The sequence below is a fragment of the Talpa occidentalis genome, unplaced genomic scaffold, assembly GCF_014898055.3.
Source record: "Talpa occidentalis isolate TD23 unplaced genomic scaffold, MPIMG_talOcc4v2.1 talOcc4.14, whole genome shotgun sequence".
In the NCBI taxonomy this organism is placed as follows: Eukaryota; Metazoa; Chordata; class Mammalia; order Eulipotyphla; family Talpidae; genus Talpa; species Talpa occidentalis.
Window position 1 is genome coordinate 40,199,705 of NW_023601433.1, and position 71,438 is coordinate 40,271,142.

Sequence of the window (71,438 nt, forward strand, 5' to 3'; positions counted from 1 at the left end):
CAGTGGCCGGGGATCGAACTGGCGCTGCAGAGGCTACAGGCAGCCACGCAACCCAGTGCTCAACCGCTGCACCACTGGGGAGGCCCCACAGATTCTTTTTTTTTTTAAGATTTATTTTATTTATTTATGCATATAAGAGCTGGGGTGTCACAGGCCAGAGATGGGAAGCGGTGAAGGATTCACCTGAGACAGAGTAGGGAGCAGAACAGACGGATCTACTAATACACTGCTGAGGGGAGCAGTGGGCAAGACAGGCGAGGTCTGCTGTGCCATGTGGGTAGCTCCCTGGCCTGGGATCAATCTGTTGCTGCAGTGGCTGCTGATAGCTTCATAGTGCAGAGACTTGACCCCTTGCACCTCCAGGGAGGCCCAAGTCCACAGATTCTTGAACCTTAAAGGCAACGGCAGCTTCCAGAGAGACTATCAGGCAAGTTATTCCAGAAGTCAAAACAAAAAGGCTCAAATTCCAAATCAAGATGCTTAAATTACAGAATTGATTGAATCAGTTTAAAACACCTGACTTAACCCTCCTGCCATTAGGGGAAAAACCTGGGATAGATACTCACAGGACAAGGTACAGGGAGGTGAAATGAACAGACCCAGGGTTATATGATGTTTGTATGTTCCTTCTCTTTTTGCCACATCAGCCAGCCCCACTGACTATCGGGTTATAAGGACCAGAGTTGAGGACATTCTGGGCTACTCAACGGAGGGTATCTGTGACTCACAGTAACCAATTAGAGACCCAGGGACAAATATGCCTGGCTTCAGATTTAGCCTGCCAATCAACCTGCTGAACAGATTTTGGTTTTCCCTGCAATTCTTGGGTAAAGTCAGAATATGGAAGCCAGAGTGGGATCATATGTTATCACCAGATATGTGACCATTTAAAGATGACATAGTTGTCAACTGGGAGGTGGAATGATCATGACTTCTGATTTGGTTAATAAGGAAATATCTTATTTGTTCCACCCTATATTTCACTTACTCTATTTCCTTCAACATCCCTAACATACCTACAGGTCAATTTAGGATTCTGTCTGTGTCTCACAACCTACTTGCCTACTCCACATCCACGTCTCTTAAGCTGCTAACTTTCTTCTTTCTATTAAACACGTTTTATGAGTTTCTTTCACCCATTTTTTTTTTCTTCTCTAAAGCAATGCCAAATATCCTCAAATGCAGCTCATCCCTTCCATGTTAAATAAACAAGGTAACAGGCATAGGATTTTTTAAAATCGTTCCATAAAAATACAGTTATACATTAAATAACAAGATCTAGAAGCAGCAGGACTCAACTACTGCAATTTCAAGTAGTGATGAGCTTAACGGTATTTTGAATTCTAACTGTAAAGTGGCATGAAAACATCTGCAATAACGAATGCCCGCAGTCACAGGTATTTGTATTTAACAGAAATCTCCTTGGGCGCATCAACCACATTCCCCAGCCAGTCCAGCAATTTCCAGACCTGCCCGCCCTCAGGGGAAAGAGGACACACTTATTAAGAGGGGGTGGGCATTAGCTGTGAGAACTGGGGACAAAATGGTTAAAGGGGTGGGGCTAAGCCCTCCCAAGAGTTCCGAGCGCAAAGACGCCCAGCCTCTGACGCCACCCGCCGCGGGCTAAACTCGCGCCGCCGCCGGCGCCGGGGAAGCCCCGCCCCGCCCCGCCCCGCCCCGCCCCGCCCCGCCCCGCCCCGCAGCCGCCTGACCGCGCACGCGCCGGCCGCCCCTTCCCCGGAACGCGAGCGCCGGGGGCGTTCCCGCGGCCAGGCATCAGCAATCTATCCGCGAGCGGCGGCGGTCGGCGCGGCGTGGTCGGCGCGGCGTGCTTCTCCGACGGCTCTGGGCTCCCAGGCGCCTGCGGGGAAGTGACCGGGCGGCCGGCGCGCCGTTGACGAGGCGGCGGCGCGTCTCTCCAGGTCGCGGCGGCGGGCTCCCGGGCCTGCGGCGGCACGAGGAGGAGATGGCGGAGTCCTCAGACAAGCTCTACCGGGCCGAGTACGCCAAGAGCGGGCGCGCTTCGTGTAAGAAATGCAGCGAGAGCATCCCCAAGGACTCGCTGCGGATGGCCATCATGGTGCAGGTGCGGCGGGGAGCGCCGCTTTGTGCGCGCCGGGCGCCTCCGCGTGTCCGGTGGGGGCGGGGGCGCCGGCGGCCGCTACCGCCCCGAGCCGCGCGAGCGCTGCTGCGGCCCCTCCTCGGCCAGTGGCCCGCCCGGGGGACCCTCCCGGAAGGTTCTGCTGATCTTGCAGGAAAAGCCCGGGAACTGCAGTGTGGGGCTGTTCGTGCCTTTCGCTTCGTAAAAATAAGGAGCCGCTTCTATCCTTGTTTCTGGGTGGTGGAGTTCTTGTTTGTTTTATGCCTAGTGTGCGTGGCCTTTTGAAGCTAATCTAATTTTGACCTACCTTGTCCTGGAAGATTTCTGCCCTACATTGATGGCGACTTGCCCGGAGGATATTTTTTAACGTGTTTTTGGTTATTTTAACACCCACTTACCCTCATTTTTTTTTAATTATGCAAAGCTATGCAAGTCTGATATTTTTGTATAGTGCGTTCACTTTGGGCCTAATTTGTGGTTTAAAATATATTGCCCCCAAACTTTCCGGGTTCAGAGATAGGTTCTTTTGGTAAATTTGCAGCTATCCGGTTTGAGTAAGACTGACTGGAGGCAGGGGTTGGGGTGGGGATTCCATTCCTTATCTCGGTGTTTTAATATTGATAGATTGAGGGTAGGGATCCCCCTGCAGTGTACCCTGAGCTTAGAGATAACCAGCCTGGATGCAGACTGTCTATGGGGTTAAGGTGCTGGGTCTGAAAGCCCCAGCTAAGGTCCAGGGGTCCCTGACTTCTCCACTTTTCCAGTTTACTCATGTCTGCCTATATGACCTGAGTTCACTGCCCTCCCTATCACCAACATAAAGTTACCTGTTATCCAAGCCCAGTGCTTATGGTAAAGGTAACTTGGATTTTCCTCCCTGCATTGGAGCAGTAGTGTTATAGGAATAACCACATAGACCTTGCTCGATTTTCAGTACTTAATGGGGTGGGGGGATGTGTGGGGGGTAACACCAAGCATCAAATGTACTTACGTTCTCTCATTTCATCATACCAGGAATTGGGGCTACTATCTTATATCCTCAGGGCCTGCACTCCTCAGTAGCTGGCACTTAGATATTCAGTAAACACAGAGCCCTTAGCAGTTTCCTGGCATCTGTGTTAGGTAGGAGGACCACAAAGAGAGACTCCGCCCTTGGCACCGTTCATTTTGGGTAAAGAGAGAATGGCTGCTGTACAGCAGTGGCTGCCTCCTGATGGAGCTGTGCGGGAGGCGCTGAGAAGTAGATGAGGGTCTAGCTCTAACAGTCTTTGACAGTTCATCCTAAAATTATTGGCAGCCTGGTCTTTTAAAGTTCCCTCCTACTGTTATAGGGCAGGGAACTACTGCAATTTTCTTAATTTCTGGGTCTGTGGGATGGCAGGTTCAACCCAAGATATCCAAATATAGTGATTTTTCGTGTCACTTTACAGTGTTTGGGAGTTCTCAAAATATTGTTTACACTCATTACTACTTCAAAATCACAGCAGCTGTTAGAGCAGGTATTAGATCTCGTTATTGAATGCTTTAAAGCGCGTGGTTTACGGTATCCCAGTAAAGTTTTTAGTGTTTTGATAATTATTTCAATATAATTGGTTCCCTTTGTGAACATGTGTTTTCTTATGCATTTTAAAATGTTACTCCAATAAAGGGACGTCCATGGGCTTCACCAGACAGCCAAAGAGGACCTTGTCCAATTGACAAGGACAAAGCCTAAGTACCTCCTGTGTTGGGACCCTGTAGAATAAAGAGGAGCATTAACTGTCTGGGGGAGCCTGGAACAGCTCCACTGAGGAACCGGTTCCTGAACCAAATAAAATTTAACATTCTGGGCCCTCATTTGGCCAATTTGGTGGTGAAAGAAATTCTTTATTATTAAAAGAGAGAGTGATTTTTCTGTAATTGTTATTGGGTATGGAGTTTTGATTCAGAATGTAAAGTTGGTCTGGTAGGCTGAGATGGTGGAGGCCTTTCTTCTCACTTGGATTTAAATATCTGCTTTTACATTTGTATGGGAGGATTGTTCTCTGACTACCTGCTACTTGGCTGGCGGGCCCTGCAGCTGACTCCAGGGGACCTGCTGGACCTTCCAGCCTATTGACTTGGGAGGGGGTTGCCAGTGGGTAATGGGGGAGGGTGGGTTGAGAACAGGTAAGTGGGATCCCTTACCGCCTGGTAACTGTCATTCTGGTCCCTGTGGACTAGGTGAGCCATTGTAAGGCCTGTTTTACACTAAATGAAATAGACTGAGTGGCTGAATGAATCCCCTAGCACTTGGTAAGTGCTCAGCCAGCATCTGCTAAGTACACAGCCCAAGGTTCTCTCTGCTCCTACGTAGTAGGGGAGATAGTGCTACCACCTTGGTCTGTTTTCCTTGCTGCATTAGTCTCAGTTCTAAAGTAAAGCCTTGCTTTGGCCAAGGTTTTTTCCCCTTGGGATCTTTATATTAATGACCAAATTGGGTCTTTTTGTTAATGCCCAGAAAACCAAACTGAACCACAGGAAATGTATTTACATGGAGGAGTTTATTCGAGATGGCCATCATCTGGGATAGGGCACCCCACAAAAAAAAAACCAGCTCCCTGAGTAGTGGGAGCGCTGAGAGTATATAAGGGGTGAGGGAAGAGCAGAGCTTTGTGTTTCCAGGTCAAAGGAGGGTGCTGGGCATTCTGGTGACATGTGTCGAGGTGTTGGACTTTCCCAGGAAGGTGTTTTCTCAGCATTCTGTAGTTGTTTCTGATGCCACTATGAATCCCACAGGGACACAGAAATCTATTAGGGATGTAACACAAATTGCAAGTTCCCAACAATGCAGGTGGATCCAGTTAACAGTTATCATGAGGAGGGGTAAGAGGAGAGAACAAAATTAGAAATAATTCCACTTTTAATTTTTAGTCTAGGGGAGGTTTTTTTGCTTGCAAATTGTGGGGGGGGGGTCCACTTGTATGTACAGTCCCCCAAGCTTGTGCTGTGTGTACATCTTTGGGTAGCTCCTCCCAGGAGCCCAGCACCAGCGGTTGGGGGCACAGCACCCAGACCAAAGCTTAATGACAGGTGTGGGGCACCAGGAGAGCCAGAGGGAAATGCCACAGCTGTGGGTTCACTTGTGGAACAAAGCCACTGAGCAGGCCCTCCTTTGCATAAGTTTTGCTGGACAGATAGACAAAGGGCACCAAGCATGAAGACCCAGGTCAAGGCCACCGCAGGTGAAAGTTTGGGAGTCAGAACATGAGTCTGCTCTCTGAAATGCCATTTGTTGTAGGGTTTGGGGAAAATAAGTTTTCCACATCCTTCCTTCTCTCCAGAATACTTGGGGCCTTCAGCAGATACGTTTTAAGTGTCCTCCCTCCATGAGCAAGCTTTGCCAGGTGCTAGCAAGGCAGGTATCATGGCCCGCAGGGTATTCTAACCCCTAACCCAGTTCCAAACACACGCAGACATGGGTCACTCAAATGTTTCAGTCTTGACTGTGGGGAGGGCACCTAAGGGGAACCTGAGGAAGTGCTATTTGCTCTGAGTAGGGCTGAGGAGTTGTCTGAGCTTGGAAATAACTGATCCTGCTATGAACCCCCGGTTGCTTGGTGCTGAGGAACTCTTGAAGTGTCCCAGCTTTAACCTTACATGTTATTATCAACATCCAGAAAGAGGGCTTTTTGGGAGACCTGTCACTGCTTTTATAGACTATTTCCCCTGTCTCCATAGCGCCATCCTGCAAGTTCTGCAGGGTACTTATTTTAGTGCCGTGTTAACAGTTTTACTCCATTTGCATGACGTTTAATTTTATGTTCTATAAAAGCAGGTGGTGGGCCTCCCTTGCCTCTCAGAACTGTTGGTGTATTTTTAAAGCAGCTTTTCCTGCTGGGCAGTGTAGTGGAAAGGACTCTGATGTCAGATTCAGGTTGGGGCTGATTCACTTGCTGCCTGTGCAGCTTCCCTCACACACACCTCTGAAAAGGGGTTCCCACCCAGAGGCAATTGTGAGGTTACACGTGATGGCTTGTGGAGGACCCCAGCACCAAGTCAATGGGTCTCACTCTTGCCTGGCACTGTTACCACCCCCTGTGAATCCAGGGGAGCGTGAGCCTGGCACTGTCACAGTGAAAGTCCACTGCTCTCACATCAGCCCCAACCCAGGTGGAAGCAACAAAGGAAAGAAAGTCACCGTGAGTAGAAACCACCTTTCCCACATGGCTGGACTTCACATTTCCTTCAGAAGGAAATGCTGCTTCCTGGGGGCCAGGGAGTAAGCTGACAGGCTAACCACAGGACCTGTATCGGCTGCCCTCTAAGTTAAATCATTCTGATCACGTGAGTGTGACTGTTGCAGACTTCACACTTTTTCATATTTTCTGTCTTGCTCATTATCATTGGTGGTGTTACTGCAGAGTCACTTAGAAACTTTTCTAGGATGCACAGACCTGGGTTTGACTGAAGCCGTGGTCTCTAATTCTCCTGGCAGACATGGTAGGATGGGGACACAGCAGCGTCCGTGTGTGCTTGCATTCATAGCTCTCCGAGACACATCCTATCTCTCTGGAATGCAGCGGTGCACAATTAAAAGGCACCTGGGGCTGAGGTCTAGAAAAGTCTCCTTTCCTGTGTTGCGAGTTCTCAGACTACAAGCTTTCCGGGGAGGCAGGGACGACGTGGAGGAGACATGTGGAACCAGATGCTCACTTTGTACCCAAGCTGTGAAGGACTTAGGCAAGGCTGTCTTCTCTTGACCAATAAGAAAACAGTGGTTTAATATGTTTAGCTGCTGTGGGCTGGATTGAAGCTAGTTGGAAGTTAACTGCTCATTTACCTCCCTCCAGTCACCCATGTTTGATGGAAAAGTCCCACACTGGTACCACTTCTCCTGCTTCTGGAAGGTTGGCCACTCTATCCGGCATCCTGATGTTGAGGTAGATGGGTTCTCTGAGCTTCGGTGGGATGACCAGCAGAAAATCAAGAAGACGGCGGAGGCTGGAGGAGTAACAGGTATTGGACAAGTTGATTGTGTATTGACAAGTTTACCCAAAGGCCATAGTTTGCATTAGAGATTTCATAGTGTTGTAGATTCTGTGGATTTGGATGAATGTGTAATGACATGTTTTCACCATTGTAGTATCAGTCCAAGTAGTTTCACTGCCCTAAAAGCCCCCTGTGCTCTGCCTATTCATCCTCTTCCTCACCTTGAACCCTTAGTAACCAATGTTTTAATTTCTCCATAGTTATAATTCTTCTAGAATGTTATCTATCTGGAATCTTACTGTATGTATTCTTTTCATATTAGTCTTTCATTTAGTAATATGCATTTAAGCTTCCTGCATATCCTGATAGCTCATTTGTGTTTAGCACTGAATAATATTCCATTGACTGGGTGGACCACAATTTCTGTTTTGATTCACCTACTAAAGATATCTAAGATGCTTCCAAGTTTTGGCAGTTATAAATAAAGCTGCTGTAAACATCCATGCAGGTTTAAGTGTAGATGTGTTTTCGACTCCTTTGGGTAAAAACCAGGGAGTGTGATTGCTGGGCATGTGATAAGAGTATGTTTAGTATTGTAAGAAGCTACCAAACTGTCTTCCAGAGTGGGAGCATTTTGCATTCCCACCATCAGTGAAAGTGCTGTTGCCCCACATCCTCACTAACATTTGTGGTGTCTGGTTTCCAGGTTGTGGCTGCTTAATGGTGTGTGTCAGTATCTGGTTGTTTTAATTTGCAGTTCTGTAGTGCTTTATGATGAGCATCTTTTCATATGCTTATTTGTATATCTTCTTTGGTGAAGAGTATGTTGTTCAGATATTCTGCCCACTTTTTGTTTACATTCTTGAAGAGTCTTAAGAATTCTTTGTATATCCTGGGTGACAGCCTTTTAGCAAATGTATCTTTTGCAAATATCATTTCGCAGTCTTCTCATCCTCTCTCACAATACAGACATTTACAATTTTAATGAAATTCAGCTTATCAATTACTTCTTTCATGGATTATATCTTTGGTGTTTTATCTGAAGTCATCACCATGACCTTGGGGTCATCTAGATTCTCTCCTGTATCATCCTCTAGGCGTTTTCTCCTTTTGTGTCTTACATTTGAATCTATAATCAATTTAGATCTAATTTTTGTAGTGCGTATAAGATGTCAGATTCGTTTCTCTTTTTTGCATGTGGGTGTGTCCAGTCATTCCAGTAGCACTGTTTCAAGGGCTGTCTTTTCTCCATTGATAGCCTTTGTTCCTTTGTCAGAGATCAGTTGACTCTATTTCTGTGGGTCTGTTTCTGGGGTCTCCTGTCCTATTTATCTGTGTTTGTTCTTTCACAAGTTCTGTGCTGATTTCTGTGACTCTCCATAAGCCTTGAAGCAGGTAGTGTCAGTCCTTGGGCTTTGCTGTTCTTCATTTTCCCGTTGGGGTCTTCTCCCTCTCCATATAAACTATCTCAAGTCCGTTTCTTGATATCCACAACTTAGCTCTGCTGAGATGCCTTGAAATTTTAAATAGTTCATTTCTTTCACTTTTTGGAGATCTTCTGAGTCTGCATTCTCATTTCTCTATCTTCCTAAACTTGACCCAGTTTAATGTGTTCTTATGACTGGAGGCTGTCAGTGGGAACATCTGTGATCTTCCCTGCATGGAGCCCTCTGCCTGTGCTAAACTGTTCCTCCTTCTGCGCTCCTTCTTGCAACTGACAGTGTGTTTGTCTCTAGAAACGGAGAGACCAGAAACACAGCTCAGAGTTGTGAATAAAATTAATAGTAATTTTGCCAAGAAAGGATCTAGAAAGTGTGTAGATTTTAGTAGAGGGCAGATAGGAAAACAAAATTTTGTGTTCTGTGGTTGTTTTCCCTCTTGTCTTCAGGGTTGGGGGGATTATTCATTTTGGTGCCAAGTATATCTAGTTATGATTTATATTTATAAAATTATAAAATTTTATAATTGAAGATACAGTAATTTTACTGTAAATGTGTTTCTTTTGTGAAACCCTCATTGTCATAAAGTTAAGATACTATGTACTAATTTTCCAGAGATGTTTCATACAGAGAGCCTAACTTCCAAGTATTTGGACATACAAAAATTTTAATTATCTCAGATTCTATAGTTCAGAGACACCATCTTTAAATTGGGCTGTGGGCAGGGGTGGGGACCCCTTAGGACATTTTTTTCTGTTCAGATACTGATTCGGGGGGAGGGGGGGTGTATGCATGAGTTTTTTTCCCTTTTCCTGCAGAATCTTAATATTTTTTAAATGCTTGCTCTTTTTTTCTGGTAGAATATACATAACGCAGTATTTACTATGAGCATTTTTTAATGTTCATTTCAGTGGCATTGAGTACATTTGTGTTGCTGTGCAACCATCCAGCTTTGGAATTTTGTCATCTTCCCAACCTGAAGCACCATACCCATTCAGCACTGACTCTCCCTTAACCCCGTCCCTGGGAACCTGTGTTCTGTCTCTGAAATAGGTGCCTCATACGAGTGGAATCATAGAATGTCCTTTTGTGTGGGGAGGACTACGGAAGCACACGGAAGGTTCAGGGCCTTGGTGGAGTTCCTGAGACCACAGATTCCACATCTCTATAGCCCCTGTGGACTGTCAGAAAGGCAGGACCTGCCCTGTGTCCAATGTCTTGAAAAACTTTAGCTTTTTTGTCAAAACCAAAGACCTCATAACTGTAGGTCTGTGTCTAGACCATTATTAAGACCCCTGGTGGGGTCTGCCGGTGTCCTCTGTCTTGATAACTGTCACGTTATAGCAAGTCATGAACACACATGGATTGATTCCTCCCACTTTGTTCTTCTTCAATATTATTTTTACCTTTCTAGGATCTTTGTCTAAATCTTGTAACAGAATTGTCGATTTCTTCTTTCAGAAAGTTTGCTAGAAATTTTGCTAGAAATTTGATCAGCATCTCATTGAATCTGAATCAAACTGGGGGTAAATTTCTTATTAACAATTGAGTCTTCCATAAGCAAAGGCTTGTCACTTACAGTGTAGGGGTCTTGCATAGCCTATTAAGTTCATTCTAAGTATTTTGTGTGTTTCAATGTTGTATTAAATAGTGGGTTTTAATTCCCTTTTCCAATGTTTATGGCTGGTATATGGAAATATTTTGTGTACTGGAAATATTTTGTGTTTTGCAAATTTGCTGAATTCACCTAGTAGTAATTGCTGGGGTTTTTGTGCCTTCCTATGTAGTCATGTCACCTCCAAATAGAGATGACTTGTTATTTTCTAAACTTGCAGCTTTTATTTCTTTCTCTTGTCTTAATGCTTTTACTAGAACCAGCAGTGCAATGTTGGATAGAAGTGGTAAAAGAAGACATCCTTGCCTTGAAATTTTTTATATAAGAATCTAGCTTTTGCCCCAAATGCTTGACCACTTATCCTCAAAATTATTTACCACATATTTAATTTTTACATATACTTATATCTAATTCTGTGTCAAAGATACTACCTCTAAATAGGCACTTAAATTTGATAAATGCAAGTGTAATGATTACTAGAAGGTGGCATTGGAATTTGGTGTGGTGTTAAGACTTTCTTATTAAGCACTTGATCAGTACTTTCCAAAGTGAGGGAGAAGGGATGCCTAGGAAATGGAGAGAGGTGGAAGATGAGACAACTACCTGCTACATTGTGCTGCTTCAGAAAGGATGAGAAAGCTTTTTATTTCATTGCCAGAAAAGTAGCTCTGATTACCAACCTCAGTTATTAGAAGCAGGTGTAGATGAGCTGGACCAACTGCAGTTGTCAACCCCCGGTGTTGTCTGAGTGGGAGAATCTGGGGGACAGATGGAATAGGGACTCTCTGGGTCCACACAGAGACTGTTGAGCTGAGCCTTGCTGTTCTTGGTTCTTCAGGCAAAGGCCAAGATGGAGTTGGTGGCAAAGCAGAGAAGACGCTGGGCGACTTCGCAGCAGAATATGCCAAGTCCAACAGAAGCACGTGCAAGGGCTGCATGGAGAAGATCGAAAAGGTGAGGGTGGTGGTGGGGGTCAGGTGTCTGAACTTGCTGGATTTCCTGTATTAAATGTTGTTGGATAGCTCATGAGTAAAGGGAAAATGGGGGCTTTTGGTGAGCTCAGCATCAGTGGTTAAATACAGTGATGATCTTCCTGGGAATGGGAACTGACACTGGCTCTTCCTCCAGGTCCTTCTGACAGGTCTGGCCCTAATTACTATTGGATTCAGGGTGAAATCCACTCTTAGGAAACCTGGTTGAGTATGGAAACACTTAAACACAAAAGGTCCCTTCTGGCCTCAGCAGTGACTGGAGGAAGGCTGTCTGTGCTGTGTGGTAGGATTAAATTTGTTTAATCCGAAGAAATTCATTAACCAGCTTTTCCTATAGTTCTAGTCCCTGAAGAGTGACAGCCAGTCATGTAAAATGGACAGTGCTCTGAGCATCCATGGACATGGGTGGGAAGAAGGGCAGGCTGTGTCCTCCATACTTGGAGCCCTCCTCTCGTCTTCTGTAAGCACTGCGATTGATTAGTTTAAGGATTTGCTGGAAGGTTTCTACCTCCCCAGAGTTACACAGGAAATTGAGGTGCACCCTTGGATGGAGTGGTAGGCCTGTGCCCTCCGGCCTTGTCACTCTTCTCTAATCTTACATAAACACTGCATCTGATTATTTAAGGCAGGGGTTGAAGGTTTCTGCCTCCTCAGAGTGTTGTATAAGAAATTGAAGTGAGCCAGTGGATATTTAGGAAGGAAAAATACTAAGTTGCTAGCTCTTCTCCCGCTACCTACACCGAAAATTTGAGGAAAGAGTTCTAGCAGGAACACTAAGTACAGTTGATCGTTTTCGATAGTGTCGGTGCCCCTCATGCTGAGTTTTCTGGATCTGGGGCTCACAGGTATGAAACTGTCCTAGGAATATCAGGCCTAGAGGTTGTAAACCTGGGCAGGATGGCAGGATTGGGTTCTAGCCTGCAGGCTCAGCCACATCTCTGCAGGGTCTTCAGGTGTGTAGAGAGACAGAGTCCATGGCGGGGAGAGGGGTGTTATAGAAAATCTACTGGCTTGGGGGCTGCTGCGGCTCTTGGGCCTGTGGCGTAATATCCTAGGTGTTGCTGCTGGCTCCACCCTGACACACTCTATTATGTGTTCTCTGACTACTCCTAAGCCAGAACATTTTCAGGAAAATGTTATCACTTTCTTACCTGCCCAGGTAAGTAAGTAAAGCTGGAGTTGACTGACTTAATGGGGATGCTGACACACAGTCCCAGCACAAAACTTCCCACAGCCCTTGCATGCCCTTTGGTGTGGATCTCGGGGCCCTAAGCTCATGCCATCCCTGAGCCCTGATATTTTACCATCCTGCCTTGTGTCTCAGTACCACATGTTTTTTCCTACAGGGCCAGGTGCGCCTGTCTAAGAAAATGTTGGATCCAGAGAAGCCGCAGTTAGGCATGATTGACCGTTGGTACCACCCAGACTGCTTTGTGAAGAACAGGGAGGAGCTGGGCTTCCGGCCTGAGTACAGCGCAAATCAGCTCAAGGGCTTCAGCCTCCTCACTCCTGAGGACAAGGAAACCTTGAAGAAGCAGCTTCCGGGAGTCAAGAGCGAAGGGTGTGTGGAGGACTATGGAAGCACGTTGGGGGTTCCATGAGGGACTTGATGGAGGCCCTGAGACCCACAGATTCCACATTACTACTGTATCCCCTGTGAACTGTCAGAAACCCTGGGACTGCAGACACAGGCCTGGTGGTAGCACAGTTCTGCCTTGTCCCCAGCTGTGAGAGGAGGGCAGGGCCTGCAGGGAGCTCCTATCTCCTCCCCATGCATAGGCAGAACCAGCTGGTCCCATGTCCCACGATACTAACCCTGGATATAGATCACTTTCCTGCCCTGTCTTAAGTTTACCCCTCACCCGGATCAGTCACTGCAGTCGGCCCCTGCATGACCCATTTTCATATCCCCAAGGCACCCTTGTATGTGAACACATTCCTCTGCATGTGGGTCTCTGAGAATGATGCTGGCAGAATTGTGACCATTTATCAGTGGGTCCAGAAGGTCCCTGGTTTAGAACTCAGAATTTTGCAGTTTGGCTGGTATTGACATTGAGGATGGGAAGACCCCTCAGTAACTTATCTTGAGTTGGTGGGCACTTTTCCTTTTTCCCGATGCTGGTTTCTGGGCTCTAGAGTTGGTAATCTGCACACCAAGGGAGTTATGCCAGGGCTTTGGCACACACCGTGTGCCCTGGACAGTGACTGTGGGCTGAATTAGGGCCGTGGGCACCTTGACCTCACCATCATCGACTAGCCATAACATGTTAGTTAAAATCTACCATTTCATTGCATAGCAGATGTGGCCCTGGAATGTGTAATAAAACTGGAAAATCAGACCCATCCATTTAAATCCTCGGGCAGCGCAGCATGTCTGTAGGTGTAGGAATGCATAAGTCCACATTTTTGTCACAGCTGAAATTGAGCGCTTCGGTGTGCTAGGACTGTGCTAGCCCATTATATGGGATATATTATTGCACCACCACTACGGTCCTGTTAGGTAGATGGTACTCTTTTTTTCCCTCTATTGATGAGGAGTATACGGGTTTGAAGTCAGGTCTCTGACAGTTAAAACTAAATGTTAACCACTGTGTCTTTCCTGCTCTTTTTGTAAGGGCTGCTGAGCACCCTCAGTGCCCTCCCACAAGATAGGGCTGATATTACAAGATATTTACTGCCAGACTGAGGCAAACTGGCCAGTGCCTGCACAGTCTTGTTTGCACTCTAAATGGTAGTGAGATCCTCCTGAGAATGACCTCTGGGCCTTGTAATTTAACTTGAAAATCGTAGCCCCTGGTATTCATGGTTTTTTTCTGTCTGCAGTCCCTGCCCCTCACAAAATGACTTAGTTTTAGCATATTCCCTGCCAGGATATCTCATTTGCACCAAGAGATACATGTAGTTTCTGACATCACATGGGGCTGAAGCCCTGGATCCTATGCTGGCTTGTAAGGCCTTGGAACAGCCCTGGCTCCTCTCCCTGGTAGCGGAGTATGATGGATGGAGTTGGTTGTGAGTACTGCAGATAGTATTCTGAGAGCATCAGGTGGAATGGGAGGTGCCCGTAGGAGTGATGAATATGAGCAAGGCCTGGCAGACAGGAAAACTAACTTGAACATACCATATCATCCCAAGTCACTGAGTTTCAGTTTTATCTCTTACCATTCTGTGTCTCTGTCAGAAAAAGAAAAGGTGACGAGGTCGATGGGATAGGTGAAGTGGCAAAGAAGAAATCTAAAAAAGAAAAGGACAAGGATAGCAAGCTAGAAAAGGCCCTCAAGGTGAGTTCTGAACTGTGTGTGTCCATTTACCATCCTGTCTCATTTCTCGTCCTCATTCTGAGAAGGAAATTCAAAATAAGTGTCCCATTTAGCAAGTCCTTTAGCATTCCCAGGTGGATAGCTGTTGTCGGAGTATGGCTTTTCCCCCTAGTTGGTTTCTTTCCTCTTTGGAAGAAATAGTTCTTGCTTGAAAGAGTCCATGCACTCGGTGTGCCATGCAGGCAGGAGCCGAGCCACCTGTCCGCTGCCTCGTGGGACGGTAGATTTGTGCTACAGCGTGGGATACATTGCTGCACCCTGGGCGTGTCAGATCACTTCATAAACATTGTCAACTGAATATGAAATTAAAGTGTACCAGCAATCCTCAGCATGGAGAGGTAGAGATATTCCGTGTTTTGTAACAAAGAGCTCTCATTAAGAAAAGCGGGCTGAGTGCAGCAAGGTGGGGCTGTCTGCAGCCTCTACATTGTCAACTGAATATGAAATTAAAGTGTACCAGCAGTCCTCAGCATGGAGAGGTAGAGATATTCCGTGTTTTGTAACAAAGAGCTCTCATTAAGAAAAGCGGGCTGAGTGCAGCAAGGTGGGGCTGTCCGCAGCCTCTACAGCATGGGTTCAATGCCAACCGGGGAGAAACCCACATGGCACGGCAGATCTCTCCTGTCTTGCCCGCTGCTCCCCTTAACAGTGCTTTCGGTCCGTCTACCTGTTCTTTTCCCCGCTCTGTCTCTAGTGAATTCTCTCACCCTCCCGCACCTCTGGCCTGTACCCCAGTTCTTGAATAAATAAATCTTTTAAAAAAAAGAAAAAGAAAAGAAAAGCAGTAGAAGGCATGTAGTGATAAAAGAGGAGAAAACTAGTATTTGACTCAGTGGTCACTAACCAGAAAATACTGGATGTTTGGGAAACTAGAGGAGAACAGTCAGGCTCTTCCTGGGAACATGATTTCTATGAGCTGTCTGCTTGGCTCTTTCATGTGAGTATTTGCTTTTTGCCTGTGGTATGAAAATTGGAAGCAATTTCTGATTTGGTTCCAGGTGGATCTTGGATCAGAATCACAAATTTGGTGGATTGTCTTTCAGTTTTAAAAAATGTCATCGTTGTACACCAAGTCTGGCTGCAGTAGACCTGCAGTGCTACTTATACTTAGTCTCTTGCCTTCAGTTGGCTTGGTGTTCTGTCTCTCTGCTGTAAGAGACAAAAAGAAAGTCAGAAAATTTAAATTCCCCCAGCCTCCCCACCCTGGCATGCTGTTTTCTGCTGGTGCCATGAGTTGTCCTCTTGTCCCCTCGTCTTTGTAACCCATGACCCAGCACATGGTGCTTCACAGAGAGGGTGATAGGGAGAGAGCCCTTACAGTGAACCCACGAGACAGCCACAAATGTGTGGTACAGTTAAAATCCTGCTCATTTGGTGCTGAGAAGGGGCCTGTGGGCCCTGCATTTTCACCTCTTCTGCAGAGGTGGGATCTGAGGCAGAGATGTGAATTATTTGCCTCCTAACCTAGTGTGTGGGGAAGGCTAATGCCCTCCTTGGCCAGGTGAGCATCAGGGTATGATAGGTGCACCAGGAAAGGGCACGGTGCAGGTAGGACCAAAGACATTTAAAATTCCATTTACAGGAGAGTGCAGATCTATCCCTGCGTGAAACTGTAATTCACTATGAAGGACATCAGAGATGCTGGGAACCATCCCTACTCTTGCTTTCAGATGCGTGAACAGTGCTTGCCCTGCATCCTTTAGGTGCCAGGTGTTGGGCTGGGGGCAGGGAGATCCACCGAGTGCTTCTGAGCTCTTTCTGTGTCTCCTGGGAGTTGTGTCTGAGGGATTGGTTCCAGTGACTGGTGCCTGAATTCCCCCCTTCCCCTGAGTGGATTCCCCACCTCCCCCAGTATTTGCTGAGAAATCAGGTTTGATTTGAAATCCTCAGGAACTCTCATGAGACTAGCTTTAGAGGGGCAGCTCACCTGGCTCACAGAGATATGACTGGAGACCAAGCAGCACTAGGGTACAGTCTTCCTCTGCTAGGGTTTCCATCTTTGAACGGAGCTGGTGCCTGAGCTGTTGTGTCTTGTCTGTAGGCCCAGAATGACCTGATCTGGAACATCAAAGATGAGCTGAAGAAAGTGTGTTCAACGAATGACCTGAAAGAGCTCCTCATCTTCAACAAGCAGCAAGTGCCCTCCGGGGAGTCTGCGGTGAGCTGCCTATGTTAAGCGAGACGTGGGGGGTGGCCAGGTCGTGTGGCATGATGGTCCTAGAGGAGTATGGGAGGCCCTCCACTGATTCCTGCTTGTGTTGCCTGTGAGCAGCGACAGTTGGTGGCTCTGCTGCATGTTCATCACCATCGTGGTCACAGTTTCCCTGGCCAGGCTCTCAGGTCCTTCCAGACGCTCCACATGTAAACCCATGATGGGGGTTTTGGTGAGCCTGAGGAGAGCCACGTTTGCCTTATGTCTTCATGCCACATCACATACTCTGACCAAAGGAGCTTCTTTGCTGCCTTCTACCCAAATCCCCAAGGACTTTGAGATGTGCAGGGGAGTGGGGACGCCCTCTTAGGAGGCAAGCCCATTTTCCAACCGGACCCTTCCCTGCTGCCGCTCTCTTCTATGTGCAGTAGTACTAGATGCTTTGGGCTCTCCCTTTATTTTTGCATCTCAGTTTTGGGGAAGTGGCAGGAACATTTCACGCATAGAAGTGTCTCCTGGAATACAAAAACCCAACCCCAGATGTAAACCAGCTTCTGGGGTGGGTGCTACAGCTCATCAAGGTGAGCATTCAGAGTGATTAAAGTCTGGTCAAATTCTTTACCCCACATTCGAAATTGTCCTCTTCAGTAGCTGCCCTTTTCCTCTCTGATGTCTTTCTTCACTGGATTCAGATTTTGGACCGAGTGGCTGATGGCATGGTGTTTGGTGCCCTCCTCCCCTGCGAGGAGTGCTCAGGCCAGCTTGTCTTCAAGAGTGATGCTTATTATTGTACCGGGGATGTCACTGCCTGGACCAAATGTATGGTAAAGACACAGACACCCAACCGGAAGGAATGGGTGACCCCAAAGGTAAGTGGTGGGATGGTGGGGGGAGGATTCATTCTGGGATCTGTCGACAGAAAAACATGGTCCACCTTCTGGGCTTGTCCACACTCCATTACTGCAGTGTAGTGTTCCTCAGACAAGAAATCCTCATAACCAAAATACAAAATTATCTTAATGGTTCCATATATTTGCAAAGTACACAAATTTAGAACCAAAGCACCTTTACTTGGAGTACAGGTTTATCCACTTGGTGTAAAATACTCTTGCTTGCAAAGAACATGAATATTTTCATTTTATTTCTGTTTGTTGTGCACCGCATCTTTGCCAGGAGCTGTTGTGGGTATATAGGGACATGGTGGTGAACAAATGGGTGATAAATCTTGCCTTTGTGATAGCCTTCTTCTTAAGGTTATTTCCTTCCCTTAGTGGTGCTAGAGGAGTAGGGTCCAGATTTCAAGTATCTCCTATAATTGGTCTTTTTTCTTTCCCCCCCAATGGAACTACATACTGAATTCCTAGAATGTAAAAAGAAAAACCTCAATTCAATTGGGCAACCTCATTTGGAGCCTTGCTGGCAGTGGATTTTGGGGTAGTCTTATTTATGGAAGGACTCACCCTGTTCCCCCAGACTCAAATGATCTGACATCCGACTACTGGGGTACATTGTAGGTCCTCCACTCGCTGGGATTTGGGATTTGATCTTCATCCTCAAATTCCTATTCAATATGCTTTGGGGTTGGGAGTAAGCATTTGGAACAGTGACACTCAAGTAAGTGCTCTGTAATTGTCACCCTAGCGTCCCATGGACTCATGAACTCTAAATATCTAAGACTGGACAAATTTTCCCCCTGGCCCTCTTGTGCTTGTTGATGTCTTGCTTCTCTCTTCATTAACATCACATTCCCTCCTTCCCAGTCTTTCCCCTATACTTCTTGAGTATTGACTCAAACAAATCTGACGTTGTCATTCCTCTCCTCTTAAAAACTTAGTGACTCCCCATTCCTATAGAAATAATTCCCACCTTTTTTTGAGTTTGCAAATGTTGCAGATTTTTTATGGTATTTGAATCCTTTTTATTCTCTTTGAGAAAACAGTAAGATAATAAAGAATACAAACTATTCTACATATCAGTTATACAGCACCATTTTATCGTTTGTGTTTTTTTCTTCTTTCCATTTTTACGTAATCTATATATTTATAAATGGTTATTTCTCAAAAGGTTCCTGCATACTGGCCTTCCTGGTGGTGCAGGGGTTAAAGTCTCAGCACAATCCAGCTATCACCACCCACTGTGGCACAAGTTCCATCCCCTGCCAGGGGTATAACCTACACAGCACAGCAGACCTCTTCTGTCTTGCCCACTGTTCCCTCAGCAGTGTATTTCAGTAAATCCATCTGTTCTGCTCCCCACTCTGTCTCTGATGAATCCTCTCACCCCCGTACCTCTGGCCTATACCCTGATTCTTATAAGCATAAGTAAATAAAAATAAATCTTTAAAAAAAAATGGTTCCTGCATATGCCGGACACTTTTTCAGATTGAGAGTGCATGCTCTCCACATGACATCACAGAAACACATGCCTCATTCACTGTTTCTGTTGGCCCCTGGACTAGGCCTAGATTCAAGGTCAAATCCTTGACTTGGCCCCACACCATCTGTAATTTTGCTCTGCAGCCTCTCTTCCTGCCACCTGGTTCTTCTCTAGTATAATTCTCAGTACTTAACCACCCCACACCCCATCCTGCCTCTTAATTCTTCATACTTCCAGCAGCTGGCTGCTACCACCTGGGGTTCCCTGTGTATTGTGATGTGTTAGACAAATGCCTTTACTTGCTTTTTTAGCTCCTGGTTGGGTTAGCAGGTCACTGCCTCTAAGGAGCCTACCCAGCCTTCCCAGTCTTACATCACTTAGCACACCTCAGGTTTAGAACTTAACTCCTGCATTCAAGTTTGGCCTCATATATCTGACTCAAAAGGCTGTGCTTTCTCAAGGTCAGAAACTGTCTTTCTAACCTCACTCTGATAATGTGACACTTGTTGGTGCTCTGTACATGTTGGAAACGATACTTTTGGCATCTGAGAATGCTCAAAATTTTTTCCAAAATTAATGGTGACAGACCTCCTCTGTGGCACAGTGGGTTGAGCATAGCGCTTTGAAGCTGTCCGCATCCTCTGCAGCACAGGTTTGATTCCACACCAGCCAGGGAGATTCCCACGTGGCGCAGCACACCTCTCCTGTCACGCCTGCTTCTCCCCTCAGCGGTGTATTTCAGTTGGCTGCCTGTTCTGCTTCCCACTCTGTCTCTGGTGAATCCTCTCACCCTCCCGCGCCTCTGGCCTGTACCCCAGCTCTTGTATAAAAATAAACAAATCTAGGCCTCCCTGGTGGCACAGGGATTAAGACGCAGCCTATGAAGCAGTCCACAGCCACTGCAACACGAGTTCGATTCCCGGCCGGCCAGGGAGAAATCCACACGGTGGGACAGACCTCTCCTGTCTTGCCCGCTGCTCCCCTCAGCAGTGTACTACGGTCCGTCTGCCTGTTCTGTTCCCCACTCTGTCTCTGGTGAATCCTTTCACCCCCTGCATCTCTGGCCTGTACCCCAATTCTTGTATAAAGATAAATAAATCTTTAAAAAATAATAAAAATAAATCTTAAAAATAAAAAAAAAATTTTAAAAAAGCAATGGTGATAATGTTCCCCAGACCCAAAATAACCCACCAGTCATACCAAAATAGGAACCTTCTGCTTTCACATAGCCTGTTCCTCTTTTGTCTAACTGGTATTCACTGAACATTGGAATAGTAGAAAAAGGCTCTTTATTGGATGAAGCGTTAGGAACATAGAACTGTGATAGTCCCCTGAGTTCAGGTCTTTGCTGTTTATCAAGTGACTGCTTAGAACAAGACCCACTGTAAGTCACCAGGATGAAGATGAACTGTGAAGATTACAGAGAAGGGAATTACCCTGATTTCCTTTAGGGTAATAGTCCCTTACCCAGCATGTGTACAGTGTGGGGGGCTTTTGGTCATGGGGTAGATGTGTGACCCCAGAGGGACTTGTTGAGTGTTGAGGCCTGGAGGCTGGAGGAGGAACTAAGTACTGATTTTCCGTAATCCTGAGTTTCATACTAGAAGACACACAATGTCCTATTTTATGTTTATTTATTGAAAGAAGAAAAAAGGAGATTCATTAATTTGGATAAGCCAAATCCCCTTTGCTCTACCAGATAGTTAAGAGAGAACTGGTTTCTTAACTAAAACTCTTTTAATTCTTTAGGAATTCCGAGAAATCTCTTACCTCAAGAAATTAAAGATCAAAAAGCAGGATCGAATATTCCCCCCAGAGACCAGTGTTCCATTGGCAGCGGTGCCCCCACCCTCCACAGTCTCAGCACCCACTGCTGTGAACTCCTCTGCTCCTCCAGGTACAGCTCTGGGGCAAACCTTGGGCAGGATAGGCTGGGATCCCCAATCTTGCAAAGATATTTTTCTTCTGGGTTCTCTTACAGACCTTCAGGAAAACCTTGGTCCTGCCCTCTGCTCCCCCCGCCCCACCACCATCACCACAACTCCCCAGATACACACACACACACACAGAGCAGGAGGAGGAAGATGAGGGTGGGGGGCTTCTAATAGGCCATGTGGGCAACCTTACCCAGAGTAGCATTTTTAATACCTGCCTAAATGCGTTAAAGAGAAGCATTGTAGATCTCCCTCCAGGACTCACCTGCCAGCTTCCAGGTACAGCTCTGTACCCAGAGTTGATTGAGGCTTGGGTCTCTATTGCATAGGGACCTGCTGTATATATTGTCTGACAAAGGGAGTTACTGATGAATGTTAGTAGAAAGTTTTTCATGCCAACAGAGATGAGGTCTCTGGGTTTTGCTGGCAGGAGAGATCCTCTGCCTTTGTTCACTTAGACACTTGGTGTAGTCTAATGGTTAAGCCACAGTTCAGTCTAATAGTTAAGTCAAACAAGGGTTTGGCCCTGATGTGCACTCCTTCCTTCCCCTGGGGAGGGGGCGTTGTGTGGTCATCCTGAGTTTACTCTTCTGCTTGTCACCTGGATCTAGGTGCATGTGTGGTTGGCCAGGCAAGTACTTTGGCCTCCGCTCTGAGGGGTCCCTCGCTTGTAATTCACACAAATGATTATGTCCCCATCTCCACAGCCATTCTTCAGTTAAATGCCAGTGGTGTCCTTCACAGTCCTTCAAATACCTTGAAGGACTTCAAAGGCATTTCTGATTCTAGAAATGTATTACCATTTGCAGTAAATATAAGGCACACTCCTGTCCTGGGGCTTTCTGGCCTGGGACCAATGCTGGACACCAGGGTTCTCAGTGCAGTTGTGCTGACCAAAGCTCTGAGTGACTAACGGACAAGTTGAATTTTTTAAATAGTTAATTTGTATTACTTAAGAATTGCATTTTGCTTGTTGACATGAATAGAGAGAATAGGGAATTTACACAGCCTGCCTTTCTGCTGCCCACCCACTGTTGGTCCTTTGTCCCCAAGAGCAGCCTTCCTGGTCTCACAGCATGCCCGTCCACCCTGGGTCACAGCCTGTTTGTGGGACAGCGTCACTTCCTAACAGCTCCCACCTGGCCTTTTCTGTGCCAGTGGATGCATGTAGGCTCAACAGTGGCAGCTTGCTGGCCTGTCCTCTGCTTTGCCAGTAGCCTTTCTGTTTGCATAGGCCATTCTCTAGGAAGAAGCTCATCAAAAAGTGGGTGCTTAGAGGCCCTCCAGGTTGCTGCAGGTGGTCCTAGCCTTTCCCTGGGAATTTGCTACTTTGTTTTCCTACACTGCCCTCTTCCTGGGGAGCAACTATGCCTAATGATTCTGTTCTCCTATAACAGATAAGCCCTTAGCCAACATGAAGATCCTGACTCTTGGGAAACTCTCCCAGAACAAGGATGAAGTGAAAGCCACTATCGAGAAACTCGGGGGGAAGTTGACAGGGACGGCCAACAAGGCTTCCCTGTGCATCAGTACGAAAAGTGAGTTTTGTCTTGTAAAAATGGAGATTATGCGGTCTTCATTTTTTAGGCAAATGAAGACAATGTAATCATTACGTAGGAAATCTAAAAAGCATGTCATGGGTAAATGAGATGAAGTGTGCAGAGCAGTGCCTGACACAGTGTATCTTATCAGCATCATTGTCTGTGGTCTTTATGTAGGAAGCCAGTGTTTGGACGTTGTGTTGTTCTGTGTTTTATCTCTTCACATAGTTTTCTATTCCCAGCTAAAGGCTGTAGGCTGCTATTCTCTTCGCTAACACTCCTCCATAAGACGGGGTAGGTTTGCTGCTAAAACGGAAATTCATAGCTTAAATACGTTTGGAAAATGCAAAGTTAAACTAAGGTAAACCGGTTTCTTTGAAGCTTTATTATGCCAATTACCATTGTAAGTCCTCAAGACCAGAGAAATAATACATGGCATTTTTTATATGTATGTTAGGGTCATTTTCCTGTGGAATGACTGCTAACATCTCGCTCTGTAAAAGGTTTATAGTCAGCAGCCCTAACTCATCATACCCTCAAGGAAAGGGAGTTGCTGGTAAAAGACAGTTGCTAAAGTGGAAAAAGGCCCAGGAACTAAGCACTAGGTTTGGAAGGAAAGGAGCTGTGTGGATGGCAAGGGCTGAAAGTCATAGTGACTCTAGAGATTTGAGATTTAGTTCAGTTTTGAACTTACTGTTTACCTTTTTTCCCCTTCTAATTGAAACAGAGGAAGTAGAAAAGATGAATAAGAAGATGGAGGAGGTGAAGGAAGCCAACATTCGTGTTGTGTCTGAGGATTTCCTCCAGGATGTCACCGCCTCCACCAAGAGCCTTCAGGAGTTGCTCTCAGCCCACATCTTAGCCCCCTGGGGTGCTGAGGTGAAGGCTGAACCTGTTGAAGTAATGGCCCCAAAAGGGAAGTCAGGGGGTGCACTCTCCAAGAAGAGCAAGGGCCCTGTCAAGGAGGAAGGTGAGGCCCGAGATGACCATCACGGAGGGCCAGAAGCCAGAGAAGCAGGTGGCTGCATCCTGCCATTGGTCCCAGGCCTGCATGTCCGCCAGTGCAGCTTCTGCTTTTGTGCCCCTGTAGTGGTCTCTGGGTGCTGCCTAGACCAGTTTCCTTAATTCTCTTTTCCCTGGGCTCAAACTGATAGGGACTTTGGGGTGAAGGGAAGCAATACACAGATGGCATGTTGGCATATGCCGTGAGTGAATATGACTCACTTGCCTTCACTTACTGGGGTTTTTTTTTTTTTTAAGATTTATGTATTTATTTATGCATACAAGAACTGTGGTCTAGGCCTGAGGTGCCAGGTGGTGAGAGGATTCACCAGATAGAGTGGGGAGCAGACCAGGTGGATCTGCTGAAATACGCTGCTGAGGGGAGCAGCGGTTGAGACAGGAGAGGTCTGCTGCTTCATGTGGGTCACCTTCCTGGCCAGGATCAAACTCAGGCCAACTTAGCAGTGACAGTCATAAGACTTAACCCCTAGGCCACCAGCAAGGCCTCTTCCCTTTTTAATTTATTTTTGATTTCCTGTTTACTTCTTCACCTTTCAAGGAATCAACAAATCTGAAAAAAGAATGAAATTAACTCTTAAAGGAGGAGCAGCTGTTGATCCAGATTCTGGTAAGCAGACAGGAATGTGAAAAGAGTGGGCCACACCTTTGCCCGCAAACATCCTTGCAGGCTCCCAACAATTTCCTCCCTACCCCCAATCCTGAGAGCACTCACCTTATGGGGAAACTCTTGAAGTGGTGTTAGTGTACCCAAGCAGCTATAGGCCCTGAGCCTGCAAACTGCTGCTTTTGGAATACACCAGCCCCTCTGGGAGAGGAAACTATAGGGGCTTTGCCTCTGTGACAGGTCTGGAAACCTCTGCACACGTCCTGGAGAAAGGTGGGAAGGTGTTCAGCGCCACCCTCGGCCTGGTGGACATTGTTAAAGGAACCAATTCCTACTACAAGCTGCAGCTCCTGGAGGATGACAAGGAGAGCAGGTGTGTTCTGGGAACAAGAATGTCCAGGCCTGGAATGCCCCGTGAAGGGGTATGCCTGTCAGTGCTGTGCTCTCAGTGGCATAAGATTCAAGTTTCCCTGGCACGTGGGGATTCTCTTTCCTCTAAAAGCCCACTGTGTATTGAGAGGCCTGTAGTGAATGGCAGGAAGCCATCTCCACCACATAGCCTTTCTGGCTGGGCAGTCGTGTCATCTGTGGGCTTGCTTTCTTGTAACTGTTCGAAAAATCAAGGCTTTCTGATAAGCCTTGATTTTAAATTTTAGAACTTGTGAAGCAAAGTAAAGTTTGGCAAAAACTGAATATTTTAATGTTATCGCAAACACGCTTAATTACTAAAGATGTTTGGATCTGCCCTCCTTTAAGCATGGTGGAGATAAGCCAGAGCTGCTATTGAGGTACTAAGGGGTTGGGCTGGCTTTTGCCACCCATACCTTTTTTTTAATATATATATATATATATTTTTTTTTTCCCTTTTATCTTTTGTAGAACTGGGTTGTAGGCCAGAGGTACAAGGGGGTGAGAGGATTTGACAGAGACAGAGTAGGGAGCAGGACAGGTGGACTGACTAAAATACACTACTCAGGGGAGCAGCAGGCAAGCCAGGAGAAGTCAGTTGTGCCACATGTGGATTAGCTCCCTGGCCGGGGATCTAACTCAGGTTTTAGTGGTGATAGCGCTGAGACTTAACCCCTAGGCCATCAGGGAGGCCTCCTCCACACCTTTCTAGCTGGGGTCGTTCCTCATCACTGAGTTAATTGTCCTGCATTAGAGTCAACTTATGTTAAAAGGTGTGGGACATTTTCGTAATTACTGTTATGTGTTAAATGACTTAATTTATAAGCAAATGAAGACAGTTTAATCATCGCATAGGAAATCTAAAACGCTTTATAAGTTAAGAAGCAAACTGATAATCAGCACCTAATAAATCCTGGCTACCCTCCATTTATAAGCACTGAGATGACTCAGGTTTTTTCTATTTCTTTAGCTTTTATCCAATTCTTTGATTTAAAATGAGCATCAGGGGTGCTCTAAAAGGAGTCTTACTGGCTACTTAACATAGCTGAAGAAATGGACCCTCTGTTATTGAATTTGTTTCCGATTCTTGTCAGATTTGAAAGACAAGAAAAATGGCTTCTTGATTTTAAAGCATACCTTCCAAAAACTAGATCTATATCTCAGTGAAGGAGAAGGAATGGAGTTTTTGTAGACATCTACAGTAGAGGCTTTTCCTTAAATTCCCTGGTTTTAATCTTTATGATGCATATAAAATTGGGTTTGTGTTCGGGTTCCCATTAGATCTATATTCTGGTGTACAATTAAAGTCATGTTATTTGCATTAAGAAAAGTTAACTCACCCAAAGCTAAGCAGCAAAGCACCTGGAAGTGGATGTGACTTGTGCCCTAGATTGACATGAAAACCGAAAATGGTCACCTGTTTCTGTAGGTAGCTCACCCTGCATGCCAGTGTCCCAACCCCTCCTATTTTGTTGCCTCAGCCTCTGGTTTGAGCCAGAACTTTTTCTTTGGTTTCTGGGTACATCATTAGCGTTTGCATCACCCTGAGCACTTGATTCTCAAATTGTACTCGCTGTATTTATTGTGGAGAAATCAAGATCTATAGTTCACAGGATTTGTTCCGTAAACTTGGCTGCCAATCCTGTTCTTTGGCACTTTTTCTAGTCCATTTACCGATATTTGAAGGGGCATTCTTTAATTACTCAAACTTCTTAACCTTTACATTAATAAAAGGTAAAATAAAGGTACTTGATTGTGGTATCAGTTCCTGATGTTCCTCTGTGTCAATCCATTGGTTTGGGGTGTTTGACTTTCTTGCTCACCCAACTAGACTGGCAGGGAAGGGAAATTCATCATGAAGTGTGAACCAGGCAACCCACAAACTTGTATCTGATCCTCGTCCTCTCCTGCCACAGGTATTGGATATTCAGGTCCTGGGGCCGCGTGGGCACTGTGATTGGCAGTAACAAACTGGAGCAGATGCCATCCAAGGAGGATGCCATTGAGCACTTTATGAAATTATATGAAGAGAAAACCGGGAATGCCTGGCACTCCAAAAACTTCACAAAGTATCCCAAAAAGTTCTACCCTCTGGAAATTGACTATGGCCAGGTAATCACTTAATGCTCTTAACACTATTTAATCCTAGTAGAAGGAAGGATACCACATTCTTTAAAAAAACATACCATGGATCAGATGGTATCACTGGTGAATGCTACCATATGCCCAAAGAAGACTTAATATTAGTCCTTCACAAACTCTTCTCAAAAAGTAAGAGTAGGGAATACTTACTAAACTCACTATGAAGCCATTATTACCCTGATACCAAAACTGGACAAAGACATCACAAGAAAGCGATAGACCAGTAGACTATGAATGTAAATATGAAATCCTCAACAAAATACTAACAAGCTAAATTCAGCAGTCTATTGGGATTTATATGCCCTGACCAAGTGGGATTTATCCCAGGAATGTAAGATTGGCTCAACATACAGAAAATCAATCAGTGGATTATAACATGAATGGAATAAAAGATAAAAACCATGTGGTCATCTTGGGAGCCATGTGATTATCTTAATAGATACAGAAAAGCATTAAATAAAATCCAATACTCTTTCATGCATAAAATCTACACCATGGTCCCGATATGAGAACACTGTCAGCATCTTTAAGACCCTCAGGGAGGAGCAGTCTCTGAAGTTGCTCTCGAAACACAACAGGGGTAATTCATAGATTACTAATTAGACTTTTTTTTTTTAATAGAGGCTTGTTTATTTATTTATTTGTTTGTTTGTTTGTTTGTTTATACAAGCACTGGGTACAGTCAGAAGCGCGGGAGGGTGAGAGAATTCACCAGAGCCAGAGCGGGGAGCAGAGCAGGCAGAAGGACCGAAGTACACTGCTGAGGGGAGCAGCGGGCGGCAGGAGAGGTCTGTGCGCCATGCGGGACCCTCCTCCGGTGGCCGGGGAGCAGCCGGGGATCGAACCGGCGTCGCAGAGGCTGCGGGCAGGTTCACAACCCAGCGCTCAACCGCTGCGCCACCGGGGAGGCCCACTAATTAGACTTTTAATCTGAGCCTAGATCATGCCATTTGGTTTATCATCAGGATAGAATTATAGTGATTTGACATGCTCTGCTAGGTCAGTTTTTAGTCCTGAACTTTTCCTAATAATTCCCTGATACCCGTGTTACTTATATTTGTAGTGTGACCATCTCCCCACATATGTTACTAGACAGTCTTGAGTTGTCTCTTGAATGATATTTTTGTGGCCATTTTTTGAGCAAAATGCTTACCTTTTTTAATATGAAAATCTGTTTATGTATAAATATATACATTTATTTTTGCAAAAGGAGAGATTTATAAATCCGTACAGATTTTAATTAGCATGTCTCAAAGAGATTTTCTAGTTTATAGTGTGTCATGAGTTCTCACTCAAAACAAATTCCAAACACTGTTAGTTGCTGGGAACACTGATGGACAGGTTGCAGTCCCTGTCCTCATGGGGTTCAAATCTAAATAGCATTTTCAGTACATAGTGGTCTTAATTTGGCCTGGATTGTCTATGTAGCAGGATAGACTGCAGTTACCAAGGTGGGGGGAGGGGAAAGGATGTGTGTTAGGATGCAGTTTAAGGCTGTCAAGCTGCCTGGCAGCAGTGGGACTATAAAGAAGGCTTTATCCACTTGGTCTTACAGCTGACCCTAGGGTGAGGCAGTAAGAGACAGGGTGAATTTGTCCATTAGCTCAGTGTCCCTTTGGTCAAAGATTTGCCCTCATAGCTGCCCAGCACTTACAGATTGGGCTTGAGTGGGCACTGAACAGGTTCCCAGGGTAGAAGGGGATGAGAACACGAGGAGAGTATGAGTGCCTGCCAGTCAACCCTTGTAAGCTGAGTTTTGCAATGAGTTCTAGCTGCTTGCAACTGGAGTAAGAGTCTGGAGCAGCTGGAAGGAGTTGGGCTCACATGAGATGTCTCGCTCCCGTAGAAACGCACATGCTCTTCCTGGCAACTGCTGCCTAAAACTTTTTGAATAATGCTCATCCTTTTTTGCTAGTGGCTCTCCATCCCGTATCCAGGACTCACCACTACTTGGCCTGCTTTGTTTGAGTCTCAACAATTTTTTTTTTTCCCTAAAGGATGAAGAAGCTGTGAAGAAACTGACGGTAAACCCCGGCACCAAGTCCAAGCTCCCTAAGCCAGTGCAGGAACTCATTAAGATGATCTTTGATGTGGAAAGTATGAAGAAAGCCATGGTGGAGTATGAGGTTATTGCACTTCATTGTTTTATCTATGAGCATTTACTGAGCTTGATGTTTTGAATGCTGAATTGGTAATGAACTCTGGCTGTTCCTGCTGGCTGTTGGGTCCTCTGATGGGTCCTTCAGCCGGAGCCAGGTTGTGGGAATGCTGAGACAAAGTGCATGCTTTCATAGGGGTCATTATACCTGCTGTGAGGTGCACAGTACTGTTGAGAGCTGGCACCTGAGTCCCCTGGGCCCTGCTTCTCTTGCACGTTCTCCTCCATGATGGGATATATAGGCATAGTTTTTCTGTGGCCAAACCAAATCAACTGATGGGAGTTGGGGAATCGTGGACAGAGCCTCACTTAGAGTGAAAGACGTGCTAATGTGCTTGCTGCTTCAGATGACATTCATTCTAACTTCCTAAGAGGCTGTGTGGGCAGGAGCACTGGTGGTTGGACTAATCATGTTCCTGTGTAGGTGCTCCCTGTTCTCCCTTCTGCTCTCCTCCCCCAGCGGATGCTTGTAGAAGGGCCTTGTTTTTGCTGTCCTGCTTCCAGAGCGCTTCAGTGCTAGCCCTGGGCACCTTCAGAAAGGTGGTCCAGACGCTTTGGTCTCTGGCAGGCAAGCACACCACACAGAACTCTTCTTCCCCAGCCCCTGAACCCAGAAGCTTCCAACTATTTTGAAGAAGGGGCCAGTAAAGAAGGCAAGAATTGCACATCAGACTTGGCCTTTCCACCTGTTCTCTGCGGCTTGCTCCCTTTGTTTCTCCCCAGGTCCCTCATAGAGGCTAGCAGCCACCCTCGAAGGAGTGGGGGAGTAGGGACAGATTTGGTTGGTGCGACCATTGTAGCCTCTTCATCCTCACCCCCACATTGCCCTGTCTAGAGCTCAACCTGGTAGGATAGGACAGATCACAGCTCAATCTATTAAACAGATGTTGAGTTACATCCTTGGTGTCCATTATTGGCTTTGAAACCTACCAAGGCTTATTCATTCTTCTTTTCACGTAGATACGTAACCTGGGATCTGTCTTGTATGGCTGACTAGTTTGAACAGTTGCAGATGAACTCACAAAGAATGTGGGTGCATGAAGAAGGGAGAGAAATGTGCTGGGGGCAAGAGCTTCTTCTGTATCATTCATCTTTTTTAAAAAAAAAAAAAAAAACCCACACCATTTCTGGTTTATCTGCGATTCATAGAATTTCTCAGCTATTATCAGACCCAAGTCTCTTCCTGTAAAATGACATTTTTATGTTGTTTTTCACTTGAATAGGTAGCTAATTTAGCAGGGAAAAAGGGGCAGGGGCTCTGCTGCTGGAATAGGCTGGTGGGCAGCTAGTGGGTAGTGGGGTGCCCACCCCTGGCATGGTGGGTTACATGTTAGCTGGACCACCAGGTGGATGGTAAACATGGAGCTACATACCCAGCAGGTGAACCTGACTCCCTGTGAGCCAGGTAATTCTTGGGTTGAGAGAGAAGTGGGGTCTTGTTCCTTCAGATACAAGGGAGTACGGGAATGCTGTGTGAGTCAAATGGTATTATGTCCTAGAAGCTGCCTCTGCTGCAGCTGTGCCTCCTTGACCCCAAGAAGTCTCGCCCACTTTTTTACTTCCTTCCTGAACTGAGCTGCTGTGGAGTTGCTGCCTCCAGCCAACAGTCTGGGAATGGGGTCACTTGTGTTGACTGAGCCCTTTTGTTATGGCCTATGTGTGCATTTTGAGGGCTCTAGGGTAAGGAAACCAGATCTTTTTAAAACTCCAGACTGCAAAATGACACAGCTTAGGGATAGTTGGCCCCCTCGGAATATCTGCCCTCGTTCTGGTCACACTGCCCTTGATCAGAACATCTCTCAGAGTTCTTTCCTAAGGATTGCCTTAAGGTGGTGTAGGGATTAAGTCTCAGCACTATCACTGTTGCCTGAGTTTGATCCCCAGCCAGGGAGCTAACCCACATGTGGTGTAGCAGACCTCTACTATCTCACCCACTGCTCTCTCCTCAGCAGTGTATTTCTTTTCTGCTCCCCATTCTGTCTCTGGTGAATCCTCTCACCCCCTGCACCTCCAGCCTGCACCCCAGTTTGTCTATGCATAAATAAATAAATAAATCTTTTTAAAAAAAATGCTTTCAGAGCCAGTTTATAATCCATTTGAAAGTCATTCACTGTACCTTGTTCTTGGCTTAAAATAAATTATCCATCTTCTACCCCAGATTAATCACCAACTGTTTAACTCTCCCCAGGAACTGGAGTGACCCTCAGGATAGGGAGTTTCCAGTAAGGGTACAGAGAAATGTGTGTGCCATGCCCCTCCTTATCTGTGGTTTGTTACCCTGATAATATTGTGTACAATAAGGTTTTTGGAGAGGAACCTTATTAACTTATTAAAATGTATTGTTAGAATTGTTCTATTTTATTATTAACCCCTCAACTGTCTGTCATAGGTGTGTACTTATAGGGGAAAACATGGTTATACCAGATCCAAGGTTGAGGTGTCCTCTGGGGGCCTTGGAGGTGGCCCCCATAGATATGGGACATTACTGTACATACTCACTGCTGTTCTGGTGAACTGTGAGCACTTTCACATTCTGTAATTGAATTGCCATAGCAGTTCTGTTTCTGAAATGGTCGTTTAGCTCCATCTTTGTTACAGGCACTGGAGGTGCTGGAGGTGAGTGAGTGGCAGGGTACAGTTTCTGGCTCCCGGATGCTCAGAAGGGTCTGAGGAATCATGCTGGAGACAGTGTCTCAGGATACAGAAGATAGGGGTCTAGTGGTGCACAGATGTGGGTGGGGGGGCAAGCAAGGAACAAAGGCCAGGTCACTCACTAAAGAAATGGGTGCCTTTTGAGGAAAGTAGCCCCATTTCGCAGATGCAGAATATACTGAGAGCGGGTTTCTTACAAGCTGACTGATGACCAGGCATTCTGGCCGCACATCTCATGCTTTCCACTCTGTCTTGCCGGCTCTCTTGATGATAGTTCCCAAGGTGTGGTGCACAGAAGCAGCATTGTGAGAACAAATGCTTCACCTTTTGGGGTGACTGATTTGAAAGAGACACTATTGACTTGATGTAAATACACTTGTTGGGTAATGTGTCCTTAGGGAAATCATTTTCACCACATCATGGTTTTGTTTTCTGACTGAGAACTACCTTGGCTCTGAGACCTAGGCTGGCCAGCATCACTCTGTATCTTCTTTAGAAGGTCTGGGCTATTTGAAACTAAGTGTAGTTTCAAAACCGTGTAGCAAGCTGAGATTGACATAAATGAAGTGAACAAGAAGCTTCTCCAATACATACAGACTCTTGTCCCCCACATTGGAGGTTGGGCTGTGTACTCCATGGAATTGGGTCACAGGGTTCTCAGTGTGCTGTGCTAGGCTTTCAAAGGCAAAACCCTCTCCTGTCTCCTCAGATTGACCTTCAGAAAATGCCCTTGGGGAAACTGAGCAAACGGCAGATCCAGGCTGCGTACTCCATCCTTAGTGAGGTTCAGCAGGTAAGCAAGCAGCCAAACCCCACTTCCCACTATCTCGTGGGTCTTCTGGGCCAGCCTCCCCTGAGGGGTACCATTCACTGACGCTTAATGAAATGGACCTAGTGAGCCACATTTATGTTGATTTAGATTTTTTTCCAATTCAACAAATATGCCGAGTGTGCCGTCTCTTAAAAGGTCGCCAGTGTTTTCAGTAATTAGATAGGATCAAGATCAAGAGTTTGGTTCTCTTACTTCACAAATGTGTTGATTTTATTTTGCGTATCTTTAAAAGACTGAGTTTATTTTTCAGTTAGGAGAAAATCATCAAGTAGAATACTGTAAATATGTTCTTGCTTTCATTCTTGTTCATTCAACATCTACTTACCCTGAACATTTATCAATGTTCCCCCAAGCCCCAGAGCCTTTAGGCTGTGCCCTGGAGCTTCCACTTGTATCTGAGGGTGAATGCAGGTATAGGCTTGCTTGTAAAAAAGACAGGACACAGAAAGCTGAAGTGGGACCAAGAAAGTGCACTTTCTGTCTGGTGCTGGAGAAGAGGCCCTGAAACCTAGCTGTGAAGTCCAGTTACAGCTGTGCCTGACAGAACCTCTTCCTTATTATCCACTGATGAGTCTTAAAAGGCTTTTTCCCCAGGCTTGAGCTTTCTCCTGTGCCGGCACCCCTGGGAAGGGCTGGGTTGGTGTCTTCACCCCGTGCACAGGGCAATCTGCAGCACAGTGCCCCTTAGACAAGCCTGAGTTGCCACGAGCAGCATTTGTGGTGCTTTGGACGTGCAGGGTGCCACCTCATTGCCCTTTACCCCTGGAGGCACCCAGAATGTTTGCCAAGGGTGCCATATCCTACTGGTTCCAGTCTTCCCTCCCTTCGTGTATTTATTGTGTACTTTTTGTGTTTAGAGCACTAATTGGCATTGTGGTAGTCAGGGGCCTTAGCCTTTCTGTACCTGGCTGCCTGGACCTCCAGGTGCAAGAAAAAGGAATTCTCTGCATTAAAGATGGGGGAGGGGGTCGGGTAATTGCTGAAATTGCACACAATGGGGTTTTTTCCCCTTAAGCATTTTGTTATGAAAAGTATTTGAACATTCAAAAAATTGTAAAAATTTCACAGCAACATAAACCTGCCACATAGATTCTATAACGACATTTTGCATGGTGGTGGGGGCTAGCTTGGTTATGCAGCTGTAACTCCCTAGACAACCAATTCACCGGTGTGACACCCACAGGATGGTGCTCTGAGAATTCCCGTTTCCTGACTCTGGTACACACCAAACTACTTCTGACCTCCACTGTGGTGCCCACCTTCCGGGGAGAAGGCCTAGCCACATGCTGGGGATCGGGAGCTGCTGCCTCAGTCCTTGTTCCTTCTGGCCCCTCCCCTATAGGCAGTGTCCCAGGGCAGCAGCGACTCCCAGATCCTGGATCTCTCCAATCGCTTCTACACCCTGATCCCCCACGACTTTGGGATGAAGAAGCCTCCACTCCTGAACAACACAGACAGTGTGCAGGTAGTACAGTTTGGGGAGGGAGCCAAGGGTCTGGATGTTACTCCTTGGTTCCTTAGATACCAATCTTGATCCATAAGGGCAGGAGCCAGTGCTGGGAAAACTGCCTGTGGGCCCTCATTTTGAAGCGGGGTTTCTGACTACAGGACATAAAATGTGACTTCCTGTTCTTGTGCTACCACTTTAGTCTGGAAAGAAGAGTCATCAGAAAGGGAGAGCATTTTCCTCCCTGCTCATCCTCCCCAACTCATTAAGAGGCCAATGATAGGTCTCTGCCTGTTTTGTCTGTACAAGAGGAGAGAGCTCTTAGCATGGCCATGCCTCCTTGGCCTCCTTAGCATTCCTGGAAATCCTTGGGATTGCTCACTGTGAATGGCAGTGACAGGCTTTCCCTAACCAGGTAGGATGTCCCCCTTCATGATCAGTTGGGTGTTGTCTGCATGTAGGTTTTCTGTCCCCGAACTAGCAAGTCCGTGTTCCTCGCTCAGCTTTTTCTCTTGTTCCTGAAGGCCAAGGTGGAAATGCTGGACAACTTGCTGGACATCGAGGTGGCCTACAGCCTGCTCAGGGGTGGGTCTGATGACAGCAGCAAGGACCCCATCGATGTCAACTATGAGAAGCTCAAAACTGACATTAAGGTAACAGGGTCTGCCCTGTCTGCAGCATCCTAACCATTCATCTCAAGGACAAGGGGCCCTAAAACTTGACCATGTGGCAGGATTTCCTAGAGAGATAAAGTGATTGTAGGGGCCCAGGAGTTAGCCTTTCCAACAGTTCCTAGATGGTGTCATTAGTCATCCTTTGAGAACCTTAGAGCATTTCACCTGTCAATAAGCACCTTGTTTGCAAGGTGGGCTTCTAAACCAGAGCCTCTGTTTGGTGTGAACAGGTCTTTGAGGGGTTTTACAGAAAGGTTTTATTTCCCCTTAATGCAGATTGGATCTCTGTTTTTGGAGACTTGTGGGAAGAATTCTGGGTTTGTTACTGGTGTCCCATTTCCAAAGCGGGAATACGTGATAGAAACACAGTACCCGAGTTCGCATTCTCTGTAGTGAATGTTGGCACATAGTCCATGAATTTGCACATGTTGGAATCTTGGGGCAGAAATCACCCCTCCAGGGCCAGGAAGGATTTTTGCCTCAACTCTTGCTTGCCCTTAGGTGGAGCCTGTTCTCACTTTCCCTCCAGGCTCATTTCTTCAGTCTCGTATCCTCCCCAGCAGTGTACAGGATCTAAGAGTACAGGGTCTGGTGACCCTGGTGTGGTGTGCTTACATCCTTAGGGGAAAAAAGCCTTTGCTTGCTCAGAACAAAGCATGCACCTGTGGGTCTAAGCAGGATAAGAAATTCAGTGTCACTTCTTTTACCTGCCCCCACACCCCTCAACCCAAATCATCTTGTTGGGTATGTAGTTAGCACAGTTCTTTGTGAAGTGGTTTACTGGTCAGTTAACAAATATGAAACCTTTTATTAAGCGGTTATGAGAAGGGGCCTCCCTGGGGCGCAGCAGTTGAGCGCTGGGTGGCGAAGCTGCCCGCAGCCTCTGCAGCATGGGTTCAATCCCCGGCTGCTCCCTGGCCACCGGAAGAGGGTCCCACATGGCACACAGACCTCTCCTGCCGCCCGCTGCTCCTCTCAGCAGTGTACTTCAGTCCTCCTGCCTGCTCTGCTCCCCGCTCTGGCTCTGGTGAATTCTCTCACCCTCCCGTGCTTCTGACTGTACCCATTGCTTCCATAAATCAATAAATAAATCTTTAAAAAAAGAAAAAGAGGTTATGAGAAGACCAGAAGTCCTACTTTGTGAACTTCAGATAAGAAAATAAAAATACAAGAGAATATAGTCTTTCCCATAAACGCACTCATGTTCTTTCAGAATAGATTACATTAACTGTTAACACTTAGTTGAGTGTAAGTTCTGAGCCACAATGCATGGCCCTAAGGGTCCCAAAGGATGAAGCATTCTCTCCCATCCTCAACACCCTTACTTATCGGACTTGCCACTTGCAATTACAGGTCTTGGCTGGGGGTCCTTTCCTGCCCTGAGGGCTGAAATGTTACCTGGAAGCCAGCTCCGTGTTCTGGAGGCTCCCTGTCACACACAGCCCCCTCTTTCTAGGTCTCGTGATATGCCAAAGCATAGAATTCAAAGACAAGAAAAACATGAGATCCTGTCATAAACCCAAATTGGTGAAGAAGCTGGTGCCCAGGAAACGGGCTACTGACCAAGTGTCTCGGGGCCTCTCAGGCTGGCTTGGCTTCCACTAAGGGACTGATCTGTGGTGCTGATCTGTGCATTAGCTGAGCCTGCAGTCCTTTTGCTCCCTCGGTGCGCCTCTCCTGGGGTCTCCTTGCCCCGGCTCACAGACACCTTTCTTCTAGGTGGTAGACAGAGATTCTGAAGAAGCGGAGACCATCAGGAAGTATGTGAAGAACACTCATGCGACCACGCACAACGCATACGACCTAGAAGTCGTTGATGTAAGTGTCCCCTCTCCCTTCGATACCCGCCCCTCATGTCCTGTGAGCGTCTCTGTTCCTTCCTCCACCCCAGGCAGAAAAGAGCAGTTTGCTTTTCTTTAAATAACCAGAGGACATGACTCATGGTGTGTTGAGCAGAAACAGTAGTAGTTGTACAGTTCTGGAGGTGGCTTTTTAAAGGTCATTTCCTATCCCAAAACCTTGTTTTAGAATGGGAAATACCATCAGAAATCCAAAATGAAGTGCCTCCATGTGCTTCTGCTCCGCAAGCATGAGTTTGGATGGGATCTTGAGCCAGTTATGGCACTGTCCTGCCTGCCCGAGCCATGACGTGCTGCAGCACACCTGATGTTTTCTAGCTATAGGGACAGCTGGTCAGTTCTGCCTCTAGTCAGATATTTCTGTTAACCACAGTACCAAATGGCTTTGTTCAGCTCTCTCCTTTATTTACTGTCCCCACCAGATCTTTAAGATAGAGCGTGAAGGGGAGAGCCAACGCTACAAGCCCTTCAAGCAGCTGCATAACCGAAGACTGCTATGGCATGGGTCCAGGACCACCAACTTTGCTGGGATCCTGTCCCAGGGGCTCCGGATAGCGCCACCTGAAGCGCCTGTGGTACGTGCCTGGCGGGGGTGGGGGTGGAGGTAAAGGTGGACAGTGCCTATTTCTGCAGCTGTATCCACTAGGAGCTTTTCAGATGCTTGGGTGAGTCATCCATGCACCTCCATGAATAGGGACTCTTGTTTAAAACTGGAGGTGTTGCCCCAGCTGTGGCTGGTGAGATGGAGGTTGCAGGGTTCCAGATCCTTACCTCAGGCTGAGCCTTCCCTGCATTCTCCTAACCCTAAATGTCCACGGTATAGCTACACATGTATTAAGCATAGTTTCTAGAACCAAAGAAGTGTCCATTCCCTGCTGTGTACACTGATGGTTTATGTTGACATGTGAAAGAACAGCCTTGTGGCCAGGCATAAGCTGAGGTCAGACCTGCCTCTACCCTTCTCAGCCCTGCAAACTCCATGAGCTGTGGTGTCTTCCTCCTTAATATGTATAACATGTGTAAAGCCCCGCCCAGATGCAAGGAGCTGTTAACACACTTGCTGGATAGTAGGAGTGACCCTTCAGAGACAAATCTTCCAGGTCCTTCTTTTATAGTAGTAACAATTAAGGAGCCACGAGATTTAATGACTTGATAGTGCTGTGTGCCATGAGCAGGTGACATGCAAATGTCCTAGCCTCCCTGAGCTTCATGTTTTCACTTACAAAAGGAAAATAACAGCCAGCATTTATGAGGTATTTACATGTGCCAGGCACTAGTCCTCATATAGTGTTTACTTGCACATTTAATTTTCCCAGCAGTCCCATGAGGCTCTTACCCAGTTCACAGAAGGGGAGAGTGGGGTCCAGAGAGAGTTAAGTAACTACTTGCAGCCCCAGGTGCCCTGCAGAGGTAGGACCTGAACAGCTGGCTCCTGAGCTTAAGCGTCAATTTGCCCCTTGCGGGTGGGGGGGGGGGTGAGAATTGGAAATGGGGGGGATGCAGCACTAAGCTTATTGTCCATCCATGGTCAGTGTTTAATAAGTAGGTGGTGCTGCCAACTTTCCATTAGCAGGTTTTCACCTGTCCCTTTTCCAATCCTCCAGACGGGCTACATGTTTGGTAAAGGAATCTATTTCGCCGATATGGTCTCCAAGAGTGCCAACTACTGCCACACGTCTCAGGGAGACCCAATAGGCTTAATCCTGTTGGGAGAAGTTGCCCTTGGAAACATGTGAGTAAGGTTGGCATTGGGGCTGGCAGCACTTGAGGATGACTGGGGTGTACTGTAAGGAGAATTCCCCCTTGGCTGGGAGAGATCCTTGGAAATTTTCTGTACCATATTTACAGGACCCACCCATAAGGTGATGGCCCGCAGAAACCAATTCCGAATAAGTGAACAAGGTAGATAAAGTCGTACCTCACAAAACCCAAGGCACAATACAGCCAGGTCTCAGGATCTGGCAGTGTCCATTCTGTGTCCATTCTTCCTGTGAACTGGAAAGCAGGTTGGTTAAATTGCGTAAAGAATGGGCACCCCTGATCTTCCTTCCCCTGCTGATGGCTAGATATTACCTATGAGATCAGCTCAGATCAAACTGGAATCTTAATTCCACTTCCATATTCCCCACAGAGAAAATCTGATTGGTCCAGTTTGGATTGACTGTCCATCTTGGTCCCATCAACTGTAACCAAATGGCAGGGTCATGTAATAGACCGGGAGGGCTCCAGGGACCATGGGCTGCACAGAAACCTCCAGAGTAGCCTGCCACACCTCTAACAGGACCTGTCCTTGAAAGTGGCCCTTAGCAGTAATCATTGACACAAACTATTCCCAAAAAAGTGCACCTTCCATTTCTGGAGCCAGAATGGGAAGGAGCAGTGAACTTGGACTGGATTCTGTAGGTGTTTGCTCACATGACTGGTTTGAGAGTCCCTGTCGGGAGCCTCTCCTGAGACTGTCCTCTCTTGACTAGGTATGAACTGAAGCATGCTTCGCACATCAGCAAGTTACCCAAGGGCAAGCACAGTGTCAAAGGTACTGTGTCTGAGCAGCTGCTGCACCAACCCCAGGCACCCTGGATAATACGGACAGAGTGACTTCCCCCGCCAAAAGCCTGCCTCCCTGTAGCTAGCTGCTGTGGAAACAGCTGGAGTTCTTTGAAAAATCATTTCACTCTCTGGCTGTGCTAGTAACACAAATGCTGTAGAGAATTGTGTCCCGGTGCCAGTGAGCAGGCCTCTTGGCTTGGGCTTTCACCTGAACATTAGCTCTCCAGCACTGGGGGCCTCTTCCCGGAACAGGTGATTGAGAACCTCCGCTTGGACTCCTGGTTGAAGTGACTGCTTTGTGTTCTACTCAGCAGAAATATCCCCAGGGGAGGGGGTATTGCTGCTATTCTTAAGGTTAATTAAGGCTGATGCCCTGGGAACTTCATATATTTAATCTATAGTTTTATATCAGGAAGGATCGAGTATGGGATTCCTGTCTTTAAAATGAGCACACAGACCCACCATAAAATAGATCACCATGGAATATTTTCAACATCTGTTCTCACGATTCCTATCACCATGGCCTTCTATTTTACAGGTTTGGGCAAGACTACCCCTGACCCTTCAGCTAGTATTACTATGGACGGTGTAGAGGTTCCTCTGGGAACCGGGATTTCGTCTGGGGTTAATGACACCTGCCTACTGTATAATGAGTATCCTTTTGAAAGTGTGCGGTGCGAGCCCACAGAATTGATGTGTGTGTGCTGCTAGTTTGCCCGGGGCAGACTCACTGGTGACTCTCCTATGATGCGTCTTGTGGTGAGTGCTTCCCCTCACTGCCTCTCCCTGAACCCGGTGAGAGACGTGACTCCGCCCATTATCAGCCAGGTAGGTGTACATGCAGGTGGGATTGCGTGCTTGGGGTGGATTGCATCCTTTCCCCTTGGGATACCATTTGTTCCTTGACACGCCTCCCCTCCAGATACATTGTCTACGATATTGCTCAGGTAAATTTGAAGTATCTGCTGAAGCTGAAATTCAATTTTAAGACATCTCTGTGGTGAACTGAGCCATGGCCAAGTCACAGCTAGTGACTGGTATGAATTCACCTGACACGCAGTGCACCGCTCCCAGGCAGAAACCCGGCTCAGTTGCTGGGGCCAGTATGTTTCCTCAAATCTCCTAGAAAGGATTTTATATGAACACGTGGTCACATGTTAAACAATTTTTCCCAACTTTTCAAATCCCTTGTTTGCATTGGTTTTGAGGGGGGGGTGGGGGTTGTTTGTTTTTCCCTGGCAGTTACAACCCATGATAGATGAAAAGTTGGGGAGAGGTGTTTGTTTTGCCTAGACTAGTCCTGTGGAAAGAACCGAGCCACATTAGAAGGTCTGCCTTACTGGTTTCCCCGGACAGGGAAAGGATACTTCACCCTACTTTCATCTTTAGTTTTGATTTTGGAAAAATGTTAAGCCTTTATATTGAGGTTAAAAATAAAAACTAATTTCATACTATTTAGATTTTTTATTTTGCATTTCTTGTTACCCTTTTAGTAGTTTTGTTTTTGTTTTGTTTTTTTTGTGAGGGGTCTGAGGAGACCAAAAGGAGGAATAGCAACAATTTCTCATACTCAGAAACAAAGTGCTTTCCTTTTCTAGAGACACATGAATGTGGAAACTCTCAGAATATGCAGTATACAGTAAATTTAGATGCGTTTGAATTTCTTGACTTTCCTATGAGCAGTTTTGTCTTCCAATTAAAACTATATCACTGGTATACCCAAGGGCTAGTACTAACTCTGAATTAAAATGGAAATCGCTTCTGTTTCTGTTTTGTGTGCTTGCTTTTATTCTGACTACAGACCTGATTAATCTTCACGGCACAACATGCACAAAGACTACCAAGGGTTCTGGATGGCGTCTGTGGACCCCAGTGGGCACTCCCCATCCGCACGGCAGCACACCAGGCAGCGAGCCAAGGAGCTGCTGCTACTTCTCTTCAACTCTCAGAGACATGTGGTGATGAAGCTCCTGTCCACTTGTTCGTTTCTGTGGAGCATTATTTTTACACATACCGCATTGCCTCATAGTGTCGTAATTGAGAGTGATGCTTGTTGTGTTCAAGTTCCCTGAGAGCCAGGTGATATCTGTTAGCCCTTTTGCTCTTTTAGGGAAGGGGAATGGGAAATGTGGACCAAAAAGGAGAATCTCGGGCAAGGAAAGGCAGCATTGATCTCAGATCTAAAATTATACTGGGGTTTTGTTGAGGGAAACAGGACAGACACCATTCCATCATTCAAGATAGGAAAGAAGAAAAGCATTTAACATTTCTGTTGGTTAAGCTGCATTAAAGTGGGTATAACAGCAGGTGATGCGTATACAAACTGACTGCATCCTGTAGCGAATAAACCTGAGGACCACCCAGACCCAGGTTAAGGTGTCAGATTCCAAATACAGAAACTCCAGCAAGTCAGTTTGCTAACAGTCAAGTCCTTGTCTTTTTTCAGTGTCCTTAATTTTTCTGAAAATCTTTATTACTTTTGACCTCTTACCCTCTCCCGTCAGCCAGCTATTCATAAGGCTCTAGGCTCGCTGGGTCCTGGGTAATCTGACTCTTTGCCTCTTATTAGTGCAGGGGAAGGCAATTACCTCACAACACCTGATTAAACAAAGTATTTTTAGGTTTGAATGATTGCTTAATAGGTTCCCTGAATCAAGACTGATGAAAACTGATTTCTTTCTTAAAGAAAAATACCCATTTCTCAATCCATATTTTTCTTCTATTGTGTTTCAATACTCACATTTTGGTTTGCTTTTTTAAAAATTCAAGTCCTGTGTCAGGGTAGCACCTAAAATGTGTGCAGGTGAAACTAAAAATAACCTTGCACCGAAAGATGGGGTTCTCAGTGAGAGAAAGAGGGCTGTGTTCCGCCCATGGGGAGCTGCGTTCTGCCGCTGCCTGAAAATGCCTTTGGAGGCAGGGCAGCTGCCCAGGGTGGCACTTGGCTCATGTTTCAGACCACACTGTTCTACCCAGTAGCGCATGCGCACAGTCTCAAACATGCCAAGCAAAAGCACCACATTATGTTAACTCATGGTGTCTGTATTGGCAGTTCTCTTGCTACCCCTCCCCCCAGTAGTGCCCTCTTTTGGAGGTGGAGAACAGCTCTTTCAACCTCCCAGAGCCCTGCTGTGAAGCCGCTGGAGAGTGCTAAATGGGACTTCACCTTGAAGTGAACTTCAGGCACCGTGCTTTTTTGCTGTACCCTAAATGAAATCCAGTGGTAGCCTGGTCCGTGAAGTGTACATGGTACTACGTGCACTGTGTTCTGTATTTACATTGAAAACTTATTTTCTCACTAAATGCCAGGAATGGCTTCTGTTGGAGATCATTTTATTACACTTTGATGTCACTTAGCTAGTGTAAGGATTTTGCATGTCTGTTATGTCACTTTCCCTAAATTCTCTGTCAGCTCCCACAAGATTGGGATTTGTTTTTGGGTTTTTTTTAAAGATTTATTTATTCAAGAATCGGGGTACAGGCCAGAGCTGCAGAAGGGTGAGAGGATTCACCAGAGACAGAGCAGGGAGCAGAACAGGCAGATGGACCAAAAACACTGCTGAGGGGAGCAGCAGGCGAGTCAGGAGAGGTCAGCCGCACCATTTGGGAATCTCCCTGGCCGACCGGGAATTTTACCTGCAATGCAGAGGCTACAGACAGCTTCACAGCGCTGTGCTCAACCCGCTGCACCACCGGGGAGGCCCAGGGAATTGTTTTGTTTAGGGAAGGTGTTCCCATCCCTATTTCAGACAAGGTCTTTCAAATTGCCAGACACTAGTTTTGAAAAGTAAATTAAAGCCTGTAAACACTTCCTATTCAGTGACTTGGCCATTGTTAAAAAAAGGTCGTCCCTCCTCTTCCCCACCCGCCCCCCCAGACTAGTGGATAGTGTGATCACAGGACACAGGGGCTGAGGGCAGAAGTACAAAGTGGATAGGGGGGAGTTAACAGGTAACAGATTTGTGGCTCTATAAATGCCAGTTGTAGAGAAACAAGTGTTGAGGCAACCAGTTAAGAGACCGTAGATGACTATAATCTAACTGACCTGAGCCCGGGATCTCCGGTGAGGGTTAGAATATTTATATACTAAACAGATTCTTGCTTATGGAGTATCTGGTCTAAGCCAAGGCTTCCCCCTGTCTGGCCCTTTTAACCAAGATGAACCAAGTCATTCTGAATCCCTGCAATCTTCTGGTACCTTCCTCTTGAGTTGTTTTGAAAATGTATTTGCTAATCCCCATAGAATATTTGGTATGCTCCTAGGTACATCTCAGCCATTATTCCTCAAGTCCCAGAGGGGTTTGAGTCTACACAGCAAGTTCCAGGTTAAAAAAAAAAAAAAGGAACAGGACAAGCAGCAAAGTCCCGTGCTCCTGTGCTTAGTAGGAAGCTGTTTGGGACCTTCTTGGGAAGAAGAGTCCAAGACTATAAGGGGAACTGTGCCCAGTTTTTCGATCTGACAGTGGCCTTTCCTTAGTATGGCTTCTTTCTCCCTGTTCTAGTCCACCTTGACTGAAAGGACCAGCCTCTCCAACACTGTTCCTCCAGTTCCAGCCCCACTTCCAGGCAGGCCTGCTGAGACTCAGAATAGCCCAGCTGCTGTCTCAGCAGATGGCCAGGCTAATTTTAGCCATGTGGTACTCACCCAGGGGCCAGGCTGGGCCTTTTAGATTTGAATAAGCCAGTGTGCAACTTTGACTGGGAGCCAATAGCAAAGCTTTGAGGTGTGAGCCATGTTTCTGTGTAACACTTTACAGGGATTTCAGAAATACAATTTTTAAAGGATCTTGTTACTCTGAACCAACAAGAGTTCAAGCTATAGAACTAGCAGGCAGGCAAACGTGTGGGTTGTGGAGGACAAACAAGAAGACTGAGTGCTGATGGAGGATGGTGAGAAGCAGGAAGTGACACTGGCTCCTGCCTTGTTCTCCCTGATAATAGGCAGGCAGCAAGTCCTGTGTGGCCTGCGCACACTTACCTCTCAATGCTCTTTGCCCAAATGGGAGATGGGCTGTGTTTTGATGTTACATGGCCGTAAAGAAGTAAAGCTCAACTGATGCCAACAAAAATCACGACAGTGTAGCATGATGAAGCCAGATGTGGTAACTCAAGCTCAGAGAGGTGACAGACTGTACCAGGTCCCAACGCTGGCTGGAACTGAGCAGGTTGAGAACCTGTGGTTTCCGGGATGATGTCTCACTCCTCATCTGCTATATATGAAGTCTGCTTTTTATACAAACTCTCCCAGAAAGTTAACAGCCCAACGTGGCTTAGAGAACTGTGGTCAACCTGTCTTTGCCTTCCTATAGGCTGATGACTAGTCACCGAAAGAAAGCTAGAGAACACAGACTCTAGTTCACAGTGTTTGTTTGTTTTAATATTTTATTTTATATAACTCTTACATCATTTTTCGTCTTTGCACAATGTATGCATTTTCATTTTTGTTATATTCCCCATACAATTGCACCCCCCCCTTATTTTGACTATAGTTCTTCAGAGTGGTTTTTTTTTTAAGGATTTGTTTATGTATACAAGAACTGGGGTACAGGCCAGAGGTGTGGGGGGCAAGAGGATTCACCAGAGACAGTGGGAACAGAAGAGGCAGATCAACTGAAATACACTGCTGAGGGGAGCAGTGGGCGAGTCAGGAGAGGTCTGCTGCATCATGTGAGTAGCTCCCGGGCTGTGGATCGAACTCATGCTGCAGTGGCTGCGGACAGCTTCATAGTGCTGCGTCTTAACCCCTTGTGCTACCAGGGAGGCCCTAGTTTACAGTTTTCTCAGCTGGACCCATGGACTCTTAGAAGTTCCCTGATGGTCATCAGAAAATCCACTGTCAGGCTGCTCGCCACTTTGCAGTGTAAGAAAAGGAAAGCTCTGAGACCTTCCTGGTGGCCTAGGGATTAAGTCTGAGAGCTATCACTGTGACAGCCTGAGTTCGATCCCTGGCCAGGGAGTTAACCCACATGGCTCAGCAGACCTCTCCTGTCTCACCTGCTGCTCCCCTCAGCAGTGTATTTCAGTAAATCCACTTCTGTTTTCTACTCTGTCTCTGGTGAATTCTCAACCCCCACACCTCTGGCCTACACCACAGTTCTTCTGTGCTAAAATAAAATAGGAAAGGAAAGCTCCGCTAACAATAGGAAACATCTCTGTCAAGAAGTGAGCAGTGGCCAGATTGGTTCATTCAGTTCTGTAAATCTCTGGGCTTTCCCTTCACCTTTGCAAGATGGCAGATGGGACTCACAGCATCAACATCCAAAGGCAGGAAAGAGAGACTCTCTCCCATTCTCCTTTCACCAGAAAGAAATCCTTTTCTCCATTGATCCCAGTAGACTGACTTCCAACCGGCCAGCGTTAGGACACATGTCTGCATCTCAGCTTCAGGGAAGTCTGGATACAGACCATTTGCCATTTTCAGCCTGTTAAGAAGGCAGGTGGACTCTCAGCAAGGACAAAGGGGATGAAGAGTGGTGACTGAGCATTGTCCTTTGGAAAGTACCTGCAGAAGGGTAGGCCTGGGCCCTCTTCCTGGCAGTGGCGCATAGAGCCCATCTGATGCTCAGTGACCATGAGTAGAAGGACTTGCAGAACCGCAGCTACAGAGATCTCTAAGGCTCCCCAGCTGCTCTGACATTCTGGGAGTTTTTGAAAGAAAGATGTAAACCATAGAATAGAAATAGAATCATTTGCCCAGAATAGTTTAAATGGGGGTACTTAGTGCTAATCTCACAGGTGTAGTTCAGTCTTGCCGGAAGATGCTGGGGTCATTGCCAGACACCCCTGGGACAACCAAGCTCTTCGTCATTAGCTTGGTATTTTACTGTGGACTCCAGTGTCCTTGCCTCAAAGATGTCTGTCTGGAGTCAAAATCCTTTGCCTGATCTGGATTCCAAAGGACTGGTGTGATTCCATTCTTTGGGTGGGCTGTCACTGGTTTTGGTAATACTGAGGTGATATTCCAGAGTGAAGTCAGCAAATACCTAAGGCAAGGGTCTGGTGGGCTGCAGCGCTGAACCCTGGCCATGACCTGGGTGGGAGGCCTGATGTACCTCCTACAATACCTCAGTGTACATCCATGTAAAGACAGCCCTTGCTTGTGACAACTGAGGAAAGACACGTATACCCCTGCTAAACTTGGACACGTGGGAAAACACAGCTTATCTATTAAGCTGAACACAACTTGTGACCAAAGCCATTTTTCTCCAGATGCCCTTTTTTTTCTTTTTTTTTTTTTTTTTTTTTTTGTGGGACCCTTGACAGTGGCTGGGGATCGAACTGGCGTTGCAGAGGCTGCGGGCAGCCTTGCAACCCAGCGCTCAATCGCTGCGCCACCAGGGGAGGCCCCCCTCTTTTTTTTTTAAAAGATTTATTTAGGCATACAAGAACCAGAGTACAGGCCAGAGGTGCGGGGGGTGAGAGGACCCACCAGAGACAGCAGAGAACAGAACAGGCAGACTGAAATACACTGCTGAGGGGAGTAGCAGGCCAGACAGGAGGCGTCTGCTGCGCCATGTGGGTAGTTCCCTAGCCACCAGGGATTGAATTCCTGCTACAGAAACTGCAGATAGCTTCACAGTGCTGTGCTTAACACCTTGTGCCACCAGGGAGGCTCTCTAGAAGATACCCTTTTTAAGGTGTTCAGAGAGGTGTTCTTCTACTGGAAGAAAAAATCTGATTCTTCAATTCTGTAAAGACATGGGCTTTACACTCCATGGTGACTGTAGGATCCAAGCACGGTTTCAACTTGGCAATTAGAAGGCCCAGTCCAAGGTAATCAAATCTACTTCATTTAGCATGACCACTGCTGCCTCCTATGGCACACCTGGGGAGCAGAGGGTCTCCTCAGTCTATCCGCTTGTCTGAGTTTCTAGCCAGTTTTAGGGCCTCAGGGAACAAAGGGAGCAAAGGCTGGGGCATAGATGAGGTCGCTCTGCACTGGCACCTGGTTAAGCTAGCTCTGGCAGGTAGATGATACTAGCTCCTTAGGGTGTTTTCATTGATTTTTCAGGGGTCCTTCCTGGGCTCCCTGCACCTGGCAGGTATGTGTTTTGTGGTTACCTTTGAAGGACCTAGCAATCAGGCATTCTTCAGCCTCCCCTGCTCCCTTACCCCCAGAAGCAACCCCACTGGACTGACCCAAGAGGACCCGTTAGTGTATGCCTACTGGCCACCCTCACCAGCCTCCTGGGGTGACTCATAACCGCTGCCCTGAGCATCTCTGAGAGCTTGACCAGTGCAGCCGGAGGTCAATCCAAGAACCCTGACAGCACATGCAGGAAGGGCACCCAAGTTCAGGCTTTTGGACTGAATTCCCTGCCTTTGTTCCTGGCATTCCCTCTGGGCTGGAAGTCATGACATGAGGCTGGCCCTCTCCTGGGGACTCCAGCTACTCTCATTTCTGGTAAGCTAAACCTCACATCTCGGCAAACTGCCGCCAAAACCTCTCTGGAAAAGGGGGCAATGAACAATGAAATTTATGATGACATCTGAAGCCAGATAGTTCCCTGCAGGTGTGGCTCCTGCTTGAAGAAATGAGGCAGAGAAGCCACAGAGATTAAAAAAGCACTGAACTTAACAAGGTCATCTGAGACTTCATGGAAATAGGACACTATTGGGACGAGCCACTGTTTCTCTGAATGAAGCGAGCACTGGGTTTTCCCAAACCCAGGAAGAAACAGACCTGACCCTCTTGTGGGAGCAGGGCAGGGGGCCTGGCATGGTGAACCCATTAGCCGAAGCCCAGGATGTGTGTGTGGACTCAAGTCTGACTGCCTGGACTGCTGGACTTGAATCCTGGTTGTACCAGCTGTGAGACCTTGGACAGGTAACTGAACCTCTCTGTGCCTCACATTCCTCATCTGTAAGTGGGGATTATACTACCTACTCATGGGGTTGTTCTGAGGACTGAGGGGTAACTTTTAAAAAAAAAAAATATTTTTGCGTAGAAGAACTGGGGTGCCGGCCAGAGGTGCGGGAGGTGAGAGGATTCACTAGAGACAGTGGGGAGCAGAATAGGCAGATCTACTGAAATACACTGCTGAGGGGAGCAACGGGCAAGACAGGAGAGGTCTGCTGTGCCATTGTGGGTCACCTACCTGGTCGGGGATCAAACTCCCACTGCAGTGACTGCAGATAGCTTTCATAGGTTGCGTCTTAACCCTTTGCGCCACCAGGGAGGCTCGATCTGAGTTTTAATGGGAGGTGTCAGAGGACTTCAAAAGTCCTCTTGGGGTAGAGCGTTGAGTGTGGCAGGAAGGCTGAACAGCGAACCCACACCTCACGAGGCATCAGCCGGCCAGTGATCTCACTGGGGCAATGAAACCTCCCACTCGGGGCTCAGCACTCGGGGCTCAGGGGTGAAATACTAGCACACAAGGGCCAGAGGGTTAATTGGACACAGCACTCTGAAGGGGGATCTAGCCTTCTTGGGGTTCACTTAGGACATGGAATTTATGATGTGAAGGAGAGTGTGGCTGGGGACCCCATCCTCGACTCTCCCTGCTCCAGCCCATGCCCCCCTCAGTAGGGCTGGCCTGTCCCCACCTCCCTTCAGCGGACACTTAACCTGGCCTCCACCACTCTACCCTGCTGATGGCTGAGAAGCCCAGTCTCCCATTTCCCTCTTTTTTGTTGCTGCTAAAGGCAAACAAACCCTTTTTCATTTCAAGAATTTACCTGCTAATCATTATGGGCACGGACAACTGTTCATAGAGCAAGTGAGGGGAAGTTCCTGAGATTCTAGAACCTTGCCACACTCTTACAATGGGTACCCTCATCTGCAGTTCCCCACTCCTGATCAGTTGGCAGGGCTCACTGACCCCTCCCCTTGGAGTCCTGCTTTGGCCAAGGGATTCTTTTCCTCTATAAACCCCAACTTCCTGGGCCTCCCTGGTGGCACAGGGGGTTAAGTCTCAGCACTATGAAGCTATCAGCAGCCACTGCAGCACAAGTTAGACCCCCAGCCAGCCAGAAAGCTACCCACATGGCACAGCAGACCTCTCCTGACTTGCCCGCTGCTCCCTTCAGCAGTGTATTTCGGTGGATCCGTTTGTTCTGCTCCCCACTCTCTGGTGACCTCTCTCACCGCCCCCCCCCCCCACACACACACCTCTGGCCTGTGCTCCAGTTCTTGTATGCATAAATAAATCTTTAAAAAAAAAAAACTCAGATTTCCGCTGCCATCATCTGCAGTCCTGGGGTGCCCCCTGTTCAGACAAATTGGCCCCCAAAAGGAGGTGCTGAGAAGACAAGGACCTGGAAGACAATGGAGAGCTAGATAGGACTCTGCTCAGGATATGGAGAGCTACACAGTGTTCTCAGAGGGACCTGGTCCACACCTGAGGCCACTTCTGATCTCTCCCTCCTAGTTCTCGAAAAATGTACAGGTTTTCCAGGGCAGCCTTATGGATTAATACTTCTCCCTCGAGTCTTTGGAACTGGGAAGTTGTAAATAGAGCGAGGACTGCATCTGCAGCGTTGGGAGGATGCCAGGGCTTAACACAGGGCTGAGGAGGAGAGCCAGGCTCTCCCTTCAGTTCCTGGGAAGATCTAGATTAGTATGACTGCTCTATTTGACCTGCCTTGGTAGAAAATTTTGAGATGCCAATAGTGTTTGAATTGCTGATTCTTTTTTTTTTTTTTTTTCCCTTTACTATGGCATATTGATCTATTCAAACCTGGTGGGGAGAATTCTCCCCACATTGTCTTACAGAGAGACTTACAGCTTGCACTGTGCCTTCCGCACTGTCCTGACATTTCTTCTGTCCTCGCACTCACAGCAGAATGCAGCAGTGCAGCCTGATCTCCCTCCACACCCCCCCCTCCCCCCGGCTTTCACTAACTCTCCCCGCTCTCCCATAGGGGTCGGAACCGATGCCACCAGGCAGGACGTGTCCTTTCACTTCCCTTGCCGACTGCTTAGTTTGGTTTTTAAGAATGGGGAGGAACACATGTGCCCTATGAAATACAAACTGCAATTACAGTGTCACGTGAAGCAGCTTCTGCAAAATGCTTGGAAAAGAGGGAGCACCTAGGAAGGCTGCTGCAGAGGACAGAGCAGAAGTGTATTTCCTCTGCATGATTGGTTATTTGACCTCGTGTCTTGAAAAAAAAAAATGCAGTGCTCACTGGTATTTAAGGATTAAAAGTTATTTCTTTTTTTTTAAAGATTTATTTATGCATAGTGCTGGGGTGCAGGCCAGAGATGGGGGGTTGAGAGGGTTCACCAGAGACAGAGTGGGGAGCAGAATAGGCAGATCTACTGAAATACACTGCTGAGGGGAGCAGTGGGTGAGACCGGAGAGGTCTGCTGCACCATGTGGGTAGCTCCCTGGCCAGGGATCGAACTTGTGCTGCAGTGGCTGCTGATCGCTTCATAGTGCTACGTCTTAGCCACCAGGGAGGCCCCAAAAAGTTACTTCAACTGAAAAAACAATTCAGATTCCTGAAGCAATGGAGAGGTATCTGAACCCAATAGTTCTCTTCCCTGCTTGTTCCAAAGGTGATCAAAGCGGTGGCATTTCCAGGCCAGGAGAAACAAGTTTCTAGAAACTCTGCCCTCTATTGGTATTTTGCCCCTAGTGCTCTGCCGCAACAGCTCAAGGTCAGGTATCCAAATAGATTACATTTTTTCTCCTTTGATCCATCAAAGCACTGAGTTGAAAAACCATTTTATATCCCAAAGCTTGTAAGCACTTTCTATTTTGAAAACAGACATTATTGAGAAATGATTTTGCAGAAAATCTTGAAAACATCTAAGAAAAAAAACTATGTTCTTATTCCATGTTTTCAAGGGAACCCCCTTGAAAACACAATCTTAGAAATTACTCAAATAAATTGCTGGGCCCAAATTCAACAAGAGAATCAGAGAATCAGGGAGTGAGTCTGAGCGCATCATGCTTGGACTCTGAGAGTCCTCTTTTTTGCACTAGGAGGAACCCCTTTTATTGCAGCATTAATAGTCTTAGTCTGGGTGATAGCTCCCAGTGAGGGACGTGTTGAAACCTGCATCAATGTTACTTGCTTGAAAGAGTCTCAACATAGGCCTCACTGGTGGCACAAGGGGTTAAGTCGCAGCACTATAAAGCAACCCACAGTCACTGCAAGAGTTCCATTCCCCTGCTGGCCAGGATGCTATCCACATGGTGCAGCAGATCTTTCCTGTCTCACCCGCTGCTCCCCTCAGCAGTGTATTTCAGTTGATCCACCTGTTCTGCTCCCCACTCTGTCTCCAGTGAATCCTTTCACCCTCCCAGCCCCTGCACCTCTGGCCTACCCCCCAGTTCTTGTATACATAAATAAATATATCTTGGAGGAAAAAATTCTCAACTCTCCAACATGGAAATGCTAATGGCTCAGTACTTCTGTCCTGCTTTAAAATGAAGCAGTGACACAAAACCTTGGATGGAAAATCCCTAAGGTAAAGGAAGGTACACTGTGAAGGCCCGAGCTTGAACCATTAGGCTGCAGGGTGGGACGCTGGTTTTTGTTGTGTTGTATTTTTACCTATCCTTGCAGATTTTCCTGCTGGAGCTGGAAGGAGACTTCAGGGTATTTACCTTAGGGACTCCAGAATCTGAAACCTCAACTTCAGTATATAAAATTTTGTTGTAGATGGGTGTGGTGGTTTCAACTATGTCCATAATTTCTTTGATAATTCTCCCCTCAAGGAGCTTCCCTGGTGGTGCAAGGGGTTAAGACACAACCTATGAAGCTAACCGCGCCACTGCAGCACGAGTTTGATCCCTGACCAGGGAGCAACCCACATGGCACAGCAGACCTCTCCTGACTCTCCCACTGCTCCCCTCAGCAGTGTATTTCAATCAGTCTGCCTATTCTGTTCCCCACTCTGTCTCTGGTAAATCTTCTCACACCCCCCCCCCACACACACACACCTCTGGCCTGTACCCGTTCTTGTATGCATAAAAATAAATCTTTAAAAAAAAATTCTTCCCTCAAACAGTGGAGCTAATTCCTCTCCCCTCCAGGGTAGACTGTATTCAATGACTTGCTTCTAGCAAATAGGTCATAAAAAGCCTTGTGGCTTCCTCCTTGCCCTCTTTCTTAGACCGTTCTCTCTGGGGGAAGCCAGCTTTCATGTTGTGGGGCTGCCAGCAGCCCACCAGCCACATGAGTGAGATCTCAGGAGGGAATCTTCCAAACCCCATCAAATCTTTGAATCAAGCCTTCTCAACCTCAGCGCTACTAACATTTGGGGCCAGATCATTGTCTTTGTGGGCAGCTCTTGGTGCACTCAAGGAGGTTGACCAGCATCTCTGGCTTCCAATCACTAGATGACGATAACACATTCCCCCGACCTTAGTGACAATCAAAAATGTCTCCAGACCTTGCCAAATGTCTTGTGGGTGACACAGTCACTCCCAGTTGACAGCCAGTGTGAGAGAAGACTTCAGCCCTGTCTGACATCCTGATCTTAACCTCATGAGGCAGAATCTTTCCAGTTAGGCTGCTGTTTCCTGTGGGGTGTCATTTAATAAGGTGAAAAATCTAAGCCACCACTTACCCAGCAGGAAGGTTGGGGAGGCTTGATTAGATAAAGGGAATTGATAAGGTTGCTACGGGAACCAGGCCAGAAGACTGATCACTTTGCCCCTGAATGCAGAAGCAGGGCCAGGACATATTCTGTGTCAGGTCAATGCCCAAAGACCAGCACTAACTGGCCCAAACCGACTCCCCAGTCATGAAAAGCCCGTGAAAACAATTATAAAAGAGAAACCCAAATTCAAGCAGACCTCTCCTGTCTCACTCAGTGCTTCTCTTAGCAGCATATTTCAGTAAATTCCCCTTTTTTGTTCTACTCTGTCTCTGGTGAATTCTTTTACCCCCAAGCCACCAGCTTCACCCTGATAGTCTACCCACAATACTTCTGAATTCCTGACACACAGAAACTATCAGGCAATTGGCCACTAAGTTCAGGGGGGTGATTTATTACGTAGCCATAATCAATTCAAGGGCATGTGAATTTTTCAGAGGAAAAGAAGGGTTTTTCTGGTTCTGTTACAGGGCAGGGAGAGGGGCACCCGAGACCCTGCTAACCTGCCTGCTCTAAATGGGTTCTACCATCCACCGCATCAACACAAAACATATGAGACTTTAATGAAAAGGAACTTTAATACGGTTAGTAAACAATACAGGAAAGGCAAAGAATAGAGTTTCTAAATCAAGCACCCAAAGTTACCCGTCCCCTCGTGGGTAAAAGTCCACCCAAGCAGGATTGGCCCAGAACAGGGCCCCAAAGCCTGCCACAAGTCTAAAGTACCTTTCAGTGGGGACCCACAGAAAAAGATCAGAAACAACCAGACAAGTCTGGGAGGAAAACAGCAAAATCAAAATCAAGACAAAAACCACCATTGTTACGTCCCCATGTTTCTCTCACCCACATCTGTGTCACCCAGTCCACGACCAAAAGGCAAGCGCAGTTTCTTCACGTATCTCTGCTCCATGTGCCTCCTCCAGGGCTCCTTCTGGCTCCATCCTGCTTCCTTCTCAGTCTCCTCTGCAGCTTCTTGTTCTCCCTGCTCAGCTCCACCCTCCCTTGGGTGGGGCAGGAACCCTGGAATCTCCCCCTTTCCTGGGGACCACCCTGTTACAGTTCTAGGGGGTGCCTTATCCTCAATGGTTTAAGAAGCCCAGATGTAGTCCAGCCATCTGGCCAATGTGAAGATAATTTCCACAATATCCAACATTGTTTGAATATTTCCAATCATTCAGTTTAGTGTTAAACAGAAAAATTTCACTTGTACTGAATCCAAATCTGTCACCTGGGCTTCCACCTGTGTGGCTGGTGACCTCCATTTTTTTTAGATTTCCATTCCATTGTCTCAATACCCATCAAGACTTAGCTTTTCTGTCCTTCCTTTTTTAAGACTCCTGTTAACTCGGGCCGCCCTGGTGGCACAAAGGGTTAGCCTCAGCACTATGAAGCTATCTACAGCCACTGCAGCATGAGTTCAGTCCCTGGCTAGGGAGCTATCCACATGGTGCAGCAGACCTCTTCTGCCTCGCCCACTGCTCCCCTCAGCAGTGTATTTCAGTTGATCCACCTGTTCTGTTCCGCACTCTGTCTCTGGTGATCCTTTCACCCCCCACACCTCTGGTCTACACACCAGCTCTTCTATGCATAAATAAATAAATCTTTTTTTAAAAAAAAGATTCCTGTTAACTAATGTACTAATTCTTTTTTTTTTTTTTTTTTTGAGAACCTCACTCGTCAAAATTTCTCAGTGTCAAATTGATCCTTGGGAGAGGCTGATAATTTTATTGTTCTATAATGTGCCAGTGTATAATTTCAGAAAGAGAAATCATTTTATGAAGGAACTAATTACACACAAATGAATCTCTTCACAATGTGTTAATAAATTTAGAAATACTTTTTTTTTTTTAAAGATTTATTTATTTATACAAGAACCAGGGTACAGGCCAGATGACTAATGCACTAATTCTTGAAAGTATCAACTAGCAAGACAGTGCGTATAGCAGTCCCCCTATGTACAGGGTGCTCCATGACCCCCCAAAGGATGCCTGAATCTGTTTGTGGTCAGGATGAGGGGCACCCTGGGGCCCCCAAACCTGCCTCTAAATAGGTTCTGCCATCCACCACATCAAAACAAAACATACTCTTAGTTCATAAGATCTTCAATTGAGAGGAATTTTTATACAATTATGTGTGATAGAAGGGAAAGACTATAGATTAAAATAGTTTCCAAATGAAACACCCAAAGTTACCCATCCCCTTGTGGGTAAATGCTCAAACAGGGTTGGCCCAAAGCAGAGCTACTAAGGCCCAAAAGCCTGGCACAAGTCTAAGGCACTTTTTGGTAGGACCCATGGGAAAGGGGCAGATGGGGCAAAGCAAGTCAAAAAGAGCAAAATTGGGCCTCCCCGGTGGCGCAGTGGTTGAGCTCTGGGTTGCGAAGCTGCCCGCAGCCTCTGCAGCACCGGTTCAATCCCCGGCTGCTCCCCGGCCACCGGAGGAGGGTCCCGCATGGCGCACAGACCTCTCCTGCCGCCCGCTGCTCCCCTCAGCAGTGTACTTCGGTCCTTCTGCCTGCTCTGCTCCCCGCTCTGGCTCTGGTGGATTCTCTCACCCTCCCGCGCTTCTGACTGTACCCAGTGCTTGTATAAATAAATAAATAAATCTTTAAAAAATTAATAAAAAATAAATCAATAAAAAGAGCAAAATCAAAACCCAAATCAAGATAAAGGCTGCCATTGTCCGCCTCCTCACGGATCTCTCACCCACGTCTCTATCTCTTTCAAGTGTCACCTCCATGTCCCAAAGTCTCTGGTACAAGTCCAAGGATGAGAGCAAGTGCAGCTTCTTCACATGTCTCTATGCTCCAGGTGCCTCCTCCAGGTCTCTTCTTGGTCTTCCTTCCCAGCTTCTCCAGCTTCTCCCTGCTCAGCAACACCCTTCTTTGGGTGGGGCAGGAAACCTGGAACCTCCCCTTTCCCTGGGGATTACCCTGTTACAAAACCATGGATAGTATAGCTACATATATTGTGCTTTTTTCTAACCCAGACATACCTATATAAAGCTTAATTTATAAATGAGACACAGTAAGAGATTAACAACAATACTACTTATAAAATAGAACAATTATAACAATATACTATAATAAAAGGTATATGAATGTGGTGTCTGGCTCTCTTGCTCTCTCAGAATCACTTTTGTGCACAATATTTTCGGACCATGGTCAGCACAGGGTAACTGAAACCTTGGAAAGTGAAACCAGGGATGAAGGAGGACTAGAGTATTCTGCTTAACACTTCTGGGGGGAGGGGGGAAGGCCTCAGGCAAATCCGTTCTAGGGGCCTTCCCTGCTGGTAGAGGCACCCACCCCCCCCAGATTCAGGGTCTTAGCCCCTGCCAACAGTTCATTCTTTCTTTCCATATGCCCTGAGGTCATGGCCCTGCCTCAACCTCTTGGCCCTGTTTTTTCTTTGAAACAGGTCAGTCCTGTTACTTCTCAAGCTTCTGTTGTAGGTTAGAACTACTTGCCAGAATCAAAATGATGCAGAAAGGGACATAAACGAATGAAACTCACTCTTTCCAGAACTCACTCAAAGTATATGCATAAGATTCTCACCAGGTTATGCCTCTCTCTTATTGGCTAAAAATGCATGCACAATGCTTTCAGAATAAAGGAAAGAAAGTTATTCACAAAATACTATAAAGAATTGTGGCTTTTTCTTCAATAAAAATGTTTCTAAAGATAAATAACCTTGCAGTGACTAAGTGCTATGCAAGGTAACATTATATAAGGGTGTGTGTGTGTATTCCCTTTCCTGATTAGAAAGTAGACTGATCAATTTATAAGTATTTGTAGCCTGAAAAGTCACAAAAATTTAATATAATGGGGCCTCCCCAGTGGCGCAGCGGTTGAGTGCTGGGTTGTGAAGCTGCCCGCAGCCTCCACAGCGCTGGTTCATTCCCTGGCCGCCGGGTGAGGGTCCCACATGGCGCGCAGGCCTCTCCTGCCGCCCGCTGCTCCCCTCAGCAGTGTCTTCGGTCCTTCTGCCTGCTCTGCTCCCTGCTCTGGCTCTGGTGAATTCTCTCACCCTCCCATGCTTCTGACTGTACCCAGTGCTTGTATAAATAAATAAATAAATCTTTATATTAAAAAAAAAAATTAATATAATGATAAAACTTTCAGGGACCTCCCTGGTAGACAAGGGGTTCAGTCTCAGCACTACTAAGCTATCCACAGCCACTGAAGCACGAGTTTGATCCCCAGCCAGGTAGCTGCCCACATGGCGAAGCAGACCTCTCCTGACTCGCCCTCTGCTCCCCTTGGCAGTGTACTTTGATCAATTTGCCTGTTCTGTTCCCTACTCTGTCTCTGGTGAATCCTCTCACCACCACCACCACCTCTGGCCTGTACCCCAGCTCTTGTATGCATAAGTAAATAAATCTTTAAAAAAAAAAACTTTCAGATGCTTCTACTGCCTTTGGCCATCCCTTGATAAACTACCAAAAGCAATTGGTATGTTCACCTATGTTTTCATCGTTACTATGAAGTCCTGGCCAGCAGGACATGTCCTGTTTATCTTAGTGCTCTTCAAAGTACAGTTAATGGGTTTGCACACTGCATCAGAGGGCCCAAAGGGGTGAATGCCGGGGGAATTCCAGCTTGCTCTTCCCTAATCAAGCTCCAGATCCTGGGGTTGTGTCTGCCCAGAGGAGGTGTGCTTTTGACCCGTCACTTTTTCCTACTCCTAATAGTGCCCTCTGATTTCTAATCTCCTGAATATTGTAGGAGCCCAACAAATATTTTTTGAAAGATGAAATGAGTCAATGAAAGAATGAATTGGCATACTTGATTTTCAGTGAAGTGAATGAGTAAGGCAAACTACGTTTTCGTCCGCCCAGCAATGATTCCCCTCCATCCTGGTCCTGTTTTGTTTTCAGATACCTGCCCTTTCTCCCACTGTCCCCTTCTCCCCAACTCAGCACTGAGAAGTCTAAGTCATGGCTACACATTAGAATCACCTAGGGAGATTTTGTAAATCTCTGTGCCCAAGGCACACTATGTCTAATGAAGTGAATGGTGAGGAGGTGGGCATCAGGCATCGGTGGTAAAGCTCCGGGTGATTCCATATACACACAGCATCTGGCTGATAGACTGACACCACTGGCCAAAGCCAATCCTGGTGGCCCCAGACCCTGTGCTGCCATGAAGATCATGTGGCTCAATTCTGGTCTATGAGGCATGATGCAAAGTCGACTGATGGCTTTTGAAAGAGGTCCTCCCTGAGAGGAAGTAAAAGGGTGACACCTTCCACTGGGCATTCCCCAGTCTGGAGCAATTACCATGAGAAGAACAATCTAGAGAAAAAGCTGATGTGCTTTTTGCAGGGGAGGACAGTGAAGGGCCCCTGGCCCCTGATAATCTCCCAAAACTGCATATCCACCAGCCTGGAACTGGCTTCCTCCAGGAGTCTTATTCCCTGAGCTCACCATGTCTACATTGTTTAAAGAGTGACTGTTCTGTGACTTACAGAGATAGCATAACTGATAAAGAATTGTCACTATATAAAGGACTTGATACATAAAGGACTTTAAAATTTTTTCCTCATTGGAAGGAGAGTTCTCTGTGTGTGTGTGTGTGTGTGTTCCTTCAACCCCCTCCTTTGCATTCCCCCCTCAAGGAACAGTGACATGTGAGGAGCAAATAGAACAGGAGGGCAGAGGAGAGGAGGCGAATTAAGAGCTAAATGTAGACAAAAATCCATATACCTAGTTTGGGAGGAAATTATGCTTTAGAAGAGGAATTAGAATGACACAGGAAGAAATCAAGCACGAAAAGTTGCCAAATAACTTAAAGTTTAAAGTGCCAGTGATTCGTGGAGTTGTGATATGGTTTACTGAACACAGAGGTCCAGGGAAAGGACTATAACTAAAGAATGAAGTTAGTGGGAGGAAAAACAAGTTCCAGGACCGGGGGTAGGAGCCAGTGAATGCACAAATAGTTATTAAATACCTGCTCTGTGTTTGCTCATGCAGGGGGTACAATAAATTCAAGAACACTTGCAACCAAAGTACAAGGCTTGCTTTCAAAAAACAAGTGGAGAGCCCTCTATCTTGCTCATAAGATTCATGCATGCCATGGATATTGGTTGAATCAACTAGAGAAAAATTGCTGGGTTAGTGCCCTGTGTTGGAGTGTGGAGAAAGGAAAATCAAGCAGTCACTAGAGTGGTTTCTAGAAGGGAACTGGAATATAGGAGATGCGTCTTGAAATTTACAGGGGAGGGGCCTCCCTGGTGGCGCAAGGAGTTAAGACACAACTATGAAGCTGTCCCACAGCCACTGCAGCATGAGTGCGATCCCTGGCCAGCCAGGGAGCTACCCACATGGCACAGCAGACCTCTCCTGCCTCGTCTGCTGCTCCCTGCAGCAGTGTATTTCAGTACATCTGCCTGTTCTGCTCCCCATGCTCTCTGGTGAATCATCTCACCACCCGCACCTCTGGCCTGTACCCCAGTTCTTGCCTGCATAAATAAATAAATCTTAAAAAGAAAAGAAAAGAAAATGCATAGATCTGATGGCATCATGATGGGGCAATTCTCAGGCAGATTCCTGGCAAAGCATAGGGCCAGATAATTCCCGTTACCATGTCCCAGAGAGAAGTGCATTATGGGCATGGTAGAATTTGATGTGACTAATTATTTTTCAATTGAAAAATATTCCTTGAAATAGAAATATGTTTTAAAAAGCCTGAGAGTGACTAATAGAAGCCTTGTGCCACACTTTTCAATGATAGCAGTTTTTATATATTTTAATTCACAAGTGGGCACCTTGTAGATACTTACCTGAAAGGGAGCCTTGGTGCTCATCTTGTGTGAAATTGGAGCTGTCACAATCTCTTCATAGAAAGCATCACAAGCTGCCTGACTCTGCCACATGCTGACTACGATCCTGGAAATTTTCTTTTTTTTTTTTTAAATTTATTTATTTATGCATGCAAGAGCTGGGGTACAGGCCAGAGGTGTGGGGGTGTGGGGATGAGAGGATTCACCAGAGACAGAGTAGGGAACAGAACAGGTAAATTGACCAAAGTACACTGCTGAGGGGAGCAGCGGGCGAGTCAGGAGAGGTCTGCTGTGCCATATGGATAGCTCCCTGGCCGGGTATCGAACTTGTGCTGCAGAGGCTGCGGATAGCTTCATAGTGCTGTTTCTTAATCCATAGTGCGCTACCAGGGAGGCCCCCTGGGCTTTTTTTTAATATATATATATTATTTAAATCACACTTGTAGTTTTGCAGAAATGCTCATGTCACTGGGGACTCAGTCTGCCTCAGGCATAGATTCTCTTGCCCTATACTAGGTCTCTTGAGGGTACCAGGCACCACGTAATTCAACTTTTACTCTCAGATCCACACAAGTAACTGGCATTAGAGCAGAACTGAGGAATTACTGGTTGAATGAATGAATGAATGAATGAGTGGGTTAATAGGGATGTGTGTTGTTTGAAGCTCATTTAAAGACCAAGGAGATCATTCTAAGGTCAGTCACCTCTGTTCTGAACTGGATAATTCCCTCCCTCCCTCTCTGCTTCCCTCTCTCATTCTTTCCTTCGTTGTTCATACACATGTACAAAACAGAATTATGCCTCAGCTTAAGCATCATCCTTTTCAGAAGCCTTTCCTGACCCCCAAAACACACCCCCGTGTGTGTCAGGATGGCCGAGTGGTCTAAGGCGCCAGACTCAAAACACACCCCCCCCAGCACTGTCCACATTGCACCCTATGTTTATCCTGTTTTGTTCCACTGTTTGCTTATGTCTCCCTCACTAGATTGAAAACCTCTAGCAGACTGGGACTTTTGTATTCTCAGTGACTTGTACTTAGAAGATTCTCAATCAATGCTCATAAAAATGGATGTGATCTTGGGTAAGTTACTAAACCAGTTCCTTCACCTATAAAGTGTTGAAAATAAGATGACATTTGTAAGTGCACTTAATATAAAGGGTAAACTAGTGGTGGCAGGAGACAAATATTCAGTGTATGGCAGATTCCAACAAATCACAGTGAAGAGGGGCCTCCCTGGTGGCGCAAGGGGTTAAGCACAGCACTATGAAGCAATCCTCAGCTACTGCAGCACAAGTTCGATCCCTGGCCAGGGAAGTACCCACATGGTGCAGCAGACCTCTCCTGTCTTGCCTGCTGCTCCCCTCAGCATATATTTCAGTCAATCTTTTCTGCTCCCCACTCTGTCTCTCGTGAATCCTCCCACCCCCGTTATCTCTGTCCTACACCCCAGCTCTTGTATGAATAAATAAATAAATCTTTGAAAAAAATCATAGTGAAGAGACCTGATTAAACATCCCTTATAGAACAATTATCAAATTTATATGGAAAACCACAAACGGCCCCCAAAACTAAAACAATCAAGAGAAAAGAAGAAAAATGGAGGCATCACACTTCCTGACTTCAAACATATTACACAGCAACTATAATCAAAACAGTATGATACTAGTACAAAAACAGAAACTTAGACCAAGGGAACATGAAAGCCCTGAGATAAAGCCACATAAATATAGGCAGTTAATTTTTGACAAAGGAATTACGGTCACACAGTGGAGAAAAGATAGCCTTTTTAATATATAGTACTGGGGAAAATGGATAGCCACATGCAAAAAAATAAAGCAAGACCCATATTTAACACCATGTATGAAAATTCGCTCAAAGTGGATTAAATGTTTGGACATAAGAACCGAAACTATAAAGTGCTTGAAAGAAAATCTAGGGAACACACTCCAGGACATATACCTCAATGATATATTAAAAAATACAATCCCAGGGCCTCCCGGGTGGCGCAGTGGTTGAGCGCTGGGCTGCAAAGCTGCCCACAGCCTCTGCAGCGCTGGTTCTATCCCAGGCCGCAGGCGAGGGTCCCACATGGTGCACAGACCTCTCCTGCCGTGCCCACTGCTCCCCTCAGCAGTGTACTTCGATCCTTCTGCCTGTTCTGCTCCCCACTCTGGCTCTGGTGAATTCTCTCACCCTCCCGCGCTTCTGACTGTACCCAGTGCTTGTATAAATAAATAAATAAATCTTTTTTAAAAATTAAAAAAAAAAAAACCCACAATCCCAACAGCAAGGGAAACAAAAGCAAAAATAAACAAGTAGGACTATACCAAACTTAAAAGATTTTGTACCTCATAAGCAACCATCACAAAAATGAAAAGGCAGGGCCTCGCTGGTGCCACAGGGGGTTAAGTGTCAGCACTATGAAACTGTCCACAGCCACTGCAGCACAAGTTTGATCTCCAGCCAAAGAGCTGACCCACATGGAGAAGCAGAACTCTCCTGTCTTGCCTGCTGCTCCCCTCAGCAGTATATTTCGGTCAATCTGCCTGTTCTGTTCCCCGCTCTGTCTCTAGTGAATCCTCTCACCCTCTGCACCTCTGGCTCTTGTATGCATAAATAAATAAATCTTCAAAAAAAAAATGAAAAGGCATCCTACAAGATGGGAAATAATATTTGCATACCAGACATCTGACAATTTATCTCCAAAATTTACAAAGTTCTCACACAATCCAACAACAAAGGAGAAAATGGACCAGTTAAAAAAGGGGTAAAATGTCTCAATAGACACTTCTCTAAAGAAGACACACAGATGGCCTATACACATATGAAAAATATTCAAAATCACTTATTACAAGAAAAATGCAAATTAAAAACCACACTGAGATAACACCTTACCCCTGTGAGAATGGCCCATATATTTTTTAAAAAGGGAAATTAACAAATGTTGGCAAGGTTACAATGAAAACAATCCCCTCTTGGTAACTAACAGAACTAATCGAGAGGAAATAAATAGGCTGAGACAATTTGAACATTATCAGTCAGCTTGACCTGACTGAAATGTATACAACACTGCACCTAGCACCACAAAATACATTCTTTTCAAGTGCAAATGAAACATTCAACAAGATCATCCACATCCTGACAAAAACAAGACTCACATTTATAACAAATGAAATATAGTATATGTGTGGTGGTCCCATATCTGGGTGAGGCCGGAGGTACGGGGGTGAAAGAATTCACCAGAGACAGAGTGGAGAACAGAAAAGGTAAATTTATTGAAACACCCTGCAAGGGAGCAGGGGCTCTGATGGGAGATGTCTGCACAGAAAGGATTTTGGGCTCCCTTTTATAATTAGTGTTTGTGGGCTTTTTATGATGAGAGACATAGATCTTTATTGGTTATCTGCTTCAGGACATCAGGTATCAGTGGGCCTTCTGCACAGGTTCTTTTGTCCTGTTTGTGCATTTCCCAGAATTCTCCTTAGCCCCTTATTGGTCAGGTGAACCCCTGGCCAAGTTCCCATGGTAACTGTATTGGTTTCCCATTCTCATGTATTTTGTGTCTCCCAGCATTGTTCAGCTGAACAATGTGCAGAGACTAAGTTTTAACTCTATTAAATGATACCTCCACAATATGTTCTTTAACCACAAAAGATTTTAGAAATCATTATCTCTATACATCTTCCAGAATAGGCCAGGGGTGGGGAGTGGGGGTGGGGCAAAAACCTGATAATATTAAATGCTTATGGGGATTTGGAGCAACTGGAACTCTCAAACATTGCTGGTAGGGACATTAAATGACATAATTGATTTGTGGTTCTTAAAGGTTTATTTATTTATTTATATAAGCACTGGGTACAGTCAGAAGCATGGGAGGGTGAGAGAATTCACCAGAGCCGGAGCGGGGAACAGAACAGGCAGACTGACGAAGAAATACACTGCTGAGGGGAGCAGTGGGCGGCAGGGGAGGTCTGTGCGCCATGTGTGACCCCGATCGAACCGGCTGCGGAGGCTGCGGGCAGCTTTGCAGCCCCAGTCTCAACCGCTGCGCCACGGGGGAAGCCCTGATTTGTGGTTCTTAATAAAGGTAAATGGACACCTATCACATGGCGTAGTCATTTCACTCCTAACTATTTACCTAAGAGAAATGAAAACACATAATCACAAAGACATTTTATACACATATTCATGACAGCTTTATTCACAGTTACCCAGACTAGAAACAATCCAAATGTACATCTGAAGACAAAGAGGTAAGGGAGCTGGTATGTTCATACAACGGAATATGCTCAATAACAATAAAAGTGAAAGTATTTTCACCTAATAACATGGATGAATTTCAAAAACATGATCGCTGAGCTAAAGAATCCAGATTCCCAGAAATATATAATCACTACATAAAGCAAATCAGTGGTCGGTTGCCTCGCACTGGGAGGGAGTGGATGGATTGCAAGGGAGTGGGAGGAAAACTTGTTGGGTGGTAGAAATACTGTGTATCTTAATATGGTGATGTATACACAGGGGTCAAAATTCATTGAACTGGTCATTTAAAATGGGTGCCTTTTATTACATATGACTTTTACCTCAATGGGGTTGATATAAAAAGAAAAAATAAAATGTATATTTAAGACTCATGACTTCACTAAATGTATGTTATGCTTCAAGCAAACAAATCTTAAAATTTGTAGTGTAAATTATTTGTAGAAACAAAGATCAACAGTCACCCATGATCCTAGCCCCTAAATAAACTAACCTGATTTTGTTGTTTTCTTTTCTTTTCCTCTCTTCCTTTGCACATGTAGTTCAGTTTAACTGCAATATAGGAATTACGGTTGGTGAGGTCTTGGGTTGCAAATCACCCCAGGCAGGGGTACAGCCAGGTCTAGGGACACCATTAGTGCTCCTTCCCTGGCCTATCTCTGTGCCTCCTGGGATGATAGCACCTTCTTTTCTTTGGAGTGACTTTTTCTAGTCACAGGGAAAAACACATCCACAGATGAAAAGACAAGTTGTGTCTTTACACTCAGAAATGACAAAATCCATTTTTCTGGATCCCATTTCTCAGCTCCTCCAGAAGAGAATCATCAATTTAGTTTCTAGTGCTTGAATCAATCAACTGTGGCAAAGTGTGAGAAAGAAAATCTTGGGTAGAAATTACCTATGAGCAGATCAATTCTTTTTTTTTTTTTTAAGATTTTATTTATTTTATGCATACAAGAGCTGGGGTATAGGCCAGAGGTGTGGGGGGTGAGAGGACTCACCAGAGACAGAGTGGGGAACAGAACAGGCAGACTGACTGAAATACACTGCTGAGGGGAGCAGTGGGCAAGACAGGAGAGGTCTGCTGTGCCATGTGGGTTACTCCCTGGCCTGCTGGGGATGGAACTCATGCTGTAGAGGCTGCAGATTGCTTCATAGTGCTGTGCTTAACCCCTTGCACCACCAGGGAGGTCCCTGAGCTGATCAATTCTGACCTCCAGCCCCTAAAGAGACACATTTTAATATCTGCATTGTTTGCTTGGTTCTGTTGTCAGAAGCCACAGGATCCTCTGCTGCTGTTGGAATAGGATACTTAGGACAAAACTGACACATTAACAATGCCTGAAATAATTATTGACAATTTTGATGAGCAACAGGTTCAGTTTCTGCCAGTGACATGTATTCTTATTGATGAAAATGACAATAAAATTGGACCTAGAACTAAAATGGTCACCTGAATGATAATAAAGGTCCATCACATCAAACCTTAATGATCTTACTCAATACCGAAAATAAGTGACTACTATAGCAGAGGTCAGAGACTTTCCTTTGTAGATTATTTCACTAATTCTTGTAGTTATCCATGCAACTCATCCAGGAGAATGTGAAGAAAATGATACCATTGAAGGGGTCTCCTTGGTAGCCTAGGGGTTAAGTCTCAGTGGCCTGAGTGAATCCTCAGTCTCTTAAGGCCTGAGTTCTATCCCCGGCTGGCCAGGGAGCTACCCACATGGCGCAGCAGGCCTCTCCTGACCCGCCCACTATTCCCCTCAGCAGTGTATTTCAGTCAGTCTGCTTGTTCTGCTCCCCACTCTGTTTCTGGTGAACCCTCTCACCCCCTGCACCTCTGGTTTACACCCCAGTTCTTCCATGCAAAAATAAATAAAATCAGAAAGAAGGAAGGAAGAGAGGGAGGGAGGGAAGGAGGGTGGGAGGAAGGGAGAGAGGGAGGGAAGAAAATGATAACACTGAAGTAAGTAAAGCACAAAGGTCTTTAAAAGCTGACTTAGGGGCCTCCCCGGTGGTGCAGCGGTTGAGCGCTGGGTTGCGAAGCTCCCCGCCGCCTCTGCAGCGCTGGTTCAATCCCCCGCTGCTCCCAGCCACCACCGGAGGAGGGTCCCACATGGCGCGCAGACCTCTCCTGCCGCCCGCTGCTCCCCTCAGCAGGGTACTTTGGTCCTTCTGCCTGCTCTGCTCCCCGCTCTGGCTCTGGTGAATTCTCTCACCCTCCCGCACTTCTGACTGTACCCAGTGCATGTATAAACAAACAAACAAACAAACAAATAAATAAAATACGTGCCTCTTTAAAAAATAAAATAAATAAATAAATAAAAGCTGACTTAGGAATTCCCACGGAAAAAGTTTCCCCAGAAGACATTAATCATTTAAAGTGAATTTACTACAAGGGTCATTCTGATGATAATATTGGTAAATATGAAGTTGATTAATTTTGTTTGTGAGGAAGATGGTAACTTTGGATCCAGATCCCAGTGAGACTAAAAGCTATTGTTATGTGTCAAAGGAAGAACTAGACCGTCTGAGAAAAGCAGTCATTGGTGAAATTAAGATAACTTCATGGTTTAAAATAATTGTATAGACTTTACATTGTGAGATAACTTTGTTTTAAGCAAGATGTTGAATATGAGAAGTATATAGAACTTGAAAATGTAGCAAAGTGATTTTATAAGCACCGTAAAACTTGTCTGTATTAAACTTAGAATGATTAAAAGAAATTTAATTAAAAACCTGACAACCTTTAGATCTTTTATGGTAACACTAATCTTCACCATCCTCCACCCCAGGATTTGATTTTTTGTTTGTTTGTTTATTTTAAATTTAATTTCTATTGCTTTACCAAAGACTTCCTTCTTTTTTTTTTTTTAAGGATTTATTTATTTATGCATACAAGAGCTGGGGTACAGGCCAGAGGTGTGGGGGGTGAGAGGATTCACCAGAGACAGAGTGGGGAACAGAACAGGCAAACTGACTGAAATACACTGCTGAGGGGAACAGCAGGCGAGACAGGAGAGGCCTGCCTGCTCCCTGGCCGGCCGGGGATCGAACATGTGCTGCAGGGATGCGGATAGCTTCATAGTGCGGTGCTTAATCCCTTGCGCCACGAGGGAGGCCCTCATTTTGTTTTTGATTTAGCATTTTGCAGGGGGAAGCAGAGAAGAGTTTCAGAACCTTTTACAATACCACCCTGTTAGCCTTCCCTAGAACAATAGCTTTCAGCCCACAGGCCAAGGACCCAAACAGTGGACTTAATACAACTAACAATTTCTATTCTTGGAGACCAGGGAAATGACCACCAAGTATGTCCACAGGCTCCCTCTACCTACTTGTTTTTGAGTTTTGTTTTTTTCCTTTTCCAAATGGTTGTTTTATCAGATTTCTTGAATATTTACCCTTGTTTGCAATCCAAAATAGTTACCTGAAGTTGGCTACTTTCTACTTGACCTACTTATAAGCCAGACTTTAGTCAAGTCTACATTTATTACCTGCTGCCTCCACCACCTTATGCCCCAACTTTAAAGGGGGAGGGTTATAATAATGATTTCAGACCTATAATTATCATCAATGTCAATTCAGATCCTGTGTTCCATAGTCCTTGAAATGTCGGGGTATTCCCCTTTCCTCAACGCACACCTGAATAAATAGCTTCCTTTGAAGAATGCCCAAGAGTCCTTTCAGTGGACACACATTCGCCTCAGTGTTGCAGGGTCCTTCTTCCTAGGGACCTAGCCCTCTCTTCAGCCAATGAATTCTAGATCTGAAATTTGACTCCGGTCTGGATGCTGAGCAAGGCATCATTGACTTTTTATTGGGGTGCCTCCCTCGGCTTCCTCTTCCTCCAGTCTTGACTTGTTTTGATTGTAGATATTAAGCTGCAGTTTTGTTGACTGCCCTTGGAGACTCCATGCTCTCGTGACCACTTCCATTTCCACATATCCTCTGTGTATCAACTCCCTGGGACTGTCCTCCAGCATTACTGATTTTTATGGTAAATAAAGTTCCCTGCTCTAAGCATTGCCACCTGCCTCTCTTTCTTTTTTTAAAGATTTATTTATTTATGTATACCAGAACTGGGGTACAGGCCAGAGGTTTCGGAGGTGAGAGAATTCACCAGAGACAGAGTGGGGAACAGAACAGGCAGATTGACTGAAATACACTGCTGAGGGGAGCAGCAGGCGAGACAGGAGAGGTCTGCTATGCCATGTGGGTAGCTCCCTGGCCTGGGATCTAACTCGTGCTGCAGTGGCTGCAGATAACTTCATAGGTTACGTCTTAACTCCTTGCGCCACCAGAGAGGCCCTCTTCCTTTCTTTTTAAAGATTTTATTTATTTATTTTTGCCTAGAAGAACTGGGGTATAGGTCGGGGGTGGGGGTTTGAAAGGATTCACCAGAGACAGAGTGGGGAGCAAACAGGCAGATCTACTGAAAATCACTGCTGAGGGGAGCAGCGGGCAAGACAGCAGAGGTCTGCTGAGCCGTGTGGGTCAGCTCCCTGGCCAGAGATCAACTCAGGCTGTCGCGGTGGGCCATTGTGGTGGTAGTGCTGAGACTTACCCCCTAAACTACCAGGGTGTCCCCCAAGTGGTAGAATTTCCTTGTTTTTCATGGCTAAATAATATTCCATCATATGTATATAATATCACATGTACATATGTCACATGCTATACAAATGTACTATATATAATATAATACACATTACAGTGTACTATGTATATCACAATTTCCTTATCCATTCATTAATAAACATAGATTTTTTTCCACTTCTAAGCAATTGTAAACAGTACTGCTGTGAACATAGGGGTGCAGATATTTTTTTTTTGAGTTAGTGTTTTTATTTCCTTTGGCTATATTCCCAGAAATAGGATTGCTGGATCATTCCCTGAGACTCTGTATTCCTTCCTCTACCAGTTTTCGGCGTGGCTCAAAAACTTCCACCTGATTCAATGTGACTCATTGTTTCCTCCAGGCTTCTCAGAGCCATCTTTGCTTTCCTTGAGATCCTTACCAGGATGTGAAGTCCTGTGTCCCAAGTCAGTGAATTCCTGCTCATCCAGTTTTATTCTCTGGTCTTCTTGATCAACAGCCCTCACAACCCAATTCCAGGCACTCCCGTGGCTCCTACTAGTACCTTCTGGGAAACTTTTTTTTTAGGATTTATTTTTATTGGGGCCTCCCTGGTGGCACAAGTGGTTAAGACGCAGCACTATGAAGTGATCCGCAGCCACTACAGTAGGAGTTCCATCCCTGGCCAGGGAGGTGACCCACATGGTGCAGCAGACCTCTCCTATCTGGCCTGCTGCTCCCCTCAGCAGTGTATTTCAGTAGATTTGCCTGCTCTGGTCCCCACTCTGTCTCTGGTGAATCCTCTCACCACCCTGCACCTCTGGCCTGTACCCCAGTTCGTGTATGCATAAATAAATAAATCTTTAAAAAATAAAATGACTTGCCTCAACTACATGTTAAAAAAAAGATTTATTTTTATTTATGCATACAAGAACTGGGGTGTAAGCCAGAAATGCAGGGGGTAAGAGGATTCACCAGAGACAGAGTGGGGGGCAGAACAGATGGAGCCACTGAAATACACTGCTGAGGGGAGTGGCGGGTTAGACAGGAGAGGTCTGCTGCTCCATGTGGGTAGCTCCCTGGCTGGGGATTGAACTCATGCTGCAGTGGCTGCAGTTAGCTTCATAGTGCTGAGACTTAACCCCTTGCACCACCAGGGAGGCCCAAAATTCTTGAAGCTCCATATAAATGTATTAACTCTCTTTCCCGGGCCCCAAATGTCTCAACCAGGTCATGCTGAGATTTAACAGCCTAGCAGACAAGAGAGGAGATGGAGCAACACCTGAGGAGAAATCTGTTATTTTGTCAGACAGAAGGTTCTGGGGTGTCTTCTGGCATGGGGTCAGTGCTAGCTCTTACCAGTGGGCTGGGCACCTCTTTAACTCTGAGAATTAAGGGGAATCCACAGAGTCAGACTCTTAGGGCCATCCCCCCAGATGTCTTCTTTCCATGTTTCACCCAGTTTTTTAACTAGGACCCTGACCTCAGTGTAACAAGCCTGCATTGGCTAAGCATATGTCTCTGGAGTGCAAAGACTCCACTAAATCCTGCATTTGCTCCTCAGCTGTGTCCACACCCCATGGAGGCCAAGGGGTCTCTTTGTAAGCACCCAGGAGAGCTTTCTCTGACTTTCCATATAGCTTTTAGGTTTTGATAACCCCTTTTTCATTCTTGCTATCCAGGGCATTAAGGGATAGAAAAGAGCTCTCATGCACTCCTGCAGAGCAGCACAGCTGCATTTTTGCTCCCCTATATTGCAGCTGGGCTGTTGCCTTGTTTCAAGGACTAAACAAGACCTGGCAGATCCTAGAGGTCTGGGAAGTTTTTTAACTACAGCTTTCCCTGGACCCAAAGAAAGAAGGGAAGGGGTTCTAATTAGTCCAAAAATTGGGAGGTGTGATGGGAGCAAGGTATGCATAATTAAGAGGGACCCCTCCCCACCCAGATAGGAAAAACCCTACTCCTAGGCCTCCCTGGTGGTGCAAGGGGTTAAGACACAATCTATGAAGCTGTCTGCAGCCACTGCAACACGAGTTCAATCCCTGGCCAGGGAGCTACCCATGTGGTGCAGCAGACCTCTCCTGACCCGCTGCTGCTCCCCTCAGGAGTGTACTTTGGTCGGTCTGCCTGTTCTGTTCCGCACTCTGTCTCTGGTGAATCCTCTGACCCCCTACACCTCTGGCTTGTACCCCAGCTCTTGTATGCATAAATAAATAAATAATTTAAAAAAACCCAAAAAACGAAAACCCTGCTCCTTAAGTGTGGGGCATCTCTTCCCTTTCTGAGACTGCCCAATGCTTCATGCAGTGTTCTGTTCCTTCATCTCCTAATAGAAGTTGTTGCTGGTTTCATTCTGGTGCTTTGTGAAATTCTTTTCCTGCAAGACACCAAGGACCCTCCAGTGCCTTGGTCCCCGATAAGGGCATCAGTACAATTCAGTAATGAGAAATTGATTCCACTATCACCATAAGCAGTGTTTCCCCTATCTGTCAATACCTGAGTCATCATACACGAAGGCAATTTCCTCCACTGGTATATTTCCCCAGGATGCTAGAAGTAGACTCTTTAGTCACCTTGTGCCAGGCATTACCCATGCCCCACATTTACTTGGGATGGAATATTCCTTGCCAACTAGGTGATGTGTTATCCAGTCCAAAACCCACGGTACCACCTTTTGCACCACTTTCCCAGACTATTTCCTAATACCTACTCTTCCACTTCGATTCTCTGATGCTAGGACAGAATCAAATATGCAGAAGACTACCTGGGGAAAGATTAAGCAGAGAGGGAGCAAGAGTATGTGAGGACTGTCTCAGACCACAGTGCAAGCCTAACACCCGTTAAGGGAGAGAAAGGGAAGAAAGGAGCGTTGCATAGGAGAAGCCGAAGACTGTGAGGCAGCTGTCAGGATGTCTTGGCCAGACCAAGGGGAGGCAGCATTAATTATGTTTTAATCACTTTATGCATTTAATTGTTGAAAGGTCTCACAGGACTCTGACAGTTTACATTCATTGTTTCTGTAGACTTTATTTTTCAGTGCCGGTTCACAGCAAAATTGAGTGGAAGGTAGAGATTTCCCATATACATCCTCCCCCACGCACACATACACAGCCTTCCCCATATCAACATCTGCCAATAAAGTGGGACATTTGTTATATTTAAAAAAATATATTTATTTATTTATGCATACAAGAGCTGGGGTGTAGGCCAGACGTGCGGGGTATGAGAGGTTTCACCAGAGACAGAGTCGGGAGAAGAACAAGCAGGTCTACTGAAATACACTGCTGAGGGGAGCAGCAGGCGAGTCAGGAGAGGTCTGCTGTACCATGTGGGTTAGCTCCCTGGCCGGGGATCAAACTGGTACTGCAGTGGCTGCGGATAGCTTCATAATGCTAGGACTTAAATCCCTTGCGCCACCAGGGAGGCCCCATATGTTATGTTTGATGGACCTGTATTGACACATCATTATCAATCAGAGTTCATACTGATAGT

At 46.1% G+C, this 71,438-nt stretch overlaps 1 protein-coding gene across 1 annotated transcript; it reads left to right on the forward strand.

Annotated features, from left to right (window-relative positions):
• Positions 1 to 1,820: 1,820 nt before the first annotated feature.
• On the forward strand, positions 1,821 to 40,550 carry PARP1 (poly(ADP-ribose) polymerase 1). Its single transcript, XM_037510345.2, has 23 exons — positions 1,821 to 2,086; positions 6,913 to 7,078; positions 10,944 to 11,059; positions 12,444 to 12,658; positions 14,279 to 14,378; positions 16,459 to 16,575; positions 17,262 to 17,438; positions 20,695 to 20,842; positions 22,277 to 22,417; positions 23,148 to 23,390; positions 23,982 to 24,050; positions 24,288 to 24,420; positions 26,372 to 26,567; positions 28,595 to 28,723; positions 32,117 to 32,200; positions 33,582 to 33,704; positions 34,211 to 34,339; positions 36,080 to 36,178; positions 36,642 to 36,794; positions 37,824 to 37,951; positions 38,694 to 38,755; positions 39,308 to 39,422; positions 39,692 to 40,550. The coding sequence occupies exons 1-23, from the start codon at positions 1,967 to 1,969 to the stop codon at positions 39,771 to 39,773; spliced, it is 3,045 nt and encodes a 1,014-aa protein (XP_037366242.1). The 5' UTR covers positions 1,821 to 1,966; the 3' UTR covers positions 39,774 to 40,550.
• Positions 40,551 to 71,438: the final 30,888 nt, after the last annotated feature.

Excerpts from the sequence above, each read along its gene's own strand:
- PARP1 (XM_037510345.2), top strand. The coding sequence starts at position 1,967 with ATGGCGGAGTCCTCAGACAAGCTCTACCGGGCCGAGTACGCCAAGAGC. Across the intron at positions 24,051-24,287 it reads AGCTGTTGATCCAGATTCTG|GTCTGGAAACCTCTGCACAC; the intron begins GTAAGCAGACAG and ends CCTCTGTGACAG. Across the intron at positions 39,423-39,691 it reads ACCTGCCTACTGTATAATGA|ATACATTGTCTACGATATTG; the intron begins GTATCCTTTTGA and ends CCTCCCCTCCAG.